Genomic DNA, 71,929 nt, shown 5'->3' with positions numbered 1-71,929 from the left:
TACCTGTGGAGAAGAGGTTAACCTGAAAAAGAAGACTTAACTGAGGGAAGGCAGGGTGGGCAAGCCGACTGATGCTTTGCAGGTAAGATTCACCTTCTGTTGTGTGGGCAGGGCGGTGCCTCCCCTTACTTGGCCGATCCCCTGGCAACGCCTCCCCAGGTGGGATTGGGCGATTGGCTGAGGTAGGCAGAGACCTCCGGGTATCCAGCCTGGGGAGGGCAAAGCCAGACAGAACTACCAGGAGTCGCACTGGGATCCGGGGTGCTGCGTGCGACCATGCAAAAGGTGCCCTCCATTTGATGTGGGGAACGGTCATTATCGTTCAAGTAGCAACAGAGTCAGAACTGGTCAAGGATTAGGAGAAAAATATATCAATGGTTCTGGTGTGTTATTGTAACATGCAGGGATCCACGATTCAAATGGATAGCTCAGTTGGTTAGAGCATGGTGGTAATGATGCCAAGGTTGCAGGAAGAAGTGAAAGAAATGATGATTAAATGGTCTCAGGATCTCGGACATACTATCTATCTAGAGCAATGGGAGGACCTCTGGCGAGAGGATATACGATTTACTGCCTCATATACAATTAAAGAAAATTTTGTAAAGATGTTCTATAGGTGGTACCTAATGGCAGTTAAGTTGGCAAAGATATATAAATTGAAATCCAACCTCTGTTGGAGATGTGGTGGAGAAATAGGAACAACAATACATATGTGGTGGAGGTGTGAGGAAATTAAGGAATTTTGGATAGTAGTACATGAAGAACTAGGGATGTGGGTGGTGCTGTGGGTTAAACCACAGAGCCTAGGACTTGCTGATCAGAAGGTCGGTGGCTTGAATCCCCGTGATGGGGCGAGCTCCTGTTGCTCGGTTCCTGATCCTGCCAACCTAGCAGTTCGAAAGCATGCCAAAGTGCAAGTAGATAAATAGGTACCGCTCCGGCGGGAAGGTAAACGGCGTTTCTGTGCACTGCTCTGGTTCGCCAGAAGCGGCTTAGTCATGCTGGCCACATGACCCGGAAGCTGTACACCGGCTCCCTCGGCCAATAAAGCGAGATGAGCGCCGCAACCCCAGAGTCGGCCATGACTGGACCTAATGGTCAGGGGTCCCTTTACCTTTACCTTACATGAAGAACTAAAGAAGATGTTGAAAATATGAATAACAAAGAAACCAGAGACATATGTCCTTGGATTGATAGATGAAGAGATTCCACGGGTGTGTGTGTGTGGATTTTTCTATATGTGAGTACAGCTGCTAGAATAGTGATTGCTGCTAGGTGGAAGTCACAAACTATACCCACAAAGGAGGAATGGATTTGTAAACTAGATGAATATTTAATTTTGGCAAAATTAACTGCTATAATAAGAAATCAGTTGAATCAAAAATTTTAAAAAAGGAGTGGAAATGTTTTGATGAATATATGGCAAAATATTGTTTTTTTAAAAAAAGATATGCTAATATGCCTAGATTAAAATGTGAAGTACTGGATGAAAGAAAAATTAGTAAGGAATATAATAAGAATATATAGATGATTTGAGAAGTTTGTAAAATGCAAAGATTATTGTAAATTGTATAATGTGGACGATATCGAGTGGGGGCAGAGGGAAGTGGGAGAAACAATATGAGGGATTGAGAAAATATAAATGTAAATGTATGGGGGGATGGGGAGGAATTGGTGTTGGCTTTGGTACTCCACTGTGAAACAATCCCATTTGCCTTTCTTGCCAAGGCAAATGTTCCATTGTCTTCACCCGCTGCTTGGAGCTGGTTAGTGGAAAAGGGTGGCCCCCCAAGTTGTGCAAAGCGACAAATGGTGTAGCAGGGAAGCTCACCGCTCACCCACCCGCAGATAAAGCCTTGAGCTTGCTCTTCTAGCACTGACTGGGATGTCTAGGAGACCTGTTCTCACAGGCAAGAGGGCATCCTTCCCCTTCAAAGGAATTGGATCTGGTGATCATCCCTTAGACGATCAAACGAGGCATTTGCCTCATTGGGAAATTCAAGTCTAATTTTTTTTTTGGGGGGGAGGGAGTCTTCTGGCTGTTGTACAGAGAGGTATTAGCAAAAACCTTTCTCTAATGGAAAAAGAGAGAGAGATGAAGGTTGTGAAATCTCCACCGAAGGTTGTTGCTGGGTAGCTGGCTAGCGTGACTCTGTGCTTGTGGGAATTTTGCATGAGAGATTACCCGAGTACCTTGAACTTTCGGTGTCTCTGGGACTCTGAACAATTAGGTGCATTCGTGGCATTTAGAGGCTTTGCTCTTATTTAGAACCAGGGAAAGGTTAGTGGGCTTTTGTGGGGAAAGTTCATTCGCTCTCAAATGGCAGCCAGCCCAGAAAAAATCCACACTCTACAGCTGAGTTCTTCTCTCGCCATAACATCTGTAAAATATTCGTGTGTCAAAATGCTTTGAGTATAGGAAGCTGCCTGATATCATTGTTCTTCAACCTGGCTGTGGGGATGATGGAAGTTGTAGTCCACCAACATTTAAAGATCCAAGGTAGAAGAAGACGACAGTCTTATGAACACCAAAGAACTGAGTCTAGCACCCATCAACATTATCTGCCTAATTCTGGTCAACTGGACATTCAGCCTGCTATTTTAATTTCCCATAATGCCCTGGAGTGATGCCATGTCTGGCACTCCAGGGTATTGTGGGAAATTTAAGCGGTGCCTCTTAGCCAACTTTAGAGTCAGAAATGGACCACCAGAGGACATGTTGCTTATGGCTACCTCAAACCTATATGCCCTTGTTTCTTGCAGGTGGGGATTGGCTTTAGGACCTTTTGCATACAAAGTGTGTGCCCTACCACTAATTATGGGCTCTTCCCTGTGGGAAATGTCCAGATCGCAGCTGGTTTCTGCAAACACAAAGGTAACCTCAGAGCACCTTATGTCAGTGGTTTCCAAATATTCGTTAACGCCACGTGTGTTGAAGAACAGGATCGTAGCAAAATATCAATAGAACATCACAGGATCCAACAGGAAAGTAAGGTCTCCTTTGTTCACACGAATGAGCAAATAGCCAAGGTCATTATTTATTGAGAAATTGTGAGAAATAATTTTCTCTCCAGGGAATCTGTGAATTGTGAATGGATGATGGAGAGTCTTTGATTACACACACACATACACACACACACACACTTAAAATACATGGCTTTCCCACAGAGAACCCTGGGAAGCAAATACCATTTCTCAGAGACCTGCAGTTCCCAGCACCCTTAATAAATTACAATTCCCAGGATTCTTGTATACAGCTTTAGTGACCAGAATATTCCTTATGCAGATTATAGATTTAGCAAAATTCACATACAATTCAACCTCTTAGCAGTTTACATAAAATGCGATAAAATATTCATTATTAAATAGCAATTAAAACAAACTTGAAAAACAGTGGACACGACAAAATGACCAACACCCCCCCCCATCCAAATGTACAAAATAAAATTGCCCAGGTAGTTTTGCCTAAGAAAAAAAAGTTTTTAGAAGGTGCTGAAAACACTACAGCTGAGGCACAACCTTAACCCTAATATTATTAGGTGGGAGGTTTTGGAGAATAGGTGCTGCCATGCTAAAAGATTTGGGGAAGGGTTGTAGCTCAGGGGCAGAGCATCTTTCTTGTGTCCAGAAGGTATTCAGTCCCTGGCATCTCCAGGTAACATGAGTATGGTAAGATTTTTGCACCTGAAGTCTGACACAGTACAAGACCACTTCCTATATTTCTATAAGATTGATTTCTCGCAAGTGTGACGTAAACATTATGTGGCACATTTGTGTGTACATATAGTCCTGCGTCTTCTCACCAGGTTACTGGAGGTCAGTGTGTCACCTGCTTCATTCTCCAGTTCAGCCTTCCTTAACCTGCAACACAAGAGATGTTTTGGGTACTATCTTTCTTCTCTATCTCTTTGGCGATCACTCGTAGCCGTGTAGGATTGTCTTCCATAAACACGATCTTAACAATGAGTCCATAAGTGATTGTGGACGCCAATTCTGGATCCACACGTCCTTCCACAGTGGGGACATTGGTTTCCAGGTGGGAGTTGATCATGGTGAGGGTTCACCAAGCATGCCTTCCTCTTAGCACATTTCTCCCTTGCGTTCTGAGTTTGAGTGTCTTCAAAGCCCATGACGCCTTTGGTCAAGGCTGTTCTCCAACTGGAGTGCTCGCAGGCCAGTGTTTCCCAGTTTGACAGTGTTTATAATACATTTTTTTAGATTTGCCTTGAGACAGTCTTCAAACCTCTTTTGTTGACCACCAGCATTACGCTTTCCATTTTAAAGTTTGGAATAGAGTAGTTGCTTTGGAAGACGATCATCAGGCATCCGCACAACAGGACCCGTCCAATGAAGCTGATGTTGAAGAATCATTGCTTCCAAACTGGTGATCTTTGCTTCTTCCAGTACGCTGGTATTAGTTCGCCTGTCTTCCCAGGTGATGTGTAAAATTTTTCAGAGACACCACTTATGGAATATTTTGAGGAGTTGGAGATGGCCTTTATAAGTGGTCCATGGGCACTATAAACTCCCATCAGCCCCAGACAGTGTGGTCATATTTGCTGGGGCTGATGGGAATTGTAATACAAAACAGCTTGGAGAGCAGCAAGTTGGGCAATCTTGCGGCTTTGTTTGCAGACCAGGCACACTCAGTCCTGAGATTCACCTCAACATACAGTAAACAAGATTTATTTATTTTCTAATGTTTTTGAGCCTCATCGTTGCAAATCAGAACTTGCTGAAGATCAAAACATTCTGCAACCGGAGAAGCCACATTTCGTAACTTTGCTGTGAGCAACATAAATTACGCTCAGGAAACTGGAATTCTTTGCGGGAGCTGAACTCTGAAATAGCTGCACTCTGATTCATATATTTTTTAAAATCCTGCGGTTGCCAAATCAGTAATTATGCAAATGTTTATAATCTTGATAATTTCGCTTAAAAATAAAAATGGCAGGTTGAGGCAGCTTCTGCCTTTTGGCAAGGTGAGCATGTGGTAATTCCCCATTGCTTGCCGCTACACTCCCAAGATAGAAATCTCTATGAGGTCTATGAACTTTACGCCACCTAGAAGAGGTTCTGTGTGACAGTGTGGTTTAAAAGGAATATTATCAGCCCCCTTTATGAAACTCCAGTGGTGGTTCTCCTCCTCATTTCATCCTCACAACCCTTTGAGGTGTTGTTGTTTAGTCATTTAGTCGTGTCTGACTCTTCGTGACCCCATGGACCAGAGCATGCCAGGCACTTCTGGCCCTTTAAGGTAGGTAAGGCTAAGACAGCTAAGATCAGCAAACTTTTTCAGCAGGGGGCTGGTCCACTGTCCCTCAGACCTTGTGGGGGGGGCAGACTATTTTTTTTTTTTTGGGGGGGGGAAAGAACGAATTCCTATGCCCCACCAATAACCCAGAGATGCATTTTAAATAAAAGCTCACATTCTACTCATGTAAAAACACGCTGATTCCCGGACCATCCACAGGCCGGATTTAGAAGGTGATTGGCCTACCCATGGGCTAAGAGATGGTGACTGGCCCAAGGTCACCCAGTGAGCTTTGTGGCTGAGAGAGGATTCGAACCCTGGTCTCCCAGGTCCTAGTCAATCACTCTAACCATTGCGCCACACTGTTGTGGATTGCAACTCTCCCACCAACTCCATCCAGCATGGCAGATGATCAGGGATGGCTTTATTCATTCATTCCCCCTCCAGAAAGATGGGAGTTGTGGTCCAATGACACTGAGAGGGGTCACGCATTTCCCATGCCTGTTCTGAATCAAGGCCAGTGCAAATAACGACAACCTATGATGGCTGAATTGAGCCTTTATATATTGTTTGGGGCCACATTAATCTCTCTCTATTTCTCTCATAGCCATCTTCAATTAACTGAAAAATGCAATACATCCTTTTTTTTATGCAGCTTCATCCCCTTGTAAACTTTGCATCAAAGGAAACAAAAGCAATAAGAGGAAAGGAGAGAGAAGAATGTGAACAATGGGCAATGGCTTTGTGCCGTTATTGCATTTGCTGGCGATATTCTTTCATCCATCCATGCCTGAGGTTGCAGAATGACTGCAATTTGTTTGGAATAATTTTTTAAAAAGCAAGTCGGGATCTGCGACAAAATGTTGCAGCGTATCCTGGCTCAAGCCCTGACAGGAGTGCTCCCTCTCAGGCCCCAGCCAGTCTGGACTAGGAGACTTGCAGCACCCCTCAGGGCCTGTGTGTACGTGAGTGTGGAGTTTCTATTTTCTAAAAAATAATTTTTATTAATTTTCCATTTAAACATATATAATCATATCATTATTATCCACTTTACTTCTTTGGCTCTTTAGAGCCTAGCGACTTCCTTCCCTCCCACCTCTTGGCTTTCAAAAATAACCTTTCGCATTACAAATCTTCAGAGTGTTCTACTAGTGTTGTTAATTGCTTACAATGATCTTTCAAATATTGTGTAAATTTACTCCAGTCTTTTTGGGATTCTTGATCGTGCTAGTTTCGGATTTTTCCTGTCAGCTTTGCCAGTTCCGCAAAGTCCATCATTTTTATCTTCCACTCTTCTTTCATTGGTACTTCTTGTTGTTTCCATTTTTGGGGGCTAAAAGGGGGTTCTTGCCGCTGTTGTTGCATACATGAACAGTCTTTTATCTTTTTGGGGGGTATCTCTTCACCTCCTATACCCAGTAAAAAGGCTTCTGGTTTTTTTTTTTTAACAAAAGTGTTTTTAAACATTTTCTTTAATTCATTATATATCATTTCCCAGAAAGCCTTTACCTCTGTCCAAGTCCACACATAAGGTAAAAAATACCTTCCTTTTCTTTACATTTCCAACACTCATTAGATCTTGTTGTTAGCAAGTTTTGATGGTGTTAAATACCATCTATACCTCATTTTCAACACATTTTCTTTAAGTGCACTGCATGCAGTAAAATCAATACCTTCATTACACAGCCTTTCCCAAGATTCTAACTGAATATTATATCCAAAATCTTTAGCCCATTGTATCATCACTGTGTCTGTGTGTGTAGTTTCTAGATCTAGAAAAGAAAAGAGGTGCTTTTCTTCCTTCCCACGTTCCTGAAAACTCTATCCGAGGTGCTATGTTATTGCTATGTTATCTTGAGGGTGGTGGTTCTGGAAAGCAGGAAAAGCAAGGATGCCCACCTGTCCCCTCTTACCACCTCTTCCTTATTATTGCTACTGGGAAACTTGGAGGGCAGAAAAAGAGGGTTTGGTGAAGCAGTGGGTGAAAGGAGGTTTGTCATTGAAGGCTCAGGGATTGGGCTCAGAGGGTCCCTGAAGGGCAGGGGGACAGGCTGATGGAATTCAGATTTATTGAGGAAACCCCCCAATCTATTCCTCAAAGGTGTATGTGGGAGCAGCCTTTCCAAGTCAAGCTAATTCAAGCTGAGATGGTGTATGTGTTAGGGATCTTGATAACGCCCACAGCATTCATTCAAAGCACATTCAAAGCCCATGGTTTCTCCCAAAGAATTCTGGGAAGTGTAGTTTGCCCTTACGGTGCTACGATTCCCAGCACCCTCAATAAACTATAGGTCTCAGGATCCCTTTGGGGGAAGCCACACACTTTAAATGTGCTTTAAATACATGATGTGGGAGTGACCCATTACGGATAGAAAGGCAGTTCCCTAAATTTGTAGCTATTCTGCTGCTGGGATGAGATCTGAAAGCATCTACTTCTGTTGATATTGGAGGAAAATGTATTTTTTATGTAAAAAAACAAAACGTTTTTATTCACTATTTGTTCTGTGGATCTTGTTTATCACGACTAAGTGACTCCGAATCTTCTAAAAGTATTTGTCTTATGCAGTAACTAAGAGACATTTTATAGGTTAACTGACTTATTACGGCATGCATTTTTGCATAGTGTTGCTTACCCAAGCAGCAAATGTTGTCAGCCTGTTAACATCAAATGGCTCCAAAGCCTGTCTGTCTGCACTAGCAAGGAGCTGTTTTGGAAGTGCACGACGTGTTCACGGAATGTGAGTGGTTCATTTTACAGCGAAGAATTCAAAGGTCTCCCAAGTTCCTCTCTGTACTTTGCCAAAGGATCCAATGGTTGTTCAGACCCTCTGTGACATCAGGGAAGCTAAGCCAATGTCATCCTGAAGTGCTGCGATGGACCTACTAGCTAAACCTGTTGCCGACATCTGAGCAGCACTGAGTGATCAGGTGAAATGTTGCTTAATTTATTCTCTTTCAAAACAACAAACAAACCTATGGTCACGTAAAGCATACTCAATAAACGCACGAGACATAACCGGCTGTGTTCTTAGATAAATAAGGTATACTATTCATGTATCAAATCATAAATTTCAACAGAAGTAACTCATAAAGTTCAACAAACGAACAAAGCGGAAGACCCAGTGGATCAGATCATTCTCTAGTCAGTTCATGCATAAGGTCCATCTGTGTAATAGTGTCTATTCCACCTGTCTGTTCATAAGGTCCAAACAATCCACATGAAAGTTTATAGCAGTTCCACAGAATCCTTTCACAGAGTCTAAGACAAGGATTTCCGGAATACTGGCCTTGTTTCGCCGTCCTGGGCTTCATCAGTACTTAAAGCTCAGATGTGATATTACAGGACAGTGGATCTTATGGCATAGTAGCAGATCCACTGGGTCTTGTTTGTTCAACTTTATGAGTTACTTCCATTGAAATTTATGATTTGATACATGAATAGTATACCTTATTTATCCAAGAACACAGCCGGTTATGTCTTGTGTGTTAATTTATTCTCTTTGCAGCGACTCTGCAGGATTTTGGTTTCCCTGGCCCTGGAACTCAGAGAGGGCCCAGAGAGGGCTAGAGGGGTGCTCTCTGATAGCGGGAGGGAAGACTGACTTCTACTTCAGAGTTTGTCTTGGTTTCTCGCTAGGAGAATGAGCTCTGATGAGCTTGAGAATTTCCCTCCCTTCTCTAGTCCATAGGTGGTCTTCAGCTAAGTCATACTCAGAGAAGGTTCATTGTAATGACCATGACTAAGTTAGAGTCACCAATTTCAACAGGTCAACTTTGAGTAAAACTTACTTGGCTACCACCCTTGGTGCTGAGATGTCTAGACACATCACGTGAAAATGGCTTCAGAGAAATCTCTTTGGAGAAATAACATCTGAGGACAGTTCAGTGCCACCCCTGCTCCTTTGACTTAGCTCAGAACTTCAGATTGTGCGTTTATATTCAAAGGCAAGAGACACAAATTATTTTCCTTAACCGGCGCTTCTCAAGCAACTCTCTTTTCATGTCTGTGAAATGGAAGCTATCTTAACTAGGAGATGAGCTGGCCAGTTAGCTTAAATTCTTTGGGTCAATAAGAAAACATTTTTTTTAAAAAAACCTCACCCACAAAATATTATAGTTCGCTACCTTCAATAACTTTATATTAGGAAGGAATGAAATGCTAGGCATTCTAAATATGAATGATGGGTCTTTGATGTTGTCCTTAGGCATAGGCTGACACATATCAGCAGAAGGAAAAAGGGCTTCTGAGAATTATTTGGTTCTTTCATAACCTGCGTGCTTCATAAAACAATCTGGAGAAGATGGTTAGAAGCCATGCTGCTCTTAACAACAGGAATCTTCAGCCTTTGGAGAGCTGGCCGGTTCTTTTGATCTCTGTATTAGGTCATGTGATCACATGGTACATCTCTTGATGGGTTATTCCACATCTTTCTGCAGAGAGCTAGGCCACGTTTGTCCAGGGATTAGGGGGTTAGGCTAAGAGTTATGGTCAGGGCTCCCCCCCCCCCAGCCTCAGTTCCAGCACCTCTCAGGTGGGCACCATTGCCATTATAAGAGAGCAAGGGAGGCATTCGTGGTGAGTTCTAGGATCTCCTTCCTCTAGAAAAATAGCACTGATTATGGTAATGGTTAGGTGTAGACTTTGGGTCAGGATAGGTTTAAATTTATAAACAACAAGAACAACACAGCTGAAAGAAGGATAGGTCAGAGACTTTTCGCCCAACAAGAGAGACCTTAAAGTTGTGATCTCCCCACCACATTTTGGTTCCTAACATATTTTTGCATGCCACTGCAATCTCCAAGTGGTGAGTGGCGCCAGGGGTTCCAGGCACTTTCCCAGGGTTCAGTTCCCTTGGAATGAGGGACAGCGGAGACTGTGGTGTTTTTATGATGTATGGTTTATTTACACATATATACAACCCGATCCTACGATGGAGGGGCTCTGTCATGGACTGGTTGGACGCAGAGGAAAGGTGGGAAGAACCAGCTGGGGAACCACCAAGGGAAGAAAGCTTAGAGCTTGGGGAGTGGTGGTGGGACAATGATGAGTGGTGGTGGGAGAAGAGGGAGAAGACTGGGAGGAGGAGGTGCCAGAAGCTGAAGAGGTAACAGGGCTTAGTGAGCTGGGAGAGTCTGTGGCAGAGAGAAGGGCAGAATCAGAGGCAGAAGCTGAAGCAGGCGAGGGAGGGGAGGAAGGTCAAGAGGCAGAGATGAGTCAGGCTGATGAAGAGTCAAGAGTGTCTCCCCCTTGTGCTGCAACAAGCTCCCCTCTCCACCGACTCCCAGAACCAGGAGAGGCATGAAAAAGGTGGAGCAAAGACAGAGGGCACACAAACACAGTCCCTGGTTGCTTGGAAGACCTCGAGAGCCTCAGACCCAGTGCCGGATTTACGTATAAGCTAAACAAGCTATAGCTTAGGGTCCCACTCTCTTGGGCCCCCCAAAAAAAAATTAAAGGAAAAAAACCTGGATGTACATTTCCAAAATATAAGATAAAAAACAAATAAAATAAAACCTACATACAGCAACAGTGGTTTGTGTTGTGTAGGCTCCTATGATGTAAGTCATGGGCCCTACCTGCTAGCCTGCTCCCTAAAATATCACTGGTTTGCTCATTTCTATATATAGGGAGCCTAAAGTCTTCATGGCAATATGTGCAAATGGCTTTAGATACCTATTAGGTCCATAAATTACCATATAGCATATTCAACACACAAAAACAGTGACAATTTGTTGTCGACAAAGGACAGCTGGACATATAAAGGACCCCATTACCTTCAGTAGCTTAGGGCCTCATCAAACCCAAATCCGGCCCTGCTCAGACCACAGAGGCAGAGCATAGCCTTCATGGCTAGTAGCCATTGATAGACTTACCTTGGATTTGTCTAACTCTCTTTTAACGCCACCCAAGTTGGTGGCCATCACTACTTTTTGTGGGAACGAATTCCATAATTCCATGGTCCTCTATTCTGGATTTGAGCTCAACAGCTTGCTCCCCTCCAGTAACTAGTATTCCGAAGTATCCTGCCTCCAACAGTGAAGAGAGAACTGAGCCATTTCCCCCAACATTTGGACATCCTGCCATAGCATCATGGAAACAGCAGTCTGCACTCTTCCTCAGCATGCTCTGAGCCAGACTTTTCCTTTCAATATCTAGCTCCATGACCTGTGATATCTTAGAAGCCCAAGGAGCTGACTGTAAGGTGACATTTAACTTGATAGCTCGGCCTTTGCTATTAATAAAACATAACATTACTTCAGCGGTGCAAATCCTGCTCCTTCAGATCATCCCAACCCACTACAAAAATAGAAGAAGAAAAAGGTTGGGGGTTGGGAGACAGACTATAAAGAGAAGGTGCCAAAAAAAAGCTTACGCCAGTGTTTGCTGTCAAACAAAACTTTGTGCCATAAGTCCCAAACCGAAACATTACAAGATTACAAGGCTCCTTTTTTCAGGAGAGCCTCTGAACGAGGCACTTAAGCAGCAGTATTACACCCAGGTGGGTTGCAATGGGGGATAAATTGAATTCCGTTTGCCTTTAAAGGTGTATCAACCAAATCTGCACATTCCCAAAAAATAAAACACTGAAATGCAGCAACCCTTCAGAATTCGCGCATTTCTGAATTTTGCAGTTTAGTTCTACGGCCAAGTACAGTGGTGCCCCGCAAGACGAATGCCTCGCAAGACAAAAAACTCGCTAGACGAAAGGGTTTTGCGTTTTTTGAGTCGTTCCGCAAGATGAATTTCCCTATGGGCTTGCTTCGCAAGACGAAACGTCTTGCGAGTTCTTGTGAGTTTGTTTCCTTTTTCTTAAAGCCGCTAAGCCGTTAATAGCCGCTAAGCCGTTAATAGCCGCTAAGCCACTAATAGCCGCTAAGCCGCTAATAGTCGTGCTTCGCAAGACGAAAAAACGCAAGACGAAGAGACTCGCGGAACGGATTAATTTCGTCTTGCGAGGAACCACTGTAATGCATACTACTACTACTACTACTACTACTACTACTACTACTACTACTAATTTATACCCTGCCTATCTGGCTGGGTTTCCCCAGCCACTCTGGGTGGCTCCCGACAGAATATTAATAAGAATAAGAATAAGAATAAGAATAAAGTAATAAAACATCAAACATTAAAAACTACCCTGAACAGGGCTGCCTTCAGATGTCTTCTAAATGTCAGGTAGTTGTTTATCTCTTTGGCATCATGGGAGGGCGTTCCACAGTGTGGGCGCCACTACCGAGAAGGCCCTCTGCCTGGTTCCCTGTAGCTTTGCTTCTCCCATTGAGGGAACCACCAAAAGGCCCTCGGCGCTGGACCTCAGTGTCTGGGCAGAATGATGGGGGTGGAGATGCTCCTTCAGCTACACTGGGCCGAGGCCATTTAGGCCTTTAGACGTCAGTAACAACACTTTGAATTGTGCATACAATTAAGCATACATTACGGTGATGTGTCCACAACAATGCATCTGTTGGTGGAAGTAACATACCCAGCTGTATTGTGTTAGAGAATAAAAGGTAAAGGGACCCCTGACCATTAGGTCCAGTCGTGGCCGACTCTGGGGTTGCAGCGCTCATCTCGCTTTATTGGCCAAGGGAGCCGGCATACAGCTTCCGGGGCATTTGGCCAGCATGACTAAGCCACTTCTGGTGAACCAGAGCAGCGCACGGAAACGCAGTTTACCTTCCCACCGGAGCGGTACCTGTTTATCTACTTGCACTTTGACATGCTTTCGAACTGCTAGGTTGGCAGGAGCAGGGACCGAGCAACGGGAGCTCACCCCGTCGTGGGGATTCAAACCGCCGACCTTCTGATTGGCAAGTCCTAGGCTCTGTGGTTTAACCCACAGCGCCACCCGTGTCATGTGTTAGAGAATATTGCTTTGCAAAACTGAGCTGCATTAAACTAACCTGCTCTGCTAGCAGAAGCCAGTGCAAAGACGCCAGCTAGTGCAATAGGACTTTCTTTGCACTCCTCCCTGCACTCCTCCCACAAATCTACTCTGGGGGGTTGGGAGAAACCCCCGGAACAGGGCATGGCGAGAGGGGGGAGCAAGAGGACACTTCTATCCTCACAACACCCTAGTGAAGTAGATTCGGCTGAGATATAGTGATGGGTCCAAGCACATCCAGTGGGCATCATGGCTGAGTAGGATTTGAACTCAGGTCTCTCCAAGGTTAGATCAGTGTTCTGTCAGGCAAATGTTTGAAGGGGTTTGCACTACCCTGTTGTAAAGGGAAGAACTCAACGCTGTACTGAGACTCAATCAGCACGAGAATTTCTGCTTGCCCAATGAGCATAGCTGTCAACTTTTCCCTTTTCTTGTGAGGAATCCTATTCAGAATAAGAGAATTTCCCTTAAAAAATGGGAAACGTTGACAGCTATGCCAACGAGATGAGGGGAGTTTGGCACGTGCCCTCCTTTTCCTGCCTATTGGAGGAAGAGGGAAATATAGACTTAATGAACCAAGGCTTGTTGTTGTTGTTGTTTAGTCATTTAGTTGTGTCCAACTCTTTGTGACCCCATGGGCCAGTGCACACCAGGCACTCCTGTCTTCCACTGCCTCCCCTTCATGGATCACTGCCTTGCCATGGCGAAGGGGCTTAGATAACTCAGAGAAGCTATGAGCTATGCCATGCAGGGCACCCAAGATGGACAGGTCACAGTGGAGAGTTTTGACCAAACGTGATCCACCTGGAGCAGGAACTGGCAAGCCACTCCAGTATCCCTGCCAAGTAAACTCCATGGACAAAGACAGCAGGCACATAAAAACCAAGGCTTATTTCCATCTATATACTAATAGAAAAGCCACCTTCAGGCTGCCCATTCTTCTGAAGCTCAAATGCAACCATCCACACTGAAGAAGAAGTTATCTGCAGGCATGGTGGGGAGACTGGACCCCGAGGGTGGCAAGACAACAGCTTTAGGAAAAAGCTCTAAGAACGAACCCTCCCAAAATGTCCAACAAGAACTGAGCATGCTCAGTGGCCACAAGATGTTGGGTATGTGTTGGGCTGATGGCAGAGAGCATGGTTGGTGTGCTAAACAGGAATACTTCACCGTGCAACATTTTGTTGCAGTTCCTACTTGTACCATGGAAAGAAAAGTGACCCAGGGGGTAGGCAGGGCTGTTGCTGCCCCCCAACTTGGCCTGTTGGGAAGCCTAGGGCAGTCACACATCTATTACTCTGTGCACAGTGACTGGTTGACATAGGGAGCTGAGTGATGGCAATATTAAGAGGAAGCTTTGCTGAATGGAACAGTTCAGGGATGTCAAAAGTTTCACCTGTAGGTTCCTGCCTGTTCTAGCACTGTTAAAGGGCCAGCGTCTCTATCCACCAGAGACAATAAAAGGCTATTTAAGGAAATATCCCTTTAAAAGAACGAAAGAAGCAAACCTTAGTTAAAAACCAGCAGAATTTATAGGTCTAAGCAAGTTAATGTTTGATGCATTGATAAACCAAGCTATTCTTCCCACACTTTGAACCGCCCTTTGGTGATATGAGACTGGGATGGAAAGAACATTATTTTAATAAATGATGGAAGTGTTGTTTACTTAGAAATGACAAATGGCATTTTCTCTTTCTCCCTCTCTCTGTTCACGCAATCCTCACTTCCCATGTGGTGCCTTCTGGTCTCTGAGAAACTCTACTGACAGGGACGCTGCGCAAAAAGGCCGTGATCATAGAATCATAGAATCATAGAATCATAGAATCATAGAGTTGGAAGAGACCACAAGGGCCATCGAGTCCAACCCCCTGCCAAGCAGGAAACACCATCAGAGCACTCCTGACATATGGTTGTCAAGCCTCTGCTTAAAGACCTCCAAAGGAGGAGACTCCACCACACTCCTTGGCAGCAAATTCCACTGTCAAACAGCTCTTACTGTCAGGAAGTTCTTCCTAATGTTTAGGTGGAATCTTCTTTCTTGTAGTTTGGATCCATTGCTCCGTGTCCGCTTCTCTGGAGCAGCAGAAAACAACCTTTCTCCCTCCTCTATGTGACATCCTTTTATATATTTGAACATGGCTATCATATCACCCCTTAACCTCCTCTTCTCCAGGCTAAACATGCCCAGCTCCCTTAGCCGTTCCTCATAAGGCATCGTTTCCAGGCCTTTGACCATTTTGGTTGCCCTCCTCTGGACACGTTCCAGTTTGTCAGTGTCCTTCTTGAACTGTGGTGCCCAGAACTGGACACAGTACTCCAGGTGAGGTCTGACCAGAGCAGAATACAGTGGCACTATTACTTCCCTTGATCTAGATGCTATACTCCTATTGATGCATCCCAGAATTGCATTGGCTTTTTTAGCTGCCGCGTCACACTGTTGGCTCATGTCAAGTTTGTGGTCAACCAAGACTCCTAGATCCTTTTCACATGTACTGCTCTCAAGCCAGGTGTCACCCATCTTGTATTTGTGCCTCTCATTTTTTTTGCCCAAGTGCAATACTTTACATTTCTCCCTGTTAAAATTCATCTTGTTTGTTTTGGCCCAGTTCTCTAATTTGTCAAGGTCGTTTTGAAGTGTGATCCTGTCCTCTGGGGTGTTAGCCACCCCTCCCAGTTTGGTGTCATCTGCAAATTTGATCAGGATGCCCTTGAGTCCATCATCCAAGTCGTTGATAAAGATGTTGAATAAGACCGGGCCCAAGACAGAACCCTGTGGCACCCCACTAGTCACTCTTCTCCAGGATGAAGAGGAACCATTGATGAGCACCCTTTGGGTTGATCTCAAGTCAAGATTCTATGCCAGCAATAAATGCTTCCATTCAGATGTCTTTGCCTACTCAGCTGGTGGTTATTGATGAGAATTTGAAAAGCAGCTGAAAGATACATGAGCAAGAATCACACTGAATGCAACTGCGAATTTATCACCTGCTTCCTATGTGAATTTTTTTTGCATAACTGCCTAGCCTGAACTGTGATGTTAGAGCAGTTAAAACTGAAGGCTTCAAGGAACCAGGGGTGCCAACTTGAATAAATTTGCCCATCAACTTTGGGGCCCCCGGACCCCTCAAATATTTTATTGGGGACCGAAGACCCCCTTGGCCCCTAGGATTTGGCTCCTATGGTTCCAAATCTCACATTTTTCACTTAACGATTAATCTGTGGGGATCAGAGAAATGTCAGCCCCCAAAGAAAAAAAGGTTAAAAAAGTAAGAAAATGTGGTCAGGAATGCTTGGAGGAAAGGAATCAAAATGCTCTTATTAAAGTATCAAGGTCTCCGAGAACATGCTGTTCAGAAGCTTATACAAAACACTGCACCTAGGCGTTTTTTGTTTAAAAAAACACACACCCAACTTCAGAACAAATTAAGAAAATCTGTTTTTTCCCCACAGCCATGGGAAAGGGATAAACTAGGGACAAAGAGATGAGTTCTCTAAAAAATCAGTTGCTTCTAAAAGTTGACACATTATGCTGTAATATTTGCACCCCCCCCGCAAAAAAACCCATACAAGTTAATTTGAAGGCATAGCTTAAACTCTCCAGCACACCCTCACAATCCCCTGTTCTCACATCAGATTTCCAAGGAGAAAAAAACAAAAGGTTTTTTCCCCTGAGTCTAAACTATACTTCTCTGCATCTTTTCTCAGTCTGCCTCAAACTGCTAGTCTATTCTTTTCACACAGAGATCTAGCTTGGTTTCCCCATCCTTTACTGTCCCCTCTTTGATTGTTCTGTCCCAAGAAGCAATTGGCCAGCTCTATAGTTCCCATGGCAAGATATCACCCCTAATTTTGCCCAGCAAAGGGAAATACTTGCTAGGCCAGGCCAGGGCTATCAAGATATATGGGACCATGCTGTACTTCTCCCAGCTGACCCTCAGGGACTTCCTTATGATTCCACTCTCCTTTGAAATGTCCCAGGCAATTTGTTTGCCTCCTGGCCTGAGGACTGGGTTTATGAGGTCAATGGAATCATTCAGCCAGGACTTGAAAGGAGTTTTTGGTAGAACCTTACCTTGGCGTCCCTGCTATAATCCTGTAGTGCTTTTCAAATACTTTCTTCCTATATTGAATATCTGAGAATCCTAGAATTGGGAGGGACCTGTAAGCCCCCACTTGCCAATACAGGAAATTCACTTCTACAGAATTCCAGATAGGTTGAACATCCAGATTGTGCTTTTAAAAAGGGTTCTTTGCCATTTCCACTCCTCTTGCTTTCAAATCAGAAGGTCTTTTTTTATTGTGCATTCATAAAAAAAGTGAAGGCAGAATGCACTGCAATGTAGACAGGTAACACCTTCTTTGATGCAACATCATCTAACCACCGTGCAAGCAAATCAGAATGATTGTTCAATAAACAGGTTGTCTGGAAGTGCTTTCAAAGACTGGGGAAAGTGGCCCTGCTCCAAATTGTTGCTGTGCATGCTCTGTTCTATCACTCCTTCCATAAATTAGAACTTATGCACAGCTAGCATGGTCCACTGTGAGCTTTATCCACAATGTTGGCTTTATTCAAGCTAGTAACATTGACCATGGACAACGACATATCGAAAGGAGATGTTCAGTGACCTCAGGAACACTCCCCAACAGTCTTAGGACTCAGCTACATTAGCCAAAAAAACAGTGTTTAAAATGCATTATAGACATGCAACACCAGATGGTGCTGTAGAGCACAAAACATTTCTATGCGATTTTACATAGAGATTTTTTCTTTTGTTATAACAATTTAATTTATGACTTATTTTTAGTGTAGATTCACCCCTACATACCCTTTGGCAACTTCTAATCTATTTGCTCTTGCGGTCTCCATCTCGACCTCTGAGCTCTTAACCACCTCCTCCTCTCTTGATGCAACTGACTCTGATGTCAGAGTGGAATTTTGCAGAGGTTTTACAGTTTCTTGCATAGGAGCCAACTCCCAGGGGCCAAGGACCCTTTGTCGCCTCCATAAAATATTTGAGGGGGCTGGAGGAGGCAAAGTTGATGGGCATTGCCATTCAAATGGTGTGTGCATGCCGTATCGTGTGATACAATAGAACATTGCGCTATAAAGTGTTATATACCATAAAAACAATGCAATTGTTTTTCCAGTACCACAAAAAAAGGAGCATTGCTGGTAAACGGAATATATTGAGACTATGCATGACAGACTCCAGAGCACAGCAAAGCATCCAGGACAAAACCTGCCCTACTGTTAGGCAGAGAGAGGTGAGCCAGACACTCTCCATAATGAATTCAAGCAGTGAGTCAGATTTTTTCTAAGCTTTCCTTTTGCCCCAAAGAGAAGAGACAGGAGGCCAGAGGAAGACTAGAGCTCTGACCTGCAGCTGTTATTTCACAGATAGTGCAATGTTGCCATCTGCAGGCTAAAGCAATAGGAATACACATTTCTTCATGAAATAAAAGTAAGTTTATTGAGGCTTTGGTGGACTAGAGATCTCTTCAAGAATCCTAGGAATCTGATATTCTAGTGCAACCCCTTCCTGAAAACTTAGGTTTTCTTTTAGGGTTGTCACCCACTGCAACCCATTTCACTACACTGGGGGAAACTGTGGCCAGGTGATTTGTGTCCTTCTCTCTCTACTGTCTGGGACGCGGGTGGCGCTGTGGTCTAAACCACAGAGCCTAGGGCTTGCCAATCAGAAGGTCGGTGGTTCAAATCCCCGTGATGGGGTGAGCTCCCGTTGCTCAGTCCCTGCTCCTGCAAACCTAGCAGTCCGAAAGCACATCAAAGTGCAAGTAGATAAATAGGTACCACTCCGGCAGGAAGGTAAACGGCGTTTCCGTGCGCTGCTCTGCTTCGCCAGAAGTGGCTTAGCGATGCCGGCCGCATGACCCGGAAGCTGTAGGCCGGGTCCCTCAGCCAATAAAGCAAGATGAGCGCCGCAACCCCAGAGTTGGTCACGACTGGACCTACTGGTCAGGGGTCCCTTTACCTTTACCTTTTTACCTCTCTACTGTCCAGCTATTTGGAAGAGTACCTCCGTGACCTCCCCCCTCTCTCACAAACCTATATCCCATCTTTCCTCCAAGGAGCTCTAGGTGGTGTACATACCTATCCTCCTACCCATTTTATGCTCACAACAACCCTATGAGGAAGGTGAGCGACTGTCCCAAGGTCACCTAGTGAGCTTGATGGCTGAACGAGAATTTAAACCCTGGTCTCCATGGTCCTGGTTCAGCACTCAAAACACTAGACCACACTGTCTCTTCTTTTTGTGGTTGTCTTTCAATGGACTGACAAACTGGAACGTGTCCAGAGGAGGGCAACCAAAATGGTCAAAGGCCTGGAAACGATGCTTTATGAGGAACGGCTAAGGGAGCTGGGCATGTTTAGCCTGGAGAAGAGGAGGTTAAGGGGTGATATGATAGCCATGTTCAAATATATAAAAGGATGTCACATAGAGGAGGGAGAAAGGTTGTTTTCTGCTGCTCCAGAGAAGCGGACACGGAGCAATGGATCCAAACTACAAGAAAAAAGATTCCACCTAAACATTAGGAAGAACTTCCTGACAGTAAGAGCTGTTTGACAGTGGAATTTGCTGCCAAGGAGTGTGGTGGAGTCTCCTACTTTGGAGGTCTTTAAGCAGAGGCTTGACAACCATATGTCAGGAGTGCTCTGATGGTGTTTCCTGCTTGGCAGGGGGTTGGACTCGATGGCCCTTGTGGTCTCTTCCAACTCTATGATTCTATGATTCTATGACTTGGACCACACAGTCCTCCAAACAGGGTTTTCCTTCAAATAGGGACCTGGTGCTAGACTGAGGTGTGTCTGTCTTTGCATGCAGTACATGGGTCTCAGCTTCTGCCAACAGCGGCAACTTTGACTCAACTTAGCTCTGCCTCTTGCGTCCCAAAAGCTTACAGATTCCTCAAACCATGGGAATGGCTAAATAGAGACGTGTTTCATAATAAGGGCTGAGCTCCTTTTCCAATGCTGATTTGTATGGTACAAGTCAACACATATTAAGTACCTTTAGTCTGAGCTGATTAACCTTTTGGACCCAGATATACAAACAATGTGAGTGGGAAGGTCTGTTGCCCCTCCTTCCTCCCTGGTTCATGTTCTGCTGGCTGGTCTTATAGCTTGCCTTACATAGATGTTGGGAAGTCTTCCAGAACTCAGAGGGCCTATTCCGTTTTCCTTGTGGCATATTGAGATACATCTCATATCTCAAAACCTGTTCTGCATTCTGAAGTTTGATATTTGGGATTCGCTTACCTCTGAAATTTACATGCTACCAGAAAGATTGTCTCCCGAAATCTGCCTCTGATGAAAGGGGACTTCAGTTTTGGACAATATGTTAGCTCATGAGGTGTGCATCAGATTAGCTCTTCAAATCAGAATCCACAAAGAACAAGTTCTACAAGCATGCCTATTTCCTCTTGAGGTTAGATTGGTAGCTGCTTGGAGCAGGGCCTTTTCAGTGGTAGCTTCAATTGCCACTATGTACTGTGGACACTCCTGCTCCTGTTCCTGTTGTTGTCTTTTAGAAAAAAGTTTGAGGATGTCTTTTTTATTTTATTCAATGTGAACACATGCATTAGGCCTCAACCTTTCCCCCGGGTCTCTGGAAATGTAGCAAGAAGAACTGAGGGCCCTGCTCTTGCCACTTACCATCTGGCTTGGGGCGGGGCCTGGGGCCTCACAAGGACTGCTCTGCTGCCCAGGAAGACTCTCCTGCGTGAGTGCCTGAGGGCCCTGCTCTTGCCACTTACCATCTGGCTTGGGGCGGGGCCTGGGGACTCACAAGGACTGCTCTGCTGCCCAGGAAGACTCCCCTGTGGTGAGTGCCTGAGGGCCCTGCTCTTGCCACTTACCATCTGGCTTGGGGCGGGGCCTGGGGCCTCACAAGGACTGCTCTGCTGCCCAGGAAGACTCCCCTGTGGTGAGTGCCTGAGGGCCCTGCTCTTGCCGCTTACCATCTGGCTTGGGGCGGGGCCTGGGGCCTCACAAGGACTGCTCTGCTGCCCAGGAAGACTCTCCTGCGTGAGTGCCTGAGGGCCCTGCTCTTGCCACTTACCATCTGGCTTGGGGCGGGGCCTGGGGCCTCACAAGGACTGCTCTGCTGCCCAGGAAGACTCCCCTGTGGTGAGTGCCTGAGGGCCCTGCTCTTGCCGCTTACCATCTGGCTTGGGGCGGGGCCTGGGGCCTCACAAGGACTGCTCTGCTGCCCAGGAAGACTCTCCTGCGTGAGTGCCTGAGGGCCCTGCTCTTGCCACTTACCATCTGGCTTGGGGCGGGGCCTGGGGCCTCACAAGGACTGCTCTGCTGCCCAGGAAGACTCCCCTGTGGTGAGTGCCTGAGGGCCCTGCTCTTGCCACTTACCATCTGGCTTGGGGCGGGGCCTGGGGCCTCACAAGGACTGCTCTGCTGCCCAGGAAGACTCTCCTGCGTGAGTGCCTGAGGGCCCTGCTCCTTCTTGCCACTTACCACCTGGCCTAGGGAGGGCCTGACAGGCCTCACAAGGACTGCTCTGCTGCCCAGGAAGACTCCCCTGTGGTGAGTGCCTGAGGGCCCTGCTCTTGCCACTTACCATCTGGCTTGGGGCGGGGCCTGGGGCCTCACAAGGACTGCTCTGCTGCCCAGGAAGACTCTCCTGCGTGAGTGCCTGAGGGCCCTGCTCCTTCTTGCCACTTACCACCTGGCCTAGGGAGGGCCTGACAGGCCTCACAAGGACTGCTCCTGCCACTTACTATCTGGCCCAGGGTGGGGCCTCACAAGGATGGTTGTTGCCATTGATGTTGCTACTGCCCAGGAGGACCCGGAGGAGTGCAGAGCCCTTTTTAACATGTTTTGTTTTGTTTTTGTTTTTTAATATTTCCTTTCCTTTTCGATTCTATATATGGGGTGGGATGGATGTTTGGGTGGGCTGGGGAATTTGTTAGATTTTGATGAATTTGTAATTTTAGCAGTTTTTGTTTGTATTGTTGTATTGTTTTCTGGGTTGTTTTTGTTTTTTGTTTTTACTGTTTTAAGGTTTTATTGTTCTAGGCTGCAAAAGAATAATATTAATTGCCATCAATGGAGGCCACTATGAGGCCTGGGATTGCTACCGTGGAGGGGCGAGGGAGGTATGGCGGTGGGGGCAGATGTTACAGGCGAAGGGGATCGAGATATGGATACGCTCGTACCCTTTCCAATCTGCGCCCCATCCCGAGGGACGAGGGTAGGGTGAGCAAGGATTACTCACCTCCGTCACTGGTGCTGTGCAATGCCAGGTCTATAGGCAATAAAACCGCCACCCTGCGAGATTTCTTTATCTCGCAGGGGGTCGACCTGGCTTGTGTGACGGAGACCTGGGTGCGCGAAGGGGCAACAGTTACCTTACGAGAGATGGCGCCCCCGGGTTTCTCTGTCCTCCACCAGTCGCGGACTGTGGGCCGGGGGGGAGGGGTGGCATTATTAATCCGGGAAGATTGTCCTTTCAGGGCTCTACCATCGCCATCGATCCCCGGCATTGAATGTGTTGGCCTAGTGTGGGGCTCCGAGGAGAGCTTGGCTGTCTGGCTGGTGTACCGGCCACCTAGCGCACCAGCAGCCACCCTGTCAGGCCTGCTGGAGGCGGTGGCCGGCTGGGCCTTGGAGTTCCCTAACCTATTGGTATTGGGGGACTTCAACATCCATGCCGATGCCACTCCCTCCTCACAGGCTCTGGACCTGGTGTCTTCCATGGCGACACTAGGGCTCTCCCAGTTTGTTTCGGGCCCCACACATCAAGCAGGCCACACGCTGGATTTGATCTTTGGCGTCGGTATAGATGTGATCATGTCTCCTCCGACGAAGGTGCCATGGTCTGATCACTACGCTCTGAAAGCCAGGATTGACTTTCCACCCCCACCCTGCTTAGGTGGCGAGCTAATTTGGGCTCGCCCGCAGAGGCTGATGGACCCCGAGAGATTCCGCCAAGCCTTGCGGGACCTTGCTCCCCCTGGCGACTCATTGACTGAGCTTGTTGAGGGCTGGAATGCCCAGCTCCAGGCAGCCATCGATGAGATCGCACCTAAGCGCCCTCTGCGACCCCGCAGAAACCGGGCTCCCTGGTTTACCGAGGAGCTTCGGAAAATGAAGCGGGACCTCAGACGGCTAGAGCGAGTATGGCGGGGTGCCCGTGACGGAGCCTCAAGAACATCTTATAGGGCTTTTATGAAAACCTACGAGATGGCGGTGAAGGCTGCTAAGAAGTCATACTTCTCGGCCTCCATTGCATCCGCTAGCTCTCGCCCAGCGCAATTATTTAGCATAATCAGGTCTTTAACGTCCCTTGAGGGACAGCCAAATTTAAATAACAAATTGACACACGGCTGTGAGGCATTTGCGAGCTTTTTTGCGGAGAAGGTCCTGTCGCTCCGCCATGACCTCCCTGCCAATTTGGATACAATAAAGGAACTGGAGGCCCCTCGACTGTCCTCGGGTCCAGTATTGGACCACTTCGACCAGATATCCCCAGCCGATGTGGACAGACTCCTCCAAGCTGGAAAGCCCACCACTTGTTCTCTCGACCCGTGCCCGTCTTGGCTGATTAGAGCGTGTCCAGACGAGGTGCGGGCCCTCCTGGGGAATATCATCAATTTGTCCCTTGGCACGGGGACATTCCCAGGGGAACTGAAGGAGGCAGTGGTGCGCCCGCTCTTAAAGAAAACATCATTAGATCCTTTAGATCTATCCAATTACCGCCCGGTTTCGAATCTTCCGTTCCTGGGTAAGGTGATTGAGAGAGCGGTTGCTGAACAGCTTGGTGGGTTTCTGGATGAAACATTGGCTCTGGATCCATTCCAGTCTGGCTTCCGCGCTGGTCATGGGACCGAGACGGCTCTGGTCGCCCTAACAGATGACCTTCGTAGACAGCTGGATCGAGGCGGGTCAGGGCTGCTGATTCTTTTAGATCTATCAGCAGCTTTCGACATGGTCGATCACGAACTTTTGGACCACCGCCTTACCGACGTGGGGATCCAGGGCACAGTCCTTCAATGGCTGCGCTCGTTTCTCTCTGGTCGGGGACAGAGGGTGGCGCTTGGGGGGGAATTGTCATCGCGCCACTCCTTGGTGTGTGGAGTACCTCAGGGCGCGATACTCTCCCCGATGCTTTTCAACATCTTTATGCGCCCCCTCGCCCAGCTTGTTCGGAGTTTTGGGCTGGGTTGTCATCAGTATGCCGATGACACCCAACTCTATCTGTTGATGGATGGCCATCCTGACTCGGCCCCAGACACACTGACCAGATGTTTGGAAGCTGTGGCTGGATGGTTACGTGGGAGCCGGTTGAAGCTAAATCCTTCGAAGACAGAGGTCCTGTGGCTGGGACGGGGCGATATGGGATTGGGGGGGCAACTCCCATCTCTTGCGGGGGCGCAATTAGTGCCAGCACCGTCCGTTAAGAGTTTGGGTGTAATCTTCGACACCTCCCTTTCCATGGAGGCGCAGATTGCAGCTATAACAAAGGCGGCATTTTTCCATCTCCGCCAAGCTAAGCAGTTGGCTCCTTACCTCTCTCGCCCTGACCTAGCCACTGTGATCCACGCGACGGTCACCTCCAGACTGGATTATTGTAACTCGCTCTACGTGGGGCTGCCCTTGAGACTGACCCAGAAACTCCAGCGGGTGCAGAATGCTGCAGCGAGACTCCTTACGAGGTCTTCGCTGCGAGATCACATTCACCCGGTGCTATACCAGCTGCACTGGCTCCCGGTGGAGTACAGGATCAGGTTTAAGGTGCTGGTTTTAACCTTTAAAGCCCTATATGGCCTAGGACCCTCGTACCTACGGGACCGCCTCTCCTGGTATGCCCCACAGAGAAACCTACGGTCTTCAAAAAAAAACATCTTGAAGGTCCCAGGCCACAGAGAAGTTAGGCTGGCCTCAACTAGAGCCAGGGCTTTTTCGGCTGTGGCTCCGATCTGGTGGAACACTCTGTCACAAGAGACCAGGGCCCTGCGGGACTTGACATCCTTCCGCAGGGCCTGCAAGACAGAGCTGTTCCACCAGGCCTTTGGCCAGGGCACAGCCTGACTCCCTCCCTCGGCAATCTTCGCAGAGCTCTGGCCCAATGGTTGCTAGTGGCTTGAATTAATTAATTTTTATAATGAATGATTTTAGAATGTTGTTTATGTTGTACCTTTGTACTGTTTTATTGTTGTTAGCCGCCCTGAGCCCGGCTTCGGCTGGGGAGGGCGGGATATAAATAAAATTTATTATTATTATTATTATTATTAGCACATATAAAATGTGTGTGGAGGATTACTAGGCCATGCACTGAACAATAGATACTAAAGTACATAAGATGGTCACTATTTTCCTCTGAGGTATTCTCCTTGAGGTAGGTCTGTCTGGCTACATCGCCTTCTGGGCTTTGTTGTCCTATGAATTTTCTATTTTTATTTTGACAGGGTTTCGAATCTGTTGTCTAACATGATTCGGCTTTTGCCACCAATCCTTTTCTGGCTCAGTTCCCTTGTCTGCAAAATGGGCTGAATGTGTGATGCTGAATCACAAATGCAAAGCATTTCACCCTCTTAAGCGAAAGAGCTATACAAACAACGTAAGTAAAATCCGTAAATTATAATGAATGGGATTATTTTTCTTATCATTTCTAGGTGTGCGCTTAGACAACTTTTTTTAAAAAAAGGCTCCCTCTCCCCCCTCCCCCCTTATTGAAACAATCACAAGGCTGGAAATATGAATACAGCTTTTATTAAGATGCCAATATGCCCTCATCAGGTTTCTAGAAAATTAGACAAAGATATGTGTTCAGAGGTCAGCAGTGTTGACTCAGCAAAATCTAGGGTCTGTGTGCAATCTGAAGTCACAGAAAGTCTTTTCTCGCTGCACCTGCAAATATGAAAAAAGAACATTTCTTTCATGGCTATGGGAAAGGGATGAGTTAATTAGCAAAGATATGCTTGTGCAGTGTTAGCACTGGATACATTTGTGCAGAGAAATACATGATCAGCCTAAAGGATTTGCCATGCTACACTTTTAATTCTCAGTCACTTGCAATAGCACAGGTGTAGCATCCTGTCATGAATGAGCCAGCCCCCAGTGAAGGCTTGCAGCCAGCTCCCAGGGAAGACTTGCAGCTAGTCCCCAGTGAAGGTTTGCAGCCAAATGAAGAAAGCAGCCAGGAACAGAGAGGGTTAACTGCCATGCAGGATGAGCGTCGGCTAGTACCAACTCCCCCGCCCTGGTGGAGAGCCAGCTGGGACCCAACCAATGCTCCCGGGAAGTGCCAATTGGCATGGACAGAGAAGGAAGCAGTTTGTTAGAACAAGATGAGATGGGAGCTGAGCCAATCCCTCTTAAGAATAGGCTAAGGGGAGGGCTGTTAGACAGAAAACAAAGCAAAAGGCGCAAAGTGAGAAAGTTCAATATCTTCTGTATCCGGAAGACGTCTTCAGAAGGGTCATCTTGATCGGCGATGGAGGAGGCTGCATTAAAGCCTCCTGGAGCTATCTGTTTGTTTTGAGAATAAATCATCCTTTTTAATGAACTACACTCACTGTGTTATCAAGCCGGGGACTGGACTCCTGACACATCCCAAAGAGATGTTTGTGAAATAAAAACTTTTCAGTGCATACACAGGCACAACACCGTACCCTGCATCCCACACAGAGTCTATTTTTGCTTTCCTACCTACCTGAGCCTTCCCCGCTCCAGAAGACACAACTCATATTCTCACAATTAGTTCTGGGCCAAGCAGTCATCACTGGTGCATGTGTAAGCCACTTCACTTTGAACCTGAAAATGGGGGGGGGGGGGAGAGAGAAATGTTTCAAAACTCTTATTTTCTAGGGTTGTCATATTTCAAAAAGTGAAAATCCAGAAACAAAAAGTCATTGAGCTCTTTTTGGGGGGCAAAGTTGTTGCGAAATCTCAGAAGAGAATTAAGTTTTTATTTTTTATGAAATTCACCAAAATTTAGACTTCCGACATTGGTTGCCATACATCTGGACATACATTTCCTGGACATTTCAGCAATGTCTCTAGTAGGTCCCAGAAACCAGAAATCCAAGGGCTGCTTCCTTGAATTGCTGAGCTGGAGAGACGGCTCCTTACCTTCAGCCCGCAATACGATGGAGGTGCGTTCAAATGGCAGCAGGTGGATGCAAACGTAGACCTTTGCTCGACCAGCCCAGAAATGGTATCTTCAGAGGCACTGGGAAGCGCCTTGTGATAGTGCTCTCTTAGCCTGCAGAATGGGCATAATATCTGGTTTAAGAAGGCCTTGCATATTGCAATTTCAGGGGGGAAATGACTCATTCAATATGTGTTTCATGAGGCACTACTAAGCCAATGGACTATACCGCTACATAGTGGATTTTTTTTTATGTACCGTATTTTTCACTCTATAGGACGCACCCGACCATAGGACGCACCTTGTTTTAGAGGAGGAGAACAACAACAACAACAAATTCTCCCCCTCTCTGTGCAGCGCCCCTTCAGTGAAGTGGCAGGAGAAACAGAGCCCCTTCCATTTTTCCTCCCGCTTAGCTGAAGGGGCGCTGCGCCTTAGCTGAAGGGGCACCTACCCTTCAGCGAAAGGAACCCGAAACCTCCGGAGCGCAGCAGGAGCGCTCCCACTGCGCTTCGGAGGCTTCGGGTTCCTTTCGCTGGAGCCAAGAAGCCTGCATTCGCTCCATAAGACACACATACATTTCCCCTTAATTTTTGGAGGGAGAAATGTGTGTCTTATAGAGCGAAAAATACGGTATGCTTAGAAACCCAGCAGATGACTGGCAGGTTCCCACCAAATCTGATTTTACTTGGTTCTGATCACATGTGAAATTTCACTTCTATTAGCCTGCTTTGCATCTATGAAAACAAGGTTCCCTTTTTCTTGACTGATCTTGGGTTGAATCTTTTAATGTTCCGAAGTAATATCTACCTATCCATTAGAGAGCTATAATAGCATGTCACCAACTGGTTCTTTGTTTCGTTGCATCGTAAAATGTTTTGATTATTCCAGAAAAACTTTAAAACTGGAGAAAGCAATACAGCTGTGTTGCTAGCACTTTGCATGGAACCCCACCTCCGAATCGAATCCTTAACATCTACATCGGGTTAGAGAACATTTTAGAACCCAAGAGCAACTATTTTTTGGGTGGGTGAGGGCACATGTCAATGATCAGAAGAGAGAGAGGTAAAGTGGGTGGAGCAATGGATATAATTTTTTACCGTTGTGTACTAGAGTAGTTTCTAACATGCTACCTCACTACCCTTCATCCAGACAAGCAGGAAACATAATCAGACACATCCCAGCCATGCAAAAACACTCAAGGACAGGGAAATGCAAAGTCAGAATTGGTGTGGCTGATGAGAGGCATGAGGGCCGGACAGGGAGACTTGGAGGGTGGCCATTGTCAATTGGGAGTGAGGTTCTCCACCCCAATCTACAAGCTGAAATAAAATCTTCAGAAATACAGCTAAGCCTATACAGTCATACCTCTTGTTACATTTGCTTCATGATACTTTTTTTCAGGTTGTATCCTGCGGTGACCCGGAAGTACCGGAAAGGGTTACTTCTGGGTTTCGCCACTTGCGCATGTGCAGATGCGCAAAATGACATCACGCGCATGTGCAGAAGCGGCGAATCGTGACCCGCACTTGTGCGGAAGCACAGACGCGGGTTGCGTTCCTTTCAGGTTGTGAACGGGGCTCCGGAACTGATCCTGTTTGCAGCCAGAGGTACCACTGTAAATTACATGGGGGTTACTGTATATTCTGGGGGTCATGCCTAAAGCCAATATTGCTTATACAGTAGTACCTTGGTTCTTGAACTTAATCCATTCCGGAAGTCCGTTCGACTCCTGAAACATTTGAAAACCAAGGCATGACTTCCAATTGGCGCAGGCACCCCAGAAACAGTAGCCGACAGCCGCAACAGAAGTTCGGCTTCCGAATAACGTTTGAAAACAGGAACACTTACTTCTGGGTTTTGGGAGCCGATTTGTTCGTCAACTAAGTCGTTCGAGAACCAAGGTTCCACCATAGTCATAACACACTGGGTCCAATGGTGGCTGGGATCGCCAAAGTCATTTCCCACAGAACCCAGACTGCTTTCTGCCTCCTATTTATTTATTTATGCCGCGTGCATAACACTGAATGCCCACAAATTTTGGGCTTACTATACAACCACTCCTTATCTAGAAGGTAGCGCTCACCTCTTCTTGAAATCCAGGAAATTATGAGTTGTGTAAGCTCCGCACATTTCATTTCCTTTCGAAAGCAAATCAAATAACTTTGTCGGTGGTTTCTGGAGTTCATAAGGAAAAATGTAGAACGGCAGTCATATTAAGCAGTATATAAGTGCTTTTTAAGCAATAATGAAATTCTGCAATGCTGATGCCACCAGTGAAAAAAACTGTCTCCGTGTCACAGCAAGTCAATAATAATCAGGCCATGTCTAAACTAACTGGTTTCCGTTTGCAGTACTAGTTCTTTTAGCATTCCCTTTAGGGCAGGGATGGGGAACATGTGGTCATACGGTCATTTGTTGGACTACAGTTACCATCATCCTTGACCATGCTGGCTGGGGCTGATGGGGGTTAGAGTCTAGAAGCCCACATCTAGAAGCCCACATTGCCCTCATAGTTTTTATTTTATTTTTAATGTGAAATGAGGAGCGGAAAGGGTTTCGTTTAGGGCAGTTTTTCATGTTAATATGCCAAGCCATATTCTGGAGACCCTATGGAGGCAGAAGATCGCTCGTGACTGGCCCAAGGTAACTCAGTGAGATTCACTGTTGTGAGGGGGTTTATCATTGAAATAAAAAAAATTAAGGTCATATATATATATAAATGTTCATAAATGTACCAAGCAGGCGCATACATAGATGTGTGGACCACATGTCTGGCGCAGCACAGGAGGACTGCCCTGAAACCATTTTCACTCCCAAAGTGACCAAATGTTTTCTCTGCAAGGAGTGAGGAGGTGGGGGAGCCTCCCCATTGTATTTTTGTTCTCAAATCCTGTCTTAAGGGTATGTCTGTGTATGAATAGGGTGAGCCTGTGACCTGGCTCAGGAACTAAGTATTTGTCATTACAAAAGACTGGCCAGGCTCCCCACGGTATCCAGTCAAGTAACCATTTACAGGTAACTTGCCAGACAGGAGATAAACAACACACTCAGATTTCTGTTGTAGGTCACCTCTTCTGTGATGTAGGTATGATGTTTCTGGGGGTGGTCTTGGACTCCAAGGCAGGCAATTTAAAATGTCTATATAAGGGCAGACACACCTTTGTTCGGGGTCCTTCTCCTTTCCTGCCTGTGAGGGGAGCACCCTGTTGCAACAGTTCAATAAAGATCAGGCTTACGAGCTGCTTTGCTTCTCAATATTCTCTGGTTGGCCTCGGTGCTTTTCTCCGACCGATGGAGAACCTACAAAGGACTCTATAAGGGCTCTTGTATCCCACATAAGGAAATAAGGGCAGATTTTCGTTTATTACATCATAGAATCCAAGAGTTGGAAGGGACCACATGGGTCATCTAGTCCAACCGCCCTCTTTTGCCCAACATAGGGATTGAACCCATTATCCTGAAATTAAGATTGAGGTTGGATGGCCATGTGTCATGGATGCTTTAGTTGAGATTGCTGCAATGCAAGGGGTTGGACTAGATGGCCCTTGGTGAATTACTTCCAACTCTATTTACAGATAGGTAGCCGTGTTGGTCTGCCATAGTCAAAATAAAAAAAATTCCTTCCAATAGCACCTTAAAGACCAACTAAGTTAGTTCTTGGTATGAGCTTTCGTGTGCATGCACACTTATTCAGATACACTGAAACAGAAGTTGCCAGATCCTTCTATATAGTGAGAAGGTGGGGAGGGGTATTACTCAGAAGGGTGGTGGGAATGGGAGATTGGCAGATAGCTGAGATGAGCCTGTTGACGACTCTTAACGACTGCAATAGGTCTTACAGGAAAAGGCAAGGGGTGAGAAGGTGAAAAATGGCTCATCGTCTAACATTGTGTATGCCATCAAATGCCAACAGTGTCCTTCAGCTCTCTATATTGGACAAACAGGCCAAACCTTACGCCAAAGAATAAACGGACATAAATCTGACATCAAGAATCACAAAACAGAGAAACCAGTAGGAGAACACTTCAATCTCCCAGGACATTCTATACAAGATCTCAAAGTAGCTGTTTTACTACAAAGGAATTTCAGAAATAGACTGGAAAGAGAAGCTGCTGAATTGCAACTCATTACCAAACTTAAAACCATGGAGAGACCTGGTCTGAACAAAGACATTGGATTCTTATCTCATTATACATCACTAAGCCATTTTTCACCTTCTCACCCCTTGCGCACGAAAGCTCATACCAAGAACTAACTTAGTTGGTCTTTAAGGTTCTACTGGAAGGAATTTTTTTATTTCCAACTCTATGTCTCTTTCAGACCGGGCTCTTTCAGGTTTTAAAACTAGGGCACACTATATATGGGGCTGCCCTTGACATGCAACCTTCATCTGGTCCAAAATGCAGCTGCTAGCCCCCCCTCTAGGGCCCAGAGGGGGGAGAGTGCGGTCTCCAAAGGCTGATGGATCGTCAAATGACTGATAACTGTGGAATAAGGTTTATCTACATTGGAATATTGCAAACAGTTTTGCCTAACAATTTAACTTGGAAGGTACTGGTTGAATGAAGCTCAAAAGGAAGGTTTGGGCAATTAATGATTGGAAGTTGCTGCCCCATTAAACTTCAGATAACAGGCTTGGACAACATCCCGGATTGGAACGGAGACAGAGGAAGCTGCGCTGATACAAAGACAGTTGGAAAAATATATACTAACGAAGCTGTATTCGACGGATGAAAGTACATGATGTTTGACATGATTGAGAATCGTGGACTCAGGGACAAAGAATTATAAAGCGTCAAAATCGAGATGTGGAAAACATGGAAACAAGGAGGAGAGGCAGGACTGAGATGTGGAGATATGCTTCAGAGATCCAGACCGCGGGGAGCTCCAAAAAATTAATAATTATAATTTGGACCATAACTTGGTCTTTTTTATTTTAGTTTTTTATTTTAATTTATTTAATTGGAGCATTATGATTGGATATATTAATTTGATGTTTTTTTATTGGAAAATCAATAAAAATGATTTAATAAAAAACAAAAAACAAAAACAAAATGCAGCTGCTAGATTACTGGCTGGGCTTCTGTTTAGAAATGAAAAGAAGCTTTCAGAACTATATTGCATCTTACCTTTCCGGCAAAACAAGCAGCGGGGTCCTCCGTGCCACAACAACTGTTCGCCACTGTTAGGCTATCGTCATAGAGAGCAACGAGAAGAGCCTCTGGGGCATACGTAAATGTCTGGGCAAAGCGGTGTATATAGCTGCAACAGAGAGAAAAGCCTCTCAGAACATTTCACAGAACGTTTGCGCTAGGTCTTCCTATGCTCTTACAAAGGTAAAGGGACCCCTGACCATTAGGTCCAGTCGTGACCACTCTGGGGGTGCGGCGCTCATCTTGCTTTATTGGCCGAGGGACCTGGCCTACAGCTTCTGGGTCATGTGGCCAGCATGACTATGCCGCTTCTGGCGAACCAGAGCAGCGCACGGAAACACCGTTTACCTTCCTGCCGGAGTGGTACCTATTTATCTACTTGCACTTTGACGTACTTTCGAACTGCTGGGTTGGCAGGAGCTGGGACCAAACAACGGGAGCTCACCGTGACCTTCTGATTGGCAAGTCCTAGGCTCTGTGGTTTAACCCACAGCGCCACCTGTATCCCAGCGCCACCCGCGTCCCATATATCATATATATATGACCATATATGCTCTTATATCAAGCAGCTAACCAGGACTTTTATTCTTCATGAATAAGTTCTTGAAAAGTTTGTTTTAGGAAGGAATTTGTTCCAGTTCATTCCTCACCTTACAAATGAATTAGTACCCAAGGCTCTGGGTCAAGGCTGGTACCTTGGGTTATAGATGCTTTGGGTTACATGTTTTCAGGTTACGGATGTGCCGAAACCTGGAAGTACCGGAATGAGTTACCTCTGGGTTTCAGCACTCACGCATGCGCAGAAACGCTAAATCATACTTTGCGCATGCGCACAAGCGCCAAATCGCGTCACATGCGTGCGCAGACGCAGTACTGCAGATTGTGAACGTGCCTCCCACATGGATCATGTACGCAACCTGAGGTTCCACTGTACTGTTCTCTTTCTATTTTAATTATTGGTATGGGTTTAACCAGTGCTTTTTTCCAAAAAAAAAAAAAAATGAAATACTCATATTGAAATACCGTCCCTCAATCAGGCCAAACTTAGATTCACAAAATGTTTAGGGGTATGCGTACCCCTGTGTCCCCTCAGAAAAAAAGCACTGGGTTTAACAGATTTCACATATGTATAGAGTTTTAATTTTATCAATGTTTAATTGTTTTTAGATGATTGACTTCTTTGAGAAAATGTTTGTACCGGTTCTTGTTTTTAACTGTAAGTTGCATTTGAGTCCTGTCCGGGGGAAAATGCAGGTTGTGAAAAATAAATATATAATAATGATAATTAGGGCTGCGTGGCTACTTTTTTCTTCAAAATAAACACATTCAGTTTCAGTCCTGCATATTACAACACATCATAGCTTGTCTGGGAGAACTTAAATGTTTTTCCTTGGTGCCTAAGGCCCCAGTCTCTTCCACAAGTCCTACCACTAATGAATTAAGAAATGTCCTGTTACCTTCAAGTCGGGTGGGAAAAAAGCATATAAGTGGGTTCTCCCACCTTTTAGACGCAGGTTTATGTTGAAGTGGGAATTAAGGTCAGTTTGCAATTTTGAGTTTGGAACCAGCAGGTGTTGCCAATAATGAATAAGCACATTTAAATTACAGCTAATTAAAAAGCTTATCTCTAGGAAAGTGTGTGTGTGTGTGTGTGTGTGTGTGTAGGGGGACACTTACTTATAAATTTCCCGCTGTCTACAGTCCACATTACACAGGCATTCAGGAGTCGGATGTGCAACATTTGAACTGTCGGTATTCTTGTCCCATGGCAGGGAGTATATGCATACGTATTTCTGCAAGGAGCCAGAATTGTCTAGGCAACAGTCGTTAATTCTTTTATCTTGGGTTGAGAGTTTATTGCAGGTTTTGGCAGTGTGGTTCGACACCTGTGGAAGGAAAGGCAGCCAATGATTTCACAACAAAACTGAACCACATGCGATGGTTTGTGTGGAAGGATGCGGGCAGCAAGGGACCAATTTCATGTGGCGTGTCCAGCCACAGAGGCCAATTTCAAAGTAATTAACTAACTCGACGTTTTTAAAATCCACCTTTTGGGAAAGGGCCATAGCTCAGTAGTAGAGCATCTGCTTTGCAGGACTGGAAATGTCCACTGTTTGAAACCCCAGAGACTTAACTGCTGGTTAGTGTAGACAGTACTAAAGTAGATAAACCAGTGACTTTGCTCAAGATAAAAAAAGAGCCATATGTCCCTGCTTCACCTGAAATGTCCCAGGAGAGAAATATACCATCAAGGACTGGCTGAAGAGTAGTGGCAGAACCCCCTAGGGCAGGCACAGGCAAATTCAGCCCTCCAGATGTTTTGGGACTACAACTCCCATCATCCCTAGCTAACAGGACCAGTGGTCAGGGATGATGGGAGTTGTAGTCCCAAAACATCTGGAAGGCCGAGTTTGCCTATACCTGCCCTAGGGCGATCTCAGAGGAGGAAGGCTCAGAGCCCGGGGAGTGGTGGTGGGACACTGAGAACAAGTCAGAGGATGAAGCGGGGGCAGAATGATTGGAGGCTGAAGAAGCAGCAGGCTTGAGTGAGAGAGAGGAGCCAGATGCAGAAAGCAAGGCAGACTCAGAACATGAAGCAGAGAAGGAGGGGCTAGAGGCAGCAGAAGCATCCACCGAGCTTGCCTTTCATACTGTAGCAATCTCCCCTCCTCCCTTGCCTCCATGTTTAAGGCTGCTTTGGAGGCATCCAGCTGGGGAGGGGAGTTAGTGGGAAGTGCTCTAGTTATCTCCCGCTTGGACTACTGCAATCTACTCTATGTGGGGCTACCTTTGAAGGTGACCCTTCAACTAGAACTACAACTAATCCAGAATGCAGCAGCTAGACTGGTGACTGGGAGCAGCCACCGAGACCACACAACGCCGGTCTTGAAAGACCTACATTGGCTCCCAGTATGTTTCCGAGCACAATTCAATGTATTGGTGTTGACCTTTAAAGCCCTAAATGGCCTCGGCCGAGTATACCTGAAGGAGCGTCTCCACCTCCGGACGCTGAGGTCCAGCGCTGAGGGCCTTCTGGCAGTTCCCTCATTGCGAGAAGCAAAGCTACAGGGAACCAGGCAGAGGGCCTTCTCGGTAGTGGCACTCACCCTGTGGAACGCCCTCCCAGCAGATGTCAAAGAGATAAACAAGAACCTGACATTTAGGAGACATCTGAAGGCAGCCCTGTTCAGGGAAGTTTTTAATGTGTGACATTTTAATGTATTTTTAATCTTTGTTGGAAGCTGCCCAGAGTAGCTGGGGAAACCCAGCCAGATGGGCCGGGTACAAATAATAAATAATAATAATAATAATAATAATAATAATAATAATAATAATAATTAGACAAGGACCTTCAGTCCTGACAACTATTCCATGGGGGCCAGTCCTTGGTGCTTGGGATGCTGTTTTCTTGAATAAAGAGCTAACTTTTCTGCTTTTCTCTACGTCTTGAGTACTGACCTACATCTGAACCAGCCCTGACATATACAGTGGTACCTCGGTTTTTGAAAGTCTCCATTGAAGAACATTTCAGAACTCGAACGCCAAAAACCGGGAAGTAAACGCTTTGGTTTTCAAATGCGCCTCGGAAGTTGAACATGCCACACGGCTTCCGTACTGAGTTTTCCATATTGAGTTTTCCATTTTCGAACAATTCGGAACTCGAATGGTCTTCTGGAATGGATTACGTTCGAAAGCTGAGGTACCACTGTACGTGGTCCAAACCAAAAATGAACTGATTGAAGCATGCCTACCTTCCTATAGGTAAACTTTTGGATATTCTTTTTTGGAATTCGTAGACTCATTGCACTAAATCCACACTTCCTTGGAAGTAAGTATTGAAATATGCAGAACTTGCTTCCAAGTATATGGCTCAATCTGTGTTACGTAGTTGGCATGATCACATGACACAGTTCTTCCTGTCTTGTACCATTTTGGAACCAGTGGAGGGCAGGATCACAGTTCTGAATGCCCCATATAAAAATTGTTCTGCAGATGGAAAACCAGCACATAGAAGACTAGTTGAGAAGGCCCAGTTAAAGCCCATCTCTTTGATTTGCTCCTTTTCTATGTGGAGCTGGAAGCGGTACACCCAGCAAGAGCTACGTCACCTGATTCTGCAGATAAGAGGACTCAGCCATTCCTGTCGGACACAGAATGCTCTACTATTTTCAACAGAATGACAACGGCCATCAATGTGAAACGGCCTTTTGCTCCTGAATGCTCACCTCCTTCTGGACACAGTCTTCTTCCAATGAATCGCAGCACTTGGCAAGCACTTCAGAAGCATCTTCAGCGAGGGATAAGATATCCTCAACAGAAGCATTTGGACTTTTCTGAGTATATGTTATGAAATAGCTAGACATGGGCAGAGAAAATAAGTGGGAATTTAAATTAGTGAAGCTATCCCAAAATGGTCCGTTCAAAAACACCTAAAAACTCTGAAACCCCATTTTAAAATACAATATACTCCTATAGAGACTCCTTATATTGAGTTTAAAATCAGAATTGCATTTGGGTAGAAACTGTTTCTCAGGCGGCTAGTCCTAGTCTTTGTAACTCTGTACCTTCTTCCAGAAGGCAGAAGCTGAAAGAGATCATTTCAGGAGTGTGCACTATCCTGCACTATCTCTGCAGCTTTCTTATGGCACCTGGAAGCATAGATTTGATCCAAGGTGGGAAGAGTGCAGCCAATTATTCTCGCTGCAGTCTTTACAACCCTGGACAGCATTGTTTTTCCCCTGGCCGTGCAGCTCCTATTATTATTATTATTATTATTATTATTATTATTATTATATACTGCCCTATACCCAGACGTCTCAGGGCAGTTAACAGAATTGCTGCAACATGCCTATTAGCCCTTTCTTGTCTGAAGCAGTGTAGGAAAGGGGGCAGTGATTGGCTCCATTTCCCAAATCCTCTGATACTCTCTGACCTTCCCACATTTAGTGTGGTGTATTCTAACCATGCTAAGCTAAATGTGTGAAGAATCCCAGTCGCTAATATGTGTCCAGGCAATAATAGGTCTATTGTCGTGATCTGGCTTCAGGCAGTGACCTGGACACAGTGGATGAGAGTACCAAAATGTTTATAGAGGATCTATACTATAGGGAACCTCTGGCCCAATTTGGGAGCTCCTGAGTGAAGCTGGCATCTCACAAAAGGGAAACTGTGGCTCTTCCAGTTTCTCATTTTTCCATTCTTAAATTCAGTTCTCCACATTTCTCCAGCAATTTGTGATTTTTTTGTTTAAATCCTCATGAAAATTCGTTAGCATTTTAGTGTGAATTTTGCCCGACAAACACATTTTTGTATGCAGATTGGGCTAATGTTCAAGTTTTAGCAAACCATTTCCCTTAACATAATGCATGTTTGCATGTTATTTTCGCTAATACATTCATTTTCATGCAAACTCCCCCTTATATTATTGTCTAGTTGAAAATTGCATTGCAAAATTCAGTAAAGTGTGATTTATTTATTTTTTTGGAACGATGGTTGTGTTTCAGTTCTCATATTGTTTTGCAACATGTGAATTAGGTAGGTTTACCTTTAGTTATGAAGTGAATCATTTTGTGTGTGCCCTAGACAGAATTCTTATGCACTGCTGCATTTGAAAAACACGACTTGAAAGACACATTTGGATATGGTAGCAAATTTGGTACTATCCCGTGAAATTCCATTGCAGTTTGCATCTTCCAACCCAGATAGATCTATCCAAGCTTTCACAATGAACAGGAACTACCAAAAATTCAGAGATTCAACAGGTAAAGTTCTGACTTGCCATAAATACATAGGATGCAGAAAGTTTGCTTTGTACCTGAGTTTTGTTTTCTCTTTCCCAAACACGGAATAGCGGGAGCACGCTTTGTTGGACAGATCAGTGAGCATCATGAGAGACTTCCTCTCCAGCTTCTGCAGCGTAAAAGAAAGAGGTGAGATCAAACACTTGACACACTTAGTGAAGGGGTCTGCTTCTAGCAGATCTGGAAGTGCCTGTTAACAGGAATCCGAAATATAACAGAGCTTTGCAATCACACATTTTCACTCAATTTAGTTGTCAGGGATGTGAGGCGAGTAGTCATGAGGAAGTCCTAGAACTCTGTCATAGAATACCAACCGTAAAATGGGTGTTAGGAACATTCCTTCCCAGAGTGAAAGAGAGAGCTCTGAGGAACAAGGGGAGTGGCAGGAAGGAGGAGACAGAGGGTTGCTTCCTTCACATGCGGAGAGTGAAGCGAGCCCCTCCTTGTTGGGATGCGTCCAGGGAGTCGGTCCAGTATACCTGAAGGAGCGTCTCCACCCCCATCGTTCTGCCTGGACACTGAGGTCCAGTGCCAAGGGCCTTCGGGCGGTTCCCTCATTGCGAGAAGCCAAGTTACAGGGAACCAGGCAGAGGGCCTTCTTGGTAGTGGCACCCGCCCTGTGGAATGCCCTCCCACCAGATGTCAAAGAGAAAAATAACTACCAAACTTTTAGAAGACATCGGAAGGCAGCCCTGTTCAGGGAAGTTTTTAATGTTTAACAGGTCATTGTATTTTAGTGTTTTGTTGGAAGCCACCCAGAGTGGCTCGGGAAACCCAGCCAGATGGGCGGGGTATAAATAATAAATTTTTGTTGTTGTTATTATTATTATTTGGCAGGCCCCCAGCTGGCTCTAGCCACCGGCCGGCAGCCGGGCGGAAGCCAGCAGAGATAAGAACTCTTTGCAACGGAGGTGGTGGAGAGAGACACATGCCTATTTACAGGCATTTATTCAGCATCAGGAACAAAGGGGAAAACATGTCTGCTTCCCTTTCGTGTCCAAGCAAACAGCAGTATAGCAAAAGCAATATACAATGAAAGTTCCCAGCAGACTGTGCTGGAAGTTAATAGACACGTGACATACAGCAATCCACACATCTGTTCTAAAGGTGGAATGGAACTATATCCTAACACTCCCGTCCCAGGAGGCAAGTCATAAATTTTCAGGACAGTGTCAGGCAGGCAGAGGGGCCGCAACTCTCAGACACGCTTTCTCCTTGTACTAGAAGGATGTGCAGAGTTCAGGCTTGGTGTCCAGCCCACAAAAGGAGGAGCAGATGGCGTATTTCCTGTTGGAAAAGAGCCCACCCCCCCATTGGGCTCATCTGACCCTTCGAGTGCGGAAGACTGAGCTGTGTGCTCGAAATGAACTATTGTGTAAATACCAATAAATCTGAAAATTATGAAAGCGCCGGCCTGCCGTCTCTTGGTGTGAGAGGGAGATCGTATATCCTGACAGCGGGAATCAAATGTTTACCTCACAGAGATGTGAGAATCTCTGTGGTGACTCTTCATCAACTGCATTACAGGCAATGGCCAATTTACGCACATCAAATGGGCACCTGACTGTGAACATGCGCATTGTGCCGAACCCATTGGCAACTTTAAAAATGGCAAAAATGCCCCTAAAAGCGCCCAGAAAGGGCAAAATTTGCAAAAATCCTAGCAATCCCAGGAGCCTTTGCACCGACCTTTGAGGCCTGTGGAGAGTTGGCGTTTGAGCTAGGAGGTTTGGAGGGAGTGATTGTAGTGAGAGTTTGGCGTCTGGTAAGTTCTGCTGGGTTTTTCAAGGGTTTCTGGAGATTTAGAGGGTGTTTGCAGGCTTTTCCAATGGCGTTTCCAATATACGCAATTTTACGTAACCGTGCGGTGCCTCGGAACGTAACCCTCGTGTAAATTGGGAGTTGCCTGTACTTTGAATAATTCTGCACATGAGTCAAGGACAGCAAAAAGTGAGTTCCACCCAACTTCTCCAATGGAGAAGGTCTGTAGCCTAGTAGAAGAATATCTGATTGCATGCAGGAGGTCCCAGGTTCAAGCCCCAACATCGCCAGGTAGGTCTGGGAAGATTCCTGGGCTGAAACCCTGGAGAGCCATTGCTAGTCAGTGTAGCCAATACAGAGCTAGATCAGGCTTCCTCAACCTTGGCCCTCCAGATGTTTTGAGACTACAGTTCCCATCATCCCTGACCACTGGTCTTGCTACCTAGGGATCATGGGAGTTGTGGGCCAAAAACATCTGGAGGACCGAGGTTGAGGAAGCCTGAGCTAGACGGACCAGTGGTCTGGCTCAGTATAAGACAGTATCCTATGTTCCTAACTCTGTGGGTTTAAGCTTTTGACAGATACTGAGGTTGGGAGCAGGGCCAGCCCACCCATGAGACAAGGTGAGGCAACTGCCTCGGGCGGCAAGATCCACATGGGCAGCAGATCCAGACTCCAAGGAATGCACAATGGCAGGGAAGTGTCAATATTCTTCTTCTTCTTCTTCTAAAAACCCATTGCAAATATGCACAACATGGTCCCTTAGGTGGCTGGCAATACTACATAAGTGGAACAAATTGTGAAGCATCACTGAGAAGGCATTTGATGTGCTTGGTGCTTAAAGTTCATTTGTCAGGGAAATGGCTGCAGCTGAATTGGAAATGCAATGTGTTTAGTCCTGAGAACAGAAAGCACCTACCTCTTTTAAGAAGCAGACTGTGGGTTGCGCATGGGTACAACATGTTCCGACGATGGACAAGTAGGTCGTTGTGGAGGCGATCAAGAGTGGCAAAGGTGTATGGCTATGGTCAATGGAAAACTCATACAGAAACCTAGAAAATGGACCACAAAGTAGAACATAAGTGATTGCATATCACAAGTGAGGTCAGCGAAATCTTTGCAGCTACTTCCATTGTCAGACTTCTCCAAGTGCTGAGTCTCCACATTTTATGCTCTAAAGGGATGGTAAATTTTAAACTCTACTAACTGGATGTTAACTCATAGAAGTGATAAGAGGAAGGATAAATAATAAATAATATCCTATCCAACCTCCAAATCCCTCCAATATTAAATCCCCAGCTGTGCAAAACAACAAGATAAAAACCCGTTTGTGGTTTTAAAGTTCTTTCTTGCTTCACAGACACCTCACTGAAAAGAACTTTGGGCAAACTGGAGAAAAAATAAGTTTCTAGAAGGAAAATATATGGGGTGGTATATTTGCATTATAACAGACCCAGGAAAGAGCCATAGCTCAGTGGGTGGAGCACATCACATGCTTTGAGTGCAGAAGATCCCAGCTTTTCCTCTCTGTTGTTGAGAGTAGAAAACTAATTCTAGGCCGAAAAATCTCCGCTCCCCCCCCCGACTGCTGTTGGTGGACAGGAGTGAGCTAACTGGATCAATGATCTTGACTCAGCAGAAGGCAGCTTCATAGGGTGAGATTTGTAAGAACTAGAGTGGTACCTCTGGGTGCGAACGGGATCCATTCCGGAGGCCCGTTCGCAACATGAGCAGAACGCAACCCGTGCCTGCAGGTCGCGATTCACCACTTCTGTGCATGCGCGTGACACTTCTGTGCATGCGTGGGACAGGTAAGTGGCACAGTTGAAATGCACACATGACTCACCTGTCTGCAAAGTCCTGGGGGTCCTTTCTGAAGGCCCCACATAGTTCTTCATTGGATGGCTCCACATATGTATGGAACTCCTTGGGTGGGTGCTTCAAGGCTGCCAGGCATAGCTTTCGTTCAAGGCCTTCCTCACGGCAACAGGCAGCTGTCCCTGGATGCTTCGGGAAAGGGTTATTTGGGTCACAGGATTTGGCTGAGAGTGCTAAAGACTGGGTAGGAGGAAGAGAGAGGGAAGGAAAAAAGAGGGAAAGGTTACAAGTTTGCCTAAGTATTACAGCCGCTGATACATAAAATCACAAGAAAAAACACTGTCTGATCAAAGCAAAAGGAAATCTAGGTGGAATCTACACACATACAGAAAACACTGTGAAATTGTGAACAGAATGTGAGTAAACTCTTTTTATACTTTTATAGAAGACTGTGTCATGTCTTATCTTTTATGAGGGAATAAGGGGGAAATACCAGAACAGTTATAATAGAGGCTTTAGTGAGCCTGAGCAAAAAAAATCCGCTGAGTTTAAAAAGGGGAACGTTACTCTGCTAAATTGTAGAACTTGTTAACACAAGTTGGAAAGGATATAATCAAACAATAGACGCGGGTGGCGCTGTGGGTAAAACCTCAGCGCCTAGGACTTGCCGATCGCATGGTCGGTGGTTCGAATCCCCGCAACGGGGTGAGCTCCCGTCGTTCGGTCCCAGGTCCTGCTCACCTAGCAGTTCGAAAGCACCCTTAAGTGCAAGTAGATAAATAGGTACCGCTTTATAGCGGGAAGGTAAACGGCTGCTCTGGTGCTGGTTCACCAGAGCAGCTTCGTCACGCTGGCCACGTGACCCGGAAGTGTCTGCGGACAGCGCTGGCTCCCGGCCTCTAGAGTGAGATGAGCGCACAACCCTAGAGTCTGTCAAGACTGGCCCGTACGGGCAGGGGTATCTTTACCTTTACCTAGATGCTCTCCTGCATCCCTGAACATTCCCACATGACCTTCCTCAAACCCCTGCTATAAATCAGTGTTGCATGCCTCTTCTCCTGCAGCGTCAGGAGAAGGGGTGTGTGTGATCTCCACTATTCCTCATCCGCCTCGCCCTCTTGAGTCCAATCCCTGACAGTTTGGAATGGAGCAGCCCAGCAGGAGCGCATGGGTGAACCAGCAGAGGCAGACCCTTCCCACGGCAGGGACAGCGGCCCCCTTGGGAGCTACCCTGAACTACCACGGTGGCAGTCCGAGCTCTGACAAACACATCTGGCCAGCTGACTGGGGGGGGGGAAGGGAGGAAGGACAGCAAGTGCCCCGGCCATGATGCTGACCTCCACGCTGCCACCAACTGTTGCTCACTGAGCCTGCCTGAGCGCATGCTGGCCTGACCTCGACTTGGAAGGAGCGTGGCAAGATGAGGGGGCAGGGGAACCCCCCGTCACCTGCCATACCCCCCAATGTTCACCTCAAGTTGGTACCACTTAGCACCGAGAAGGTCTGGGTGCACATATATGCTTGTGGAAGTGTACCTCTGTTGTGTAGCATTCCGGGTCGGCTCCCTCAACGCAGCATTTTTCCGCAAGGGCGACAATCTCCACCGCGATACTCTTGACTTCCTCAAAGGTGCTGTTGGTATACTTCCTGCTGTTCATGATAATTGCTCTGCGAACCAACAGGAGGGAAAGGGTATTATAATAATCTTAGTATAATCCAAAGTGCTGGTTTTGCCCTATGGAGCCTTAAATGGCTCAAGGACCACCTCTCTCCATATGAACCTACACAAACCCTGAGAGCATCCTTTGAGGCCCTCCTTCATGTGTCTCCTCCTTGAGAGGTCCAGATAGTGGCAACACGAGAATGGGCCTTTTCTGTGGTGGCTCCCCACTTGTGGAATGCTCTCCCCAGGGTGGTTTGCCTGGCACCTTCATTATATACCTTTATGACCCAGGCGGAAATATTCCTCTTCAACCAGGCGATACGATAACAACACGGTACTATACAATACGTATCTACAATAATCTACATAAGACATTCAAAAACCAACAAGCCTGCTATCCCAGCTATCCCAACCTGGTTAGCCCCTTAAAGACTCTGATACCCCATAATTAAATGCAATATACTCCCATAGAGACTCCTTACATAGCGTTTAAAACCAAAATTGCATTTGGATAGAAACTGTTTCTCAGGAGACTAGTTCTAGTCTTTGGCTGGTTAACATTTGATACCTTTTAAAATGTGTTGTGGGAAGGGGGTGGGGCTCATTGGTTTACTTTTCTTCCTATTTTTTATATCATGTACTTTGTGTTTGTTTATCTTGCATTTTTATGTTGTGAACTGCCCTGGGATCAATGGATGAAGGGCGGAATGCAAAATAAACAGACAGACAGACAGACAGACAGACAGACAGACAAACAAAATGACAAACATGGAATTGTGGAGTTGAAAGGGATCCCAAGGGCTTTGTTGCAATCAAGCAATATATCAATTTTGTTTAATAACAGTACAAATAAAGCAAATATTTCCACGCTATACTGTGGCCACCAGCAGCAGCCAGCAAAACCCTAGACACGAAAAGCCATTCAATTCCACATTCTGGCAGTCTCCACCCACAATGTAGTAAGTCTAGGACCCTCGTACCTACGGGACCGCCTCTCCTGGTATGTCCCACGGAGGATCTTATGGTCTTCAAAGAAAAACTTCTTGGAGATCCCGGGCCACAGAGAGGTTAGACTGGCCTCAACCAGAGCCAGGGCTTTTTTTGGCCGTGGCCCCAATCTGGTGGAACGCTCTGTCACAAGAGACTAGGGCCCTGAGGGACTTGACATCTTTCCGCAGGGCCTGCAAGACAGAGCTGTTCCACCAGGCCTCTGGCCAAGGCACAGTCCTTTGGTAATCTTCATAGAACTCTAGCTCAATGGTTGCCATAAATTTGATTCTGGATTGATTTTAGAATGTATTGATTTTAGAATATATTTCAATTACTTATAGGTAGCCGTGTTGGTCTGCCATAGTCAAAATAAAAAATTCCTTCCAGTAGCACCTGAAAGACCAACTAAGTTAGTTCTTGGTATGAGATTTCGTGTGCATGCACACAGGTATCTGAAGAAGTGTGCATGCACACGAAACCTCATACCAAGAACTAACTTAGTTGGTCTTTAAGGTGCTACTGGAAGGAATTTTTTATTTCAATTACTTGATTGTGATTTTATGTAAACTGTGTTACTTTTATTGTTGTTAGTTGCTCTGAGCCTGGCTTTGGCTGGGGAGGGCGGGATATAAATAAATAATAATAAATAACAAATAAATAATAAATAATAAATAAATAATTTATTATTATTATTATTATTATTATTATTATTATTATTATTATTATTATTATTATTTCTCCCTCAGAGCCAGCCTGCCTTACCAAATGGCTGTGTGATCCACCAAACTCTCTCCTTATTGGGTTCTGCTCTGGCTCCCCCCACCCGGTTTGGCTCAGTATTTTCGAAACCAAAGAGCGGCAGCCCTGTTCAGAAACAGATATTTGATATCTCCCTTTTACGACCAGAGCTTCCCCATTTTGGCTGGTCTGAAGGACAGCAGGTGTGTGGCTCTGAATAGGTGCCACCTTCAAAAATACGTACAGAGAACGGAATTTGTCTTTCCCCAAGTGGTTGAATTCTTGACAGATTTTCTCTCTCATGTAATCCCGTCCTGAAAAACCAAACAGGAGGAAGAGCAATTAATTCAAAAGCCCGTTTGCATTTCAAAGAGCTACCATATCACCCCAGTTACTGTTATCATCATTGTCACCATGGAAGGGGGGGGAGGGGAAAAAATAATGTATGAGACTATATGATTATGTTGAAATTGCAAATAAAAACTTTATTTTTATTTTTTTAAATAGTCTTCCCCTCCATGAATTTGTTTAATCTTCCTTTATTGCAATCTAAGCTGGGGACCATCATTGTTGCCATTGGGAAGAAGTTCCATACTTAAACTCTGTTTTGTGTTCTTTCTTTTGTACGTCACATCTGATGTAGGTGGGGTGGCCCACAACACAACTGAAAGCATTTGTCCATCTTTCAAAGATGTGCCCATCTCCAGATTCCTGAAAGGTTGCCTGCTTGATAACAAGAAGAACATATGTTTGAAGAAGATTGGGAAATGTTCATTGAATATATGGGGGGAAACTGTGTATATTTGAAAACGTGGGCAGCATTCAGATAAATTCAACCATGTAAATAAGTTTTGATGGATGCAATAATGGAAGATTCAATGGTTTAGCTTATATAAAATATGCAGGGATTTATGTTATGCAAAATGAACCATGGGAAGGGAAGAAGAAGGGAAGTAATTGATATTTTAAGGTTGTTTAAATATTCTAAAATGTAAAACAGAAAATGTAATAAAAATGGGGGGGGGGGATGTTGCTTGCTTGATAATGGCCAAGCTTAAAGATCCTGAAAGCATGCTGCTGTTTATTCTTCAATAACTCCAGGTTAGGAAAAGTTTCTGGAAGATGGCTTACACCTTTGGAGAGGCATAAGTCACAACTTAAAGGCAGCTCACTGTTTCAGCAATTGCCACCGAGTGCTTACGGCGCTGAAATGAGTCTTGACAATCACCAAGGGGATGATATTTTATCCTAAACCCACCTCTCTCGTTTCCTCCCCTCCAGGGCCCCAATTTCCACAATTCCTCTCTTGTCTCCTCTTGATTCATTAAGGCTAATAGGGCTGCAAAATGTAATAAAATAAAAAATCCCACTTTTTACCACTGCTTCTTTCATCCTCACTGCACATTTTGGAAATGAGTATGTTATGTTCTAGAAGCAAAAGCTGAGAATTTCTAAGGGAAATTGATGTTTCTGCTCATTAATTCTGGGTGAAGGCTTCGTGTACAGAGAGAGAGCATGGAAACCCGAACAATGAAGGAAGGATTTGTGCTCTCTTCTGGGCGCTTTGAGACTGTCATTCTTCGCAGTCGAAACAAAAAATAATAATATTCCCCCCCCCATTCCAGTAGCACCTTAGAGACCAACTAAATTTGTTATTGGTATGAACTTTTGTGTACATGCACACTTCTTCAGATACACTGAAACAGAAGTCAGCAGACCCTTATATATAGTGAGAGGGTGGGGAGGGATATTACTCAGAAGGGTTTTGGGAGTTGCGGGATTCAAGGTAGTTTTGTGCAGTTAAAGTAGGTGAAAATACTCTGGCGGTTGAAATCCACTTTAAACAATGGAATTTGACTTTTTTTTTGCCACCTGGCGAGTGAAAAGAGAAATGCCTAGAAAAGTGTCAGGCGAATGAAAGATGAATGGGAAGATGTACAAACACCGCACATGCAAATCAAGCTGCGTGCTCATGAATCATTGACATCTGTCTGTTTGGAGAGACAATGGAGTGTGCCTCTGGGAGTGAAGTCAAACAGCTGCATTAGCAGCACTGAAGTGACCTCCCTGGGGTGCAAGGCTGGGCAGAGTGTCTGGAGGTGCTGGGCTGCCCAGACAACAAGACCCTCACTAGTGAGGCTCAAAGGAAAGCACAGCAATATGAATTTGCTGAACCAATTCTTAAAAGGGATACAAAAAAGGGAGGCGTGAGGAAGTTAGGAAAATAAGTTAACTAAAGTTGAGAAATAAAAAAGAGGGAGTTTTCTTTTCTTTTATATGTGTTTTTTCTTTTTCTTTTTTGTGTTTAATTTTTGTATTTTGTAATTTTGTATCTTTCTGTTTTTGTATTTTTCTGAACTTTTCTATTGATAAAACTTAATAAAATATTATATAAAAAAAGGAAAGCACAGCAATACATTTGGCACCAGCTTGGCTCTAGGAGCCGCCGGAAGGTGCCATCTTAGGGACTCTACTCCCGATGTGTGTAGGGTTTACTCCATTTTTTATAAAAAAATAATCTTTATTACCATAATTTAAATCACACACTTTTATAAAGAATTTACAATCTCATACTACAAAAAGAAAATTAAAGAAAAAACAATTAAGAAAAAAGAAAAAGAAATACAGAAAAAAGAAAGAAGGAAAAGCAAATTTACGTACATAAAAAACCTTAATCTTCCTAATTAATACTTAATTAAACACTTAAATAAAAAAGACTTCTGACAAAACGAGCCTTCCAATCCTTCTCATTGTACTGTTTATACTGTTGTTGTTTTTTTGCACCGTTTTATATTCTTTAATATTGTTGCCATCTACTCCACAAACGGTATTTGTTGTGTTTACAAGCATCACTCAAGTTCTGCTGATATGGTGTGATTGGCACAATATGTTCTTATATAATCCTTAAATATTCTCCATTCTCCAGATATTTTCTGGTTCAATACTCCTCTAACTCTTCCCGTCAGTGTAGGGTTTACTCCTTAGCCTTTACTTCTCCTGAAGATATCCCACAAGGAAGGGGAGGTTTAGGGTCAGAGTTTTTCTCCTAGATGGGCTACCTACCCAGGTTGACGAGCCCCATCTGCCACTCAGTTCTCTCTACAGCATGTTTAGAAACAGCCTTCTCTTGAAAATTGAACCCACTCTTAGTCTCATCCACTCAATTTGCCAGAGCCTGTCTGTGAAGCAGGACCAGTGACAGGTTTAGTCTAGGGTGCATACTGAGAGGGCCAGATAGAGAGGGCTGGAGGGCCACTTTTGACCCTGAGAATGACCCCCACCACCACTGCCTTAGAGCAATAATAATGAGAAAACAGAAAGATTACAATTTCTGTTTCAGGCAGCCGTTCAGCATAGAGGCTGAGGGCATTGGAGAGTAGAAACTAGCAAAGAGATAGAGAAACAGACAAGAAAAAAAAAATAATCGATATTGAGTTGGTCTGTATAAGTTTGGAAAACAAGCATCTTAGAAAAAAAAAGACTGATAAAATAAATATGCATTATTAAAAATGCAGGTTAGTCTACAGAAATGAGGAATAGAGAAAGAGGAGAGAATGCGAAGATGGTATTTCAGGGAAATAATAAAATAAGTAAAACTAAAAGCAACAATATCGGTGCCATCCGGGTGCTCCCAGCAGTATTTTCAACGAAGGGAAACAAATGAGTGAAAAGTAGACTCGGCTCCTTGAAAATAAATGGAGGAGGATGCAAAGGAAAAAAGAGAGGTTCATTAAATGCAGTATAAAAAGAAAACAAGAAAGTATGGGAGTGTTAGAGAATTCAGCATACATAATATTCACTTTGAAGGTGCATTACTCTAGTCTATAAATAAATAAACAGAGGCAATCCATGAAGTGCCAAAAGCTGCAAGAAGCAGGCAGGATTCTTTGTCTTTCTGAAGCAACAGTTGAGAAAAAGTTAGAATGCGTGCAAGATCTTGCAAAGCAAGTGAGTTCTACAGGCAGGGATGTGGAATCAATGACTCTTTGGAAGTTGTTAGACTCTGTCTCCCATCAGCCCCAGCCCACACAGCCAGCGGTCAGGGAAGATGGGAGCTGTTGTCCAACAGATAACTAGAAGGCTCCTGGCTCCTCATCCCTGCTCCATACTTGCACCAAATTGAACATTTGAAATTGTTTCACAATGGCTATAGGTTCTGCTGAACATGGTATTAGAGTGGAAAGGAGAAAGTCTAACAGTGAATTCCTGTGAATTTTATAAAATGTATACAGTGCTTGACTGCAGAGAAAAATTCAAAGTGTTTTACTCAAACACTGTTTTACAATTTTGTGTTGTACGTTCCCCTTCTTGAGTGGTGGTACCCAACTTCTTTTAGAGCAGTGGTTCCCCTGTGAGGAGGTGGGATTAACTAAAGGGGGCACTAAAAGCAGTGGCATAGCGTGGGCTGCCACTGCCCAGGGCAGCTTGGAGAGCAGGGTGGGAAGGAGGGAAGCGTACTTAGTATGTACGTGCATTCAACTGCCTAACGGTGTTCATGTCACCCAGGAGCAGGGGTTGGCAAGGTTTACCTTGACTGGGCCAGTTCACTCCAGCGGAGATCCCTCTATGGGCTGGATCATGCCCCCCCGCCCACGATTTCTTGTGTCTGTGTCTGCGCAGACGTGATTTCCGGCATCTGCATCTGTGCAGATGCGATTTCCGGTGCTGCGAAAGCGAGTTTCTGCACCCTGCTGTGCTGGTTTAGCGCAGTGTGCGGGGACTCACTGAGTGGGCGGCTCAGTTTGGGGGTGGCTTGTGGGCCAGTTAAATGACCCCCCTGGGCTGCTTGTGGCCCATGGGCTTTAGGTTGCTGACCCCTGCCCAGGAGAGAGCAGGTGCAGAGATAAGAAAAGAAGAGTTGTTCTGTTGTCGGGAAAGATCATTTCCTGGTTTGCACGGAGAAGCTGTTTTCTAATAATAATAATAATAATAATAATAATAATAATAATAATAATAATAAGAAGGTGGTTCCCAATTGAGTGTTAAAAACAATACATATTAAATATTAAAAACATATTAAAAACTTCCCTAAACAGGGCTGCCTTCAGATGTCTTTTAAAGATAAGATAGCTGCTTATTTCCTTCACATCTGAGGGGAGAGTGTTCCAGAGGGCGGGCGCCACTACTGAGAAGGCCCTCTGTCTGGTTCCCTGTAACCTCACTTCTCACAATGAGGGAACTGCCAGAAGGCCTTCGGCGCTGGATCTCAGTGTCCGGGATGAACGATGGGGGTGGAGACGCTCCTTCAGGTATACTAGACCGAGGCCAACAACATTGAGACTGCACCGGGTGTTGAAATTTTGTGCCCCTAACAATTTTGCACCTAGGGCAACTGTTCATGTCACCCCCTCCACAATACTCCTAAGAGGCAAGGGGGTGGTAAAGGGGTCACAGGAGGTCCCCTATGCCTCCTACCATTATTCAAAATAGCAGTTTGCACAACCCACTAAGGAAGACAACAACACAATGAAGACCATAACAATTGGGTGCACATTGATTGAAAATCCAATTGAAACTATTTAGTTTAATTCATTCAACAAAACTGATGGACTTGATTCAGTGATGCCAGTTTTTTGAAGTCTCATAGTCATTGACACCTTGAGTGCCCCCTGCCTCTTAGCGCCCCCTCCCAGGTAATTGCACTGCCCCACAGAGGGTAGTACTGCCCACTGTGAGAAACCCACACTTAACAGATGTGCCTTATCATGCTGGTTTGGGGTCTAGACTATCCTGTTGCTTCTCTTGCCCCTTGCCTGTTAACAAAAGGAAGAAGGAGATTTCTGTTCCGGTAAGAACCCGAAGAGGGCACTATCGCGACGCACATTGTTGAAAGAGCGAGGATTTGCTAGCGCATATTGTTCTGGCTGGAAATATCCCGGAGAAACATACAGAAGTCAATATGATTCCAATGAAATAACACACTGCGTCTCCATTATGAAACCTCAAAAGAGAATATTGCAACTCACGTAGCTTCCATTTGTGCTGAAGGGCTTATTAATGAATAGCTAATCTCACTGAGTAGCTGCATAAGTGTGCCAGCTCGGCCTCCGGAGAGACGGCCATTGGTTTAAATGCAAGTGGGGAATCTGGGGAAACAGTGGTGGCTTTTACATCCACTTTTACATTCAATTCCATGGAGTATTTCTCTCCCGAGAAGACTGTTTGAATCGAAACCTGGGCTATATTTGCAGATGTGTTGTTTAGTCATGTCCGACTCTTTGTGACCCCATGGACCAGAGCATGCCAGGCACTCCTGTTGTTTAGTCGTTTAGTCATGTCCGACTCTTTGTGACCCCATGGACCAGAGCACGCTAGGCACTCCTGTTGTTTAGTTGTTTAGTCGTGTCCGACTCTTCATGACCCCCTGGACCAGAGCACACCAGGCACTCCTGTCTTCCACTGCCTCCCGCAGTTTGGTCAAACTCATGCTGGTAGCTTCGAGAACACTGTCCAACCATCTCGTCCTCCGTCGTCCCCTTCTCCTTGTGCCCTCCATCTTTCCCAACATCAGGGTCTTTTCCAGGGAGTCTTCTCTTCTCATGAGGTGGCCAAAGTATTGGAGCCTCAGCTTCAGGATCTGTCCTTCCAGTGAGCGCTCAGGGCTGATTTCCTTCAGAATGGAGAGGTTTGATCTTCTTGCAGTCCATGGGACTCTCAAGAGTCTCCTCCAGCACCATAATTCAAAAGCATCAATTCTTCGGCGATCAGCCTTCTTTATGGTCCAGCTCTCACTTCCATGCATCACTACTGGAAAACCATAGCTTTAACTATACGGACCTTTGTCGGCAAGGTGATGTCTCTGCTTTTTAAGGTGCTGTCTAGGTTTGTTTGCAGATATTTGCAGATACATACCGTGTTTTGATTTGTATGCTAGTCCTCCCCATCCAAACAACACATCTGCAAGTATTTATTTTTTTTTTGGCTTCCAAGTTCCAAGTTTTCAAAAGTTTCTGCTCCTGTTGTGAAGATCAGTCATATAGTTGGAAGGAAACATGAGAATCATCTAGTCCAAACCCCTGCAATGCAAGAATGTGCAGCTGTCCCTTATGGGAATCGAACCTACAACCTTGGCATTATCGGCACCATGCTCTAACCATCTGAGCTGTCCAGTAACGTAGGTAGGAACACAGAAAGCTGCCTCATACTGAGTCACACTATTGGTCCATCTAGCTCAGTAATCTCTGCAACGACTGGTAGCAGTCAGAGGGATCATCTAACCCAGCGGTTCTCAACCTGTGGGTCCCCAGATGTTGTTGGACTACAACTCCCATCATTCCTAGCTAGCAAGGCCAGAGCTCAGGGATGATGGGAGTTGTAGTCCAAAAACATCTGGGGACCCACAGGTTGAGAACCGCTGCTAACCTGAAGATGCCAGGCACTGAACTTTTGTTTTTTTAAAAAAATATTTTTTTTATTGCATTTTTTCCCAGATAAAGATATACAGTCAATTATACAAAGAAACATCAACAACAAAGAAAGAAAAGAAGAAAAAATAGAACACTTCAAAGCTTATTTCAGTCTTCTATCGGACTTCCCCACATCTCCCCCACAATGCATTCTTGGCAATAAAAATATCAGCAAATTATATCCTTATTTCATGCGTTTCTTTTATACTTTCAAAAACTTGCGTTTTAGTTTAAATTACTTGTTATCAATTTATTCTAAAGAAACGAATATGGTGTCATTTTGAACATTTAAACATTAATCCTTTCATTAATTATTTATTTAGTTTCATATGTCATCCACTCTCATTGCTGGAGCTAATCTTTCCAAATCATGCGAGTTCTTATAATTCATATAATTTGTAAAGCTTTTGCAAATAGTCCTTAAATTTTTTCCAGTCCTCCTCCATTGCTTCTTCTCCCAAATCTCGGATCCTGGCAGTCATCTCGGCCAATTCCATATAGTCCATCAATTGCGTCTGCCACTCTTCCAGTGTGGGTAAATCTTGTGTCTTCCAGTACTTTGCAATAAGAATTCTTGCTGCTGTAGTTGCATACATGAAAAACGTTCTGTCCTTCTTTAACACTTTCTGGCCGACAATGCCCAGTAGGAAGGCCTCTGGTTTCTTAGGGAAGGTGTACTTAAACACCTTTTTTAGCTCATTATATATCATTTCCCAGAATGCCTTCACTCTTGGACAGGTCCACCATAGGTGAAAGAATGTCCCTTCAGCCTCCTTACATTTCCAACATTTGTTGTCCGACAAATGGTATATTTTTGCAAAGCTTGACTGGGGTCATGTACCACCTATATATCATTTTCATAATATTTTCTTTCAAGGCATTACATGCCGTAAATTTCATACCGGTGGTCCATAACTTTTCCCAGTCTTCAAACATAATGTTGTACCCAATGTCTTGAGCCCATTTTATCATGGCTGATTTAACTGTCTCATCCTGAGTATTCCATTTAAGCAGCAAGTTATACATTCTTGATAATAGCTTAGTCTTTGGTTCTAACAATTCTGTCTCTAGTTTCGATTTTTCCACCTGGAAACCTGTTTTTTTATCCATCTTAAACACCTCCTGAATTTGAGCATAATTAAACCAATCTTGCACCTTATTCTTTAGTCTTTCATAATTCTGTAACCTCCAATTGTCTCCAATTTTTTCTATTATTTCCCCATATGTCGGCCAGCCGGCCTCCATATTGGGTTTTTTTCGAGCCTTGGCCTCCACTGGTGATAACCACCTCGGGGTCTTACTTTCTAACAAGTCTTTATATTTTGTCCAGACTATAAATATTGCTTTTCCGACAATATGGTTTTTGAACATTTTATGTGTTTTTACCTTGTCGTACCACAAATACGCATGCCATCCTAACGAATTATTAAACCCTTCCAGATCTAGGACATCAGTGTTCTCTAGTAACAACCAATCTTTCATCCAGCAGAAGGCTGCAGCTTCATAATATAACCTTAAGTCTGGCAGGGCAAACCCCCCTCTTTCTTTTGCATCAGTTAGTATTTTAAACTTTATTCGGGGCTTTTTGCCCTGCCAAACAAACCCAGGCATTGAACTTTTGGCATGCAAAGCTGATGATCGACCACCGAGCTATGACCCTTCCATAGTTTTTGGGTTAACTGGGTTCTGGAATTGTAGCCATGGGAGAGACGGTGGTGCTGCAGAAGGGAGCACAACTCCGGGACATTTTGTAGAGGAGGTATCACAGAACCAGAGCATTCACAGTGCTGGTTTTGACCTATGAAGACTTAAGTGACTCAGGGTCACAATACTTCAAGGACCACCTGTCTCCATGTGAACTGACCTCCACCCTGCAATCACCTTCTGAGGCCCTTCTTTGTGTGTCTCCTCCTCGAGAGATCTGGAGGGTGGCAACACGAGAACGCAGTGGTTTCCCATTAGTGGAATCCTCTCCCAGGAGAAGTTCACTATTCACCTTTAGGCACCAGACAAAAATGTTCCTCTTTAACCAGGCCTTTGGCTGATTAACATCCTTTGTCCTTTTAAATGTGTTTGTGCGTGGGGAGTAGTATTCATTTGTGCTTTTTTTGTTCTTGGTTTTATTACAGATTTACAGATGAAGGGCAGTATACAATTTTAATTAATAACAAATTTAATTTAATTTGTATCATGATCATCATAACACAGGAGGTCCCACGTTCAGTCTCAGGCATCACCAATAAGGACTGGGAGACACAGATTATTGAGACTTTACAGATCTTATAGCGTAGCAGTGGCAGCAATTGGAACAAATGCTATCCAGCAGCAGTAGCAGCAGCAGCAGCAGCAACAACAGCAAAAAGCTTGTTTTTATCTACAGCTTAATAAGCGAGCATCACTCCGGCACTGAAATGCCTTTTATTTCTGGTAAATTGCTGCAAGGATTTCTCAATCTAGCATAGGACTAGTACACCCTGCACACGTATTTTCTGTTTGGTCAAGGCTGTCTTGTGCAACTGAGAAGGACAGTTATCTCAGGGTCATTATCCTGCTCTAATGACCTTTGCCTACAAAAACAGTTGCTGTATCCACAGGGTAATCGGGGAGGAGCTTGCTTCGGGTGGCTAGCCAGGGCTGTGGAGAAAGTCTCAGGTCTTGTTTGAATAATAATAATAATAATAATAATAATAATAATAATAATAATAATAATAATTTATTATTTGTACCCTGCCCATCTGGTTGGGTTTCCCCAGCCACTCTGGGCGGCTTCCACAAAGACCAAAAGTACACTAATATGTCATACATTAAAAACTTCCCTGAAGTACTTAATTCGTTCTTAACCTGAAACTGTTCTTAACCTAAAGCACCACTTTAGCTAACGGGGCCTCCCACTGCTGCTGCGCCGCCAGAGCACGATTTCTGTTCTCATCCTGAAGCAAAGTTCTTAACCCGAGGTACTATTTCTGGGTTAGTGGAGTCTGTAACCTGAAGCGTCTGTAACCTGAAGTGTATGTAACCCGAGGTACCACTGTACATTTTAAGCAGTACCATACCACTTTAAACAGTCATGGCATCCCCCAAATAATCATGGGAGCTGTGTTGGCAGCACTGAAGTGATCTCCCTGGGACGCAAGCTTGGGCAGTGTGGATGGACTCGGCTTCGCTGATGTGGTCCAAATGAAAGGAAAACAATACATTTGGCACCAGCTTGGCTGCAGGAGTTGCCTCCCAGAGCTACAATTCTCAGAATTCTCTGGGAAGTTGGATTGATTCTTAAACCACTCTGAGAATTCCAGACCCCCTAAGTATCCCTATTTTCCAGGGACGTCCCTGATTTAGAGAAGCCATCCTGGTTTATGATTTTATCCCAGAATGTCCTGCTTTTCCTTTGGACGTCCCTATTTTCATCGGAGGGTATTTAGTTTATGCGACCCCCCTGAGTCAGGCAGAAAAGTAACTATACAAGCTTTAGAAGGCATTCAAAGGCAGCCCTGTGTAGGGAAGTTTTTCAAAGTTTAATTATGTTTTTATATAATTAATTTGGAAGCCACCTAGAGTGGCTGGGGCAAGCCAGTCAGATAGGGGCAAGCCAGTCAGATAGGTGAGGTATAAATAATAAATTTTTATGGAATATGACATCCCTATTTTCCTCAGAGAAATGTTGGAAGGTATGGAGTTTTCCTTTCTTAAGCTGAAGAGTAATTTTTGTGAAGGTGATAATCTCTATTTAGGCTAGGGATGACAATATTGTCATAGGCTTGGTGGCAGGACAGGAAAGGCTTAGGTGTGATGTTGTCTTCCAGCCTGTGGTTTTATATCTGTAAGATGGGCTTCTGCAGCTGAAGGGTATCCTTAAGTGCTCAAACCAATCCATTTATTGAGTTGATGGCTCTAGCCAATTTCGTTAAGTATCTCTTTGCATGACTGAAGAGCGCAGAAGCTACTAGCTAAAGATGCTTTGAGAAGGCAGGTCTTCCTTCACTTCCCGGGCAGGAAGAGAGGTCACTGGCAAACACACGAGAACAAAAGGCCAGAAGTCAGTCTTGTTTAGAGGTCGGGGCTGGGGAGGGGTGAGAAAAAGAAAGAAATCTCAGAACATTTCTCCAAAAACTAGATAAAATTTGGCTTAGCTCTTAGCCACTTCTGCCTCACCATCTACAAAAAGAATTCTGCAAACCTTTCTTGATTTAACACAATAATGAGATGGGGGGGGGGTGTATTATGGGACATGGCAGCCTGGTCAAAAAGCAAATAATTTTTGGTCCCCAGGCAAAAATATGGCAAATTGAGCCATTGGAGCACACTATAGACACTGTGGGTTTATTTTACTTTGTGAAATGCCCTAAGCTCTTTGGATGCGGAGTGGTATATAACAACAACAACAACAACAACAACAACAACAACAACAACAATAATAATAATAATAATAGTAATAATAAGTTGTTGCTTAGGCCTGGGACACAGCTTGGTCAAAGAGGGCTGCAGATGAAGAAGCTCCCGGAACTTTTACTGGCTTTGAAAACACATTTGGCTGCTTAATGTGGAGGCCTCTCCATTTATCACATCAAGAAAATCCAATTAGAGCGTTGATAAAAACAGAGCATCACTTCAACTGCTCTTTCCAGAGCAATTGAAGCATTAATTACCATGTAATTTGTAGTCTTTAGGCTCAGGAAAATACTCTGAGGCTTAATGAGGGAGGGCATGAGAGCGATAGAGAGAAGGCCTTCTGTCCCAGGAACACATGAACAAATGTGTTTGCCAAATAACCAGAGAGGTGCACTTGCAACGACACAAGAAGCCTCTCCAAAGTAGAGACAGACGATCTTCTACTTTAACAAAGGAGATGTGTGCTTGTCCATAGCGTGGCCCTTGGGGAGGGGGCGGAAAAGGAGTTTTGTTCTGCCCCATCACCTTTTCGCCGCCATACACATTGGCCCATTCCATCTACAGTGGCACCTCGAGTTAAGAACTTAATTCGTTCTGAAGGTCCGTTCTTAACCTGAAACTGTTCTTAACCTGAGGTACCACTTTAGCTAATGGGGCCTCCCGCTGCTGCCACGCCGCCACCGTGCAATTTCTGTTCTCATCCTGAAGCAAAGTTCTTAACCCGAGGTACTATTTCTGGATTAGCGGAGTCTGTAATCTGAAGCAGCTGCAAGCCGAGGTACCACTGTATACATTTTGCTCCTGAGGGGGCCGTGGTTGGGACGAGAGAGAGAGAAGTGGTGAGATGGAAAGTAGCCCGTTATATTTGCTAAGCAAGGGTAAGACTGAAAGCCCCTTCCGCATATACCTTTAGATCCACGGGGGATGAAGATCCCCGCCTAGGGTTGTGTAGCTATTGCAAATACAGTGGTACCTCAGGTTACATTCGCTTCAGGTTACAGACTCTGCTAACCCAGAAATAGTGCTTCAGGTTAAGAACTTTGCTTCAGGATGAGAACAGAAATCGTGCAGTGGCAGTGGGAGGCCCCATTAGCTAAAGTGGTGCTTCAGGTTAAGAACAGTTTCAGGTTAAGAACAGACCTCCGGAATGAATTAAGTACTTAACCTGAGGTACCACTGTAATTTATTTGCTTCTCTTGAGAAATGCCTATAAGGGCAAGAGGCAGGGGTGAGCAGTGGGTAGAGGCCGGGGTGTCATCTCCTGGGGGCCGAGCCCTTTTTGGGACCCCCAATATTTTTGGGGAGGGGCACCCCCATGTTGAATGAGGGGGGCAGTGGGCGGCTTCTCTTCCTCTTGCTGCTTCCAAGGAGCAGGTGTGGGGAAGCAGCCCCAAGCCAGTGGCAGCAGCGGGAGGAGCCATGTTGACGCCACATCCAGCTCCACCCTCTGGCTCCTTCGATGTCCTGACATCATGCACGCAACTCTGGCCCCCCAATTCTCAGTTGGCAGAGGCAGTGCAGTGCACCTACTCTGGCAATGGCATTGCTACCATGTCCTGCAACAGTGATGAGGCAGGGCTGTGGAGACCTTGATGCAGTTTGGGCATCCCAATGGGAGTGCCACATTGACCTGTGTGCTCAGACTGCCCTGACCTTGCCACCCCCTGCCCATTCTGGTAGGTGGAAGCAACACAGCTGCAAATAGCCCCTCCCCACTGGCAGTTCCTGGTAAGGGGGAACAATCTGCAGCATAGTTGTGGGGTGGGGGGCATCTCCCTCAATAACTGCTTAGCTCAGCTGTGGGGGAATCTTTCACCCGCCAAATGTTGTGGATTACAGCTGCCACCAGCCTCAGCAAGCATGTTGAATGACCAGGGATGATGGGAGTTGAAGTTCAGCAATATCTGGAGGGCCAAGTACGGTGGTACCTCGGGTTAAGAACTAAATTCGTTCTGGAGATCTGTTCTTAACCTTAAATTGTTCTTAACCTGAAGTACCACTTTAACTAATGAGGCCTCCCGCTGCCACTGTGCCACCGCTGCACGATTTCTGTTCTCATCCTGAAGCAAAGTTCTTAACCCACGGTACTATTTCTGGGTTAGCGGAGTCTGTAACCTGAAGCGTCTGTAACCTGAAGCGTCTGTAACCCGAGGTATCACTGTATTCCCTATCTCTGGCCTAGCTTGCCAAATATCATTGGCCTAGCTGTGCTAATGCCGTCCTCATACTATATGGCAGGATAATTGTGCATTTTGAAACGCAGATGCAAAACAGTGCAAGGATATCTTTGTCTTGCAACTATGAGAGAAACAAAGGGAAAGGTTAAAAAAAAAAGAAAAGGTAAAGGACCCCTGGACTGTTAAGTTCTATCAAAGGCAACTATGGGGTTGCGGCGCTCATCTTGCACGCTGAGGGAGCCAGCCTTTGTCCACAGACAGCTTTCCAGGTCATGTGGCCAGTAGGACTAAACCGCTTCTGGCTCAATGGAACACCGTGACGGAAACCAGAACTCACGGAAAATAATAATAATAATAATAATAATAATAATAATAATAATAATAATAATGGCTGAGCGGCTTCCAACACAATATTAAAATACAATAGTCTATTAAACATTAAAAGCTTCCGTAAACAGGGCTGCCTTCAGATATCTTCTAAAAGTCTGGTAGTTGTTTTTCTCTTTGACATCTGGTGGTAGGGCGTTCCACAGGGCGGGTGCCACTACCAAGAAGGCCCTCTGCCTGGTTCCCTGTAGCTTGGCTTCTCGCAGTGAGGGAACCGCCAGAAGGCCCTCGGCACTGGACTGTTTACCTTCCAGCCACAGCGGTACCTATTTACCTACTTACACCAGCGTGCTTTCAGACTGGTAGTTTGGCAGGAGCTGGGACAGAGCAACGGGAGCTCACCCCATCATGGGGATTCAAACCGCCGGCCTTCTGATTGACAAGCCCAAGAGGCTCAGTGGTTTAGATCACAGTGCCACCCAAACCACAGGACACACTGTTCCCATACCCTAGACTGCAGGTACAATCTCATGCATCCTTAAAAGGCTCTCCTGTTGCCAGGCTGGTGGAAGCTGCTCTTTCATAGTCCAGCGGAAGACCTGATGCCTCGCTTGTGGAACGTTCCACCTGCAGAGTCTGGGAAGAGGTGAGCTGCATTCTAAGGGACCACAGGCCTCATCTGCTCCACAGACTGGGAGTTCCTCACCCCTGACCACCTCAGGGAGAAGGTCTAATGAAGGTCCTCCAGTGTAAGAGCCCAAGAGCTTCTGTCACGCAGAGCTATACTGATCTAGATGGACCAAAGTTTTGACTCAGAATATGGCAGCTTCATCTCTCCAGCCAGCTGTGAAAGTAACATTGCAGAATAATAATAGAAAAGAGGGACTCACACTGTGAACATAAGAAGAGCTCTGCTGAATCTGGCCAAAGGCAAATCTCACCCAGCATTGTGTTCTCACAGTGGCCAGTCAGATGCTTATGGGAAGCTGGCAGGCCTGGCTATGACGTGAGGGCAGTAATGCCCTTCCTGCAGTTTCCAGCCACTGTATCTGACAGCGGAGGTAGAACTTATTTGTATTGTTTTGTTCCAATTTTAATATATGTGCTGCTGAAGCAAAGGAAGTATTCTAAGCAGACTCTGCAGCGTTTTTCTTTCTTTTGTTCCAAAACACATTTTTAAAAAGTATGAATAGCTTCAATACTTAATTCATATTTAGCTCTTTATCATCTAATCCGCTCCCTGTGTTTTCCCTGTTCCTGTTTGTTAGCTACTTGCAACGTGAAAATGTCACCTTTGTTTGCCTTGGGGAGTTGTATTGTTCTATGGCTGAAAAGGCCTTAAGAGAAAGTGCTTGTTGGTGTCTGAATGCAGATCAAAAGGAGAGGGAATGCGCAATATTCTCATGGCAAAGGTGGGTTCATCCTTTTGTGATTGGAATTCCACCAGATAATGCATTTACCCTGGGAATGCCTAGAAATAAAATGTGCTTTTAGCAACTGAAGAAGGGGGCACAGCTCTGTGGTAGAGCATCTTTTGTCTTCAGAAGGTCCTAAATTCAATCCCTGGCATGTCAGTTAGGGTTGGGAGAGACCCCTTGGATCTCATTGCCTGTTACTGGGCTAGAGGGACCAAGGCATCTTATTATATTCCAAGGACTTCTATTCCTTGACTCAACGTCTGAGCTTGGCTCCGTGCTTGGGGAGAAGGTCCATGCAGAAGGTCCCAGGTTCAATCCCTGGCATCTCCAGGTAAGACTGGGAGAAACTTGAGCTTGAAACTCTGGAGAACCATGGACAGACACTGTAGATGATTATGTGCAAGATGGACTCAGTATCAGGCAGCCTCTTGCACCGACAGAACTTGCTCACGGAATTTCTGAGGATATGCCTGGAGGTGCAGAGTGTTCTAACACAGGTGAGTGGTGAGGTGAAGGGCAAACAGGGGGACAATTTTGCATCAACTGGCATACTGGGATAGGCCAACCGGAATGTTCAAATGCTAGAAGGCTATATCTGAACAGTTGCTAGAAGGCTGCCTGTTTGGATAGCTCAGTTGGTTAGAGCGTGGTGCTGATGATGCCAAGGTTGCAGGTGTGTTCCCTCTATGGGATAGCTGCATTGAATGGGGATTGGACCAGATGATCATCAATTCTTTGCAATTCTTTGATTCTATGATTTATCTCTTGAATTCAAGGATTGTTGATATCCACTAGATCAGGGGTGGCCAACTCCCAAGAGAATGCAATCTGCTCACAGAGTTAAATACTGGCCGTGATCTACCCCCTTTTGTTGAGCTTTTTTAGGAAGGAGGAAGGCCCATTTTGGGGGAGTTCAGGTCAAAGTTGAGTTTTTTTCAGGGAGGAAGTAAAATGTTGAGCTTTTTTTTTAGGGGAGCCACAGCTATTCAGCTTCTTTGGGGGGAGCCAATGATCTACCTGTGATCTACCGCAGACGTCCAGTGATCTACTGGTAGATCACGATCTACCTGTTGGACATGCCTCACTATATTGATACCAATACTTATTCTGATTTTCTGAGCATCTAAATAAATATTGGAGTTCAAGTTGTCTTAGAGCAGCCTTGGCCAATGTTGGATCCTCCAGATAGCTATCTTCGATTTGATAATTAAAGATAGTCTTGCATATTAAAAACAAATCAGGTATTGCAGGAGAGGTATTCTTTTACAAATGCAGCAAGGTTGGGGTCACATTTAGACTTCTTTCCTGACTGAACTTTCTTTTAGAATTGCTCTCTAATCCAACATTAATTTTCTACTGGAATCTCATCCTTTTGCAAGGAGCCTTCCACCCTCGCCTTTCCCTCCCCCACTGCTTCTCATATTTAATTAATATTTCCCTTTGTGTCAAAATGCTTTAAAAGAAATCTTTTTTCCAGAACTGGTATTTACTGGGAAATATGGGTTGGGTAGAGGAATTGAGTGGGTGGCTGGCTTTGTAAATCAGGAGATAGTAAAAAAAAAAATTCTCTTTGCTTAACTCTAGTTCTACAATTGAAATCTTTGCCACTTGTTAAATTCAATTCTATATTAGCAACAACAACAAAAATATTATACCCACCAGTGAGCATAATTAGGGATTGTGTGCATGTAGAGGTTCAGGTTTCAGTGAAACAGCTTTGTTGAATTCTTTTTAGGATGAATTAGGAAACTGTTATTTCATCTTTAGAGTGGATATCAAATTCAGACTTCCCCAACCTGGTGCCCTCAATATATTGCTGAACGACAATTCCTATCAGCCTCAGCTGGCATGACAAATGGGCCAGGAAGACGGGAGTTGTTGTTCCAGACATGGGGTGGAATTTGACGTCATGCAGAGATGAATGTTCTTGCCTGCACAAGCAAATCACCTTTCTGGATGGAGCTATCCTTCCCATGTGCTTTTCTGGGAGTTCTCTCGACTGCCCCAGAGCCAATTTGGGAGTGTGCAAGGTGCTTGGGGCGGGAGGAGAGTGAGCTAATTTAATCTGCTACGCTTGTGCAGATAGAACATTCAACTAGGGTGACAGTGAATTCCTCAGAGAGAGGATTCGGGTGTGTGTGTGTGTGAGCCCCGTTGTACAAATGGAAGTATTTGCAAGGGACTTCTGCTTATGGGTTTGATAGGTGAATCTCATATGAACATACAGAGGATGGTCATGCCTGCCTGGACTCTGGACATTTATATAATATGAGGATGAGGAATTGGTGGCCTTCCAGATGTTGCTGAAATCCAAATTCCAGAATCCACGGCCAAAATGTTTCTCTGTAACCAGGACTCTAACTATCTGTGGCCTATTAGAAGCGGGTGGAATGTTTTTACCCCCAACACTCTGTTTTAATGTATCTATGTGTTGTGTTTGTTTTTGCCTTGGGCAAGATAAAGCGACTAACAAATTTAATAAATATTCGAAGCTAAATAATGATTGGTCTTGCTAGCTAGGGCTAATGGGAGTGAGCGTCAAATTTTATTCATTTCAATTATTTATTACATTTCAGTGGTACCTCGGGTTACATACACTTCAGGTTACATACGCTTCAGGTTACAGACTCCGCTAACCCAGAAATAGTGCTTCAGGTTAAGAACTTTGCTTCATGATGAGAACAGAAATCGTGTAGTGGCGGTGCGGCGGCAGCAGGAGGCCCCATTAGGTAAAGTGGTGCTTCAGGTTAAGAACAGTTTCAGGTTAAGTACGGACCTCCGGAACGAATTAAGTACTTAACCTGAGGTACCACTGTATGTTATATATTTATTAATATTTATAAATTGTTTTATTTATTAATTAAATGGACCCAATGGTTCATAGAAGTTCAAAGGTCTCCATCCTCTAAGTTCTGAACAAGCAGGGGTGCCAATGATACATGCAGGTGAGCAAAATCATTTTCACAAATTGTGACCTGGGACAGGTCTCTTTCAGACCTTTTAACATACATGTGGGCACACACAATCTAGGAGTTCATATAATGCCCAAGCAATTCATACACACACACACACACACACACACAGAGAGAGAGAGAGAGAGAGAGAGAGAATATTTCTCTTCAGAACACTCTTACAAATTCACCTGCTTAACACATTTTTCCCAAGCAAGTGATAATGAGTTTCTTTCTCACTGCCAAGCAAGGACCAGAAGCAATCAGTGTAGTTTACGAACCCATTGGAACAGCAATTTCTTGTTCAAGCGCAAGCGAATCCTCTCAAACATTTCTGCTCGTATTATAAAGCACTTGACAGGGTCTTAGAAAGAACGAAATCGAACCCTTTCTCTCTGCTGTCGGAGGCAACCCAAAATTTCCAATGGAAGTTTCCACAGCAGCAACACACAACGTGTGCCTACATACATATGTATATTTCAAAAAATCCTTACCTCTCTCGATTGCATGGCTATACGTTAACATGAGCAACAAGGCAGTTATGATGATGGTCTTCATTTTTGTCCCCTGACAATTGCACAGGTTTAAAGGGAAGATGATACGATCGCGGTTTGCTTCCCAGAGGCTGCTTCACAAAGGCAGTGGAAAAGTTTGCCATGCCACTTATATCTATTTACTCCCAATTTTTTTGATCAATCATTAATTTTGGGGTGGGGCAGGGGCCATGGATCCTTGGCCTGGCTGAGATAATCTGAAGCTTCTTCAGCAGGCAAACAGACACTGGTGGGTGCTGACAGACTCCAGACCATATTCCATTTTAAACATTAACTTAAGAATGCTCGGTTTTGGCACAGAAAAGAGAGAGGGCCTATGTGGTCCCTCTGCTGCAGAATCTTGCTTCTGACAATACTCTCCGCATCAAATGTGGCACATTTATCTAATAAAAGATTAGACAAGCACTGTGCACCAGATTTGTCTTGAATCCCAATGCAAATCAGGCCTGTTTGGAGGGAACTGGGCCTCAGACAACTTGGGCTGAGACAGCCACAGATCTCCGTGGGTCAGTTTGGATGGCCCAAAGGGATCCAAGGCTGTCAGTGGGTGGGGCATCGGGCAGGACGGAGAGCTAGGTATCACATTTCCCTGCGAAAAGACCTCCCTGACCACCAGCTGCATCTTCCCAGAAGAAGCTAGACCACCTTTAAATGCAAACGAAATCAATTTTCTCCCCATCCCTAGACTGTACTACATTCAGTATCAGAGGCAGTGTGCCTCTGAATAACAGTTGCTGTAGATCCTTGGTGGAAGAGTCTAAATAACTCATGCTTATGGGCATCCCATGGGTATCTGATTGCCACTGGGAGAGAAGAATCGGCTCTTTAGTCTGATCCAGCAGGACTTTTCTAATGTGAAAATGACACAGTGCATTAATGCTATACACAGAGATAATTAAGATGTAATATCAGTATTGTGAGTTAACCAGTCTCATATAACCAACATATTGTAGTCTAATTAATGCACAAAGGGGTTAACACCATAGAGTAAGCTGTCCTGACAGGCCTAGCTCCCCTTGGGAGGGACTAGGTGATGAAGCTTCCAATCTACCAGAGAAGCTCAATGTGTGAGGAGCTCAGAGCTGGTTGCTGCAGCTCAGACTGAATGGGTCTTAAAAGTCACTCTTGAGTTCCTAGACCAATAATTTAGGAACTTTCACCACTGATGCTCAGCCAAGTTTTACTGCGTGTGTAACTTTTTCTAAATGTTGTATAGATATGCACATGAACTTGACCTTTGGAGAGTGTGTAAGTAAAGAATTTTAAACTTACCAAATATGTAGTCTTTTTCTATGCGGGGGAAGAGGGGAATTTTTTTGAAAGAACTCACAAGGGTTTTAAGGCTTTAATAGCCTCTATCTCCACACTTTACTTTGCTGCATGTTTCGTGTTTTTAAATCTATGCTGGAGTTTTCTCACCAAAAGCACTTACCCCAAATCTGGATCATGCCATTCAGAGAATTATCCTTTTTATATATCTGTATTTTTCATTGCCACTAACAAATATCAGGTATAATATATAAAAACACATTATATTGCAGATGATTGTTCTGCAAAAACATGCATATGGGAGAAACCCAGTCAGATGGGTGGGGTATAAATAATAAATTATTATTATTATTACCGGTATATTTGTTCAAAATTCCACGCAGATGTGAATATGAGGAGACACTGGCGCTAAATTACTGGTGAATTTTCATGGGGACTTAAAAAAAAAAAGAAATCACAAACTGATGTGGAAATGTGGAGATCTTAATTTAAGCCTGGAAAAATAAGAAACTGAGAGGAAACTGAAACTGACAGATTCACACACCCCTAAGACAAACCTATCATGACTAGCAATTATTGCTAGCCTCATTCCCCATGACAGCCTCCCTTTAGGAATAAGGTGTGAAGCACGATGCCCCATCATTTCTGTGCTTCTGGTGCATGCTGAAAACCTTTCTTTTCCTTTTTTTCCTTTTTTTGCAAAGCGAGATATGTCAAGCCATTATTTGTTATAATTGTGATGATCATGGTGTACAGCTGATGAAAACCCCAAATTAACAATCTCAGAAAATTAGAATATTAAATGAAATCAGCAAAACAAGGACTGCAAATAGAGCAATATTGGACCTCTGAGAAGTAGAAGCATGCATATGTACTAAGTACTTGGTTTGGGCCCCCTTTGCATCAATTACTGCCTCAATGCGGTGTGGCATGGATGCTATCAGCCTGTGGCAATGCTGAGGTATTATGGAAGACCAGGAAGCTACAATAGCAGCCTTCAGCTCTTCTGCATTGCTCGGTCTCATGTCTCTCATCTTTCTCTTGGCAATACCCCATAGATTCTCTATGGGGTTCAGGTCAGGCAAATTTGCTGGCCAATCAAGCACAGTAATCCCATGGGCACTGAACCAGGTGTTGGTACTTTTGGCAGTGTGGGCAGGTGCCAAAGTCCTGCTGGAAAATGTAGTCAGCATCCCCATAAAGCTTGTCTACGAAAGGAAGCATGAAGTGCTCCAAAATCTCCTGTTAGATGGCTGCATTGACCCTGGACTTAATGAAGCACAGTGGACCAACACCAGCTGATGACATGGCCCCCCCAAATCAACACAGACTGTGGAAACTTCACTCTGGGCTTCAAGCATCTGGCATTGTGTGCCTCCCCATTCTTCCTCCAGACTCTGGGTCCTTGGTTTCCAAATGAGATGCAAAAGTTGCTCTCATCAGAAAAGAGATTTGGGGAGCCATGTCATGCTGAAAACCTTTCTCTCCAAACAGAGTGAATGGGCACAGGGACCATGCATTAGAGAACACCAGCCTATACCCCTCTATTGCTCAGCACCAGCCACTGGAGCAAGCACAGATTGCTGTTACTATGGCTTTTTGCTGGAGTCTTTCAGGCACTGCCCTGGATCGGTCCCAGAAAAATATCTTTAAATGAACCATAAGGGCAGTGGCAACTAAAAACGATCTAAACTCTATGTACACATCTACATGCGCCCCATTATATTTTAAACTTAAACTTAAATCTTATTTTAATGAATTGACTTTTGTACAACTTTGGAAAGCTTTTACAGAGTTACAATAAACCCTGCTTATAGAGATGGGAGACACAGAGGCATGCCAACAATCAAATGTGTTTGCATTAGGGGATGTCCTGAAGTAGAGGACCTTATGTATTATATCTTGCGCTGCCCCTTATATAATGAAGCAAGAGAAAGATTTTTACCACCCATAATCACAAGGTCCCCTGGCCAGAACCCCTCTGACACGATTTTATATCTTCTCGCAGACACAGATAAGTATGTGACCTGGCGTGTAGCACTCTTTGCAACTGCCGCTAGGAAAATTAGAGCAAATAATATAGCCAAGATAGCCACCAACTGTAAAGGAGATGAATGTATTTGACCCTATCTACATCAAGCTATATTCTATCTTCATCACCAAACTCCGAATATAATTGCAATTGTATCAATTAACATTATTTCTTAATATATTAGTGGCCATGTGATAATTTTAGCTTATAAATTTCATTTTTTAATGTCTTAACTTGTATATTAAGGTACTTTTATAGCTCTGTTTAGAGTAGGCAATGTCTTGATAATATAACTGTTTTAAGTTTTTTGTATCAATCCAGTATATTTTCTTTTAATTGTTGAATGTTTCTGTGTACATTGCGGCAGCCTCTGGCTATGTGCAATAAAACTGACTGACTGCCTGCCCTGGATCTGTCATTCACTCTTCCTGATGGCTCCATCCAGGTACCATGACTTGGGAAATAAAAAACTGGCAATCTGCTCCTGGGCATTTGTGAATTCTTGTCTTCAAATCCAGGAGCTGAACCTACAAGCTGTGATGGACAGGGCAGAATCCCTTGCCATTCGGGGTACTGTAAGAGTTGGAGGAGAAGAGCTATAGCAGAGCACTTGCTTTGCATGGATGCAGAAGGTCTCAGGGCATCCTCTGAGACTCCCCGCTGAAAGGACCTCTGGCAGCAGAGCTGAGAAACAGAGACATCTCCTTAAGACGCCAAAGAACTGCTGTCAGCCAGGCTAGATCAGTCCTGCAACCACAAATGTTACAAACCCACTCTCTGATACATGCATGGATAAACTCTTTGACCCTGAACAGCAGCTGAGCTCTATTCTGAAACATTGTGAAATGCGTCTGCAAAAATAATAATAAACCAAGATAACTGACAATAAAATTGAATGTGGTGCTCTTGGTTTCAGCTGGCTTGGTTGAATTGCTCTTGGTTCAGGGGAGATGAATGCATGGGGTGGGAAAGCAATGTGCAAGCAGTATGGCCAATGCGTAGGGGTGGTGGGAGCTGCAAGACGACAACATTTGGAGGACCACAGGTCCTCCACTCTAGCTGTTCTGAACTAGATGGTCTTGACACTGTATAAGGTTGCATATGCACACACAAACACACCCCAAGAGGCCCACAGCTTCTAACAAAAGACAAGCAAGCGGAGTGAGTGAGCCCAGCTTTTTAAATAAAACATTTGCATGTACAATGCAGAGCTAATCTCCTCCTGAGACAAAGGTTGAAGTCTAGTCTGCCAGATATCATGGTACTTATATAACACATCGCAAACATCCAAAGCAGATAACCAGGCAGTCAGAAGGAGGGCTGATCCCATTACAAATATCCTATTCAGTCCCCTGACATAGAGATCTCTTGATATATTTCAGGGGACATTCTAGCTGTGTTTTATTGGAATGTACACCTTCCTATTCTATCCTGGGTAGTAAGCATGGCAAGAGCAAGGGACAGAGGCAAGGGACCTTAGACTGAATTTGTTTGCACATTTTTTGGAAATAGGGAATGATGAGCTCATCCTTGCCTAGCTCTATTTCATGAAAAATACTTTTTGGGGTGAGCCAGACGCTTCTAGAAGTATTTTACAATCTGGTTTTCTTTAGCAGTTTTCTTTAGAGTGGGGGAGAGGGAGACCGCTTGCACCTCAAGGTCCACATTATCTTCTAGACAACCTTCTGGGAGGGGCACATTCCTGTGCTGGGTGGGGCCAGAGACAAAACGGACTGTGCAACCAATCAAAAAATTATCTTTTGTGCGAGTTGGCTAGCTTTTCTTATTTTCTTTAAAAATCAAGTCTTCACCCAAAGGGTTTATTAAGGTAATTCCTCTTTCACCACAGCCTGTTATTTCTTGACACCCCCCCCCCCGATTTTCATCCTTTCACCCCTAATCACGGTCATTTCTTTGCCTCAACTCCCTAGAAGACCCCCTCATCTTTTCACCTCTCCCCTAGTCTGTGCCATTACTTGACCCTTCCTCAACATATGGCTCTGGCCTTAGCTTTTTCTTCGTGTGGGCTAATTTTGACACACATTTGCACGCCCCTCACTATCCTTCATCCAGGCAGGCAAGAGCTATTAGAGTATTCGAGGATATATTCCAGCTAGGCAAACAACAACAATGACACTCAAGGAAGATGTGTCTGAGGACATTTCCAAGGGCCAAACAGAACAATCGATGATACAATGTGCAGGAGGGGAAGTATTAAGCTCTCTGGAGGAAAGGTAGCATATAAATGGAATCAACAAAAGAATATGCGAGAAGGGCTTCAAATTTCACCCTGCATTCTGTGACAGGACTACTTCTCACCTGTTGCAAAGAGGGAGATTGCTGCACTTTGTTTCCCAACCCAGTCATTCATCCATGGGGTTTCAAACCTCCATCACAGTCTATGCACTCTGTGCATTCTTCTTACATCCAGCATTGGCTGAACAAACTCAGTTGGGGAAAGTGCCTGGATTTCACTTTAATCAGAGCAAATGGGACCTTTTGTGTTCATCCTTTATGTAAGAGCTCACCCCTCGGTCAAGCCACCACTTGACCTTTTTCAATAAAACTTAGCAGGTCGAGGCTATTAAAAACTTTCATCGCAAGACATCTCCCATAGCTCTTAAACAATCTCTTTTCTTCTTTTCACAGGTCAAAAGGTCTTTTAAAAAAACCAACCCTTGTGAGACACGACGAGGTATTATGGGTATACTGGGCAAGGGTCAATGATGGTAAGGATGGCCCTTTAAAATAGGGCTGATTCAAGGAAATTGGTGCTTGACCTGAGTTGGGTCAAGATAACTCTAGATCATCCTGGGTTAGTTTGGCCACCCAGAATGATCCAGGACTGCCAGAGTATTGGGTGGGAAGACATAGGGGTCTGCTATCAGTCAGCTGATGCCATCATGACAGCTGACACCATCATGACCCACCTACCCGTCAAAGCTGGTCCGTGCAGGGAAACAAAGATCTGACTGCCTTGGCCAAATGTGAGCCCCCTAGGCCACCCATGACTTATAGGGAAGAGCAGAATAACCTAGATGCTCAGATAAGCAAGCATTTGGGAGATCATACTGGGAACTCACAGTTTTGTATACAGCTGCCACACGTGGTGAAGCATCTTCCTAGCTAGAAAAGGTGTCCCAGCTACAGGAGGGAGTCTACTTAGCCATGCTGACCATTTGCTGTTCTGAATGTTTATTATTTTATCATTTCATCACTTTCACAAAGGAAAGGGCAACAAAGCCTTCCTGTTCATGATAGGACCTAGGCTGAGCAATGATAGCCCTTAGAGGTAGAGAATTTCAAGGGAAGCCCAGCAAATAAAGGTGTGTTCCAAAGCCATGGGAACATAGGAAGCGGCCTTATACTGAGCTGGACAATTGGTCCATCTAGCTCTGAGTGGTCAACACTGACTAGCAGTGGCTCCCCAAGGTTTCTGGCAGGGAGCCTTATTCCAGCCCTTTCTGGAGATGCTACAGACTGAATTTGGGACCTTCTGCATGCAAAGCCAAATGATCTACCATTGAGCCATGTAGGTATCAAGAATGTTAAGTCCCCAGCCCTAAGTCCTGTTGAGGGACGCGGGTGGCGCTGTGGGTTAAACCACAGAGCCTAGGACTTGCCAATCAGAAGGTCGGCAGTTCGAATCCTCATGACGGGGTGAGCTCCCATTGCTCGGTCCCTGCTCCTGCCAATCTAGCAGTTTGAAAGTACATCAAAGTGCAAGTAGATAAATAGGTACCGTTCCGGCGGGAAGGTAAACGGCGTTTCCATGCACTGCTCTGGTTTGCCAAAAGCGGCTTAGTCATGCAGGCCACATGACCTGGAAGCTGTATGCCAGCTCCCTTGGCCAATAAAGCGAGATGAGCGCCGCAACCCCAGAGTCGGTCACGACTGGATCTAATGCTCAGGGGTCCCTTTACCTTTACCTTTAAGTCCTGTTGAACTCAGTTGGGCTTAACTTTGAGTGAATGGGATTCAATTGCAGAACATACTCTGCCTACAAAGTAGATCAATTAAAACCACATTAAAAAACCACAGTATAAAGACTAAAAAAGCCCAGCTAATTCATGTTATTTCCCAGAAGCAACTTCATAAGCAATGCTTATGAAGAAGGCTTTTGGATTTGAACATTGTGTGATGACAATGACTCTCTTTCAGCATTGTGACTCGATGAAGACTAAGGAACACCACTCAGTGGAAACAA

The 71,929-nt window shown here is 44.9% G+C and overlaps 1 protein-coding gene and 1 long non-coding RNA gene across 2 annotated transcripts; one reads left to right on the top strand and one right to left on the bottom strand.

Annotated features, from left to right (window-relative positions):
* Positions 1 to 25,875: 25,875 nt before the first annotated feature.
* GC (GC vitamin D binding protein) lies at positions 25,876 to 64,520 on the bottom strand. The gene is made up of 13 exons (XM_082236527.1): positions 64,362 to 64,520; positions 45,444 to 45,513; positions 43,344 to 43,476; positions 41,837 to 42,048; positions 40,910 to 41,042; positions 38,244 to 38,338; positions 36,655 to 36,784; positions 34,106 to 34,314; positions 32,405 to 32,537; positions 29,359 to 29,450; positions 27,254 to 27,386; positions 26,835 to 26,935; positions 25,876 to 26,029 (listed from the first exon to the last, which is right to left on the bottom strand). The coding sequence occupies exons 1-12, from the start codon at positions 64,423 to 64,425 to the stop codon at positions 26,879 to 26,881; spliced, it is 1,461 nt and encodes a 486-aa protein (XP_082092653.1). The 5' UTR covers positions 64,426 to 64,520; the 3' UTR covers positions 25,876 to 26,029; positions 26,835 to 26,878.
* A 966-nt stretch (positions 64,521 to 65,486) lies between these two features.
* On the top strand, positions 65,487 to 68,613 carry LOC309540181. The gene is made up of 2 exons (XR_014223106.1): positions 65,487 to 65,669; positions 68,090 to 68,613. It is a non-coding gene; the product is annotated as an uncharacterized lncRNA (long non-coding RNA).
* The last annotated feature ends 3,316 nt before the right edge of the window (positions 68,614 to 71,929 follow it).

Source organism: Podarcis vaucheri, assembly GCF_965113315.1.
Source record: "Podarcis vaucheri genome assembly, chromosome: 9".
In the NCBI taxonomy this organism is placed as follows: Eukaryota; Metazoa; Chordata; class Lepidosauria; order Squamata; family Lacertidae; genus Podarcis; species Podarcis vaucheri.
The sequence above is the reverse complement of the archived record's forward strand: the minus strand, read 5'-3'. Positions and strand labels throughout refer to the sequence as shown.

What these genes read in the sequence shown, in the direction of transcription:
- GC (XM_082236527.1), bottom strand. Translation starts at nt 64,425, where the DNA reads ATGAAGACCATCATCATAACTGCCTTGTTGCTCATGTTAACGTATAGC. An exon ending in CAGTCTGCTTCTTAAAAGAG is followed by an intron (nt 38,339 to 40,909) that starts GTAGGTGCTTTC and finishes TTTACGCTGCAG; the next exon opens with AAGCTGGAGAGGAAGTCTCT. An exon ending in AAAGAGAAAACAAAACTCAG is followed by an intron (nt 36,785 to 38,243) that starts GTACAAAGCAAA and finishes GCCCATGTCTAG; the next exon opens with CTATTTCATAACATATACTC.